Raw genomic sequence first — 72,089 nt, forward strand, 5'->3', positions numbered from 1 at the left:
GGTGTCTCAACATCTTTCAGTTCTCTATGTCGTTGTAATATAGTCTCATTATTCGTGGAATTGGTTAAATCACGAAGTGACATCAACTAGGGAGATAGCCATTAGGTCTTGTAGTCTATTCGAAATAGAGTATCATACTAATAAGTCAAGTAGTGAACCCATTCAGCCTTTATCCCACCTAGTAGGACCATCATGTTAAACCCTTTTGAGCCTTACATCAAGCCATTTCTTCCAAAACCCTTTATCGTTTACCCAACTCCAGACAAGGAGTATAGCCAAAAACATTTATCAACCATACCTATATGTTTATGAGTATAGTATACGAGGGGCACAAGGAGGAAGAAAGAGCACAAAAGGAAGATTACAGGGAAATATCAGAGAAATACAATGAAGACCATCATTCTATTCTAAGTGAAAGAAATTAGTGGAAAACAAGCATATCCAGTACTAATCAAGGATATACCACTGAGCTAAAAAAAAAAAAAAAAAAAAAAAAAAAAAGTTGAACAGAATGGATGGAAAAGCTAAGATAAAGGAAGAATTTTCTCTGCAATATAGAATTTGAAGAAATCTTCCAAAGAAAGAAGCAAAACCCCTAGTGTTTTCAGAAACAACCTTTGAATCCTTTTTATCTTTCCTTTATAAACCAATACCCAAGCCAAGTTACAACCCATGACTTATCACTACAGTATGGTACGAAGTCTAGAATAGGTGAGAGGATGCTAAAGTGAAGGAATCGACACTTCATATGTGATTGACATTCTTTCCATGAGACTACTGTCATCTAGAAGTCTATTTTTCAAGGTAGTATGTGGGATGTTCGTATTCATTATTCTTTTCTCAACATACATAAGGTAAAATAGTATACCATCTTCTGAGAGATTCTTTTTTGAGAGTATGACCGGTGAGAATTGAAAGTTGAGATTATCTGTCTAAAGGTAAACTAGGGATTTCGTTTCTTTTATAGAAGAGTAGAAGAGATTGACTGAGTACACACATAAGCCTTGATTGAGAATTTTGTCAATTTTTACTATCTCCTATCATAATCTATGAGTCTTTGCAGCAATGTAGTTGGTAATAGAAACCCATCTATTGGAGTAAGCACTAAGTTGGTAAGGAAATTTCTCTCTCTGAAAAATACTATCATTCTTGAACATGTTATTGATTGATTTTGTGGGTATATCACCTGAAAACCCTCACAAGAATATAATTCGTCCTTTTTGGGGAACTTAAAGGTTTAAAGCCTTGTTGTATATGGTAAATGCAATCACAATGCCTACAAAAGTGAGTTAGGATTTTATTATTAGGATGTGATTTTGATCACTTATCTATTTTTTATCTTATTTGCTAAGAGACTAGCAAAAAGCTAGTTGGGGTTGTGATTAGTGCTCAAAAAATGCAATTTAACCCTCGATTATGCCTCTTGTTTAGCCATCTTAGTGGACTAATAGTATTTGTAAGTTATGTTTTATGATTCTACAGGTGAAAAAGAGAGTTTTGTGGAATATTAGAGAAAAAGGGGTAAAACGGAGCAATTCGGAGTATTAAGGATCACATGGGAAGCCCGTGGACAATCATGGAGAAGGCCAAAGAATTGAAGCTATTAAAGATGCGACTTGGACCTATTTTAAAGCCTATTTGGAAGCTCAAGGCAAAATGATTCGTTGCTTGAACCAAAGCTCGCAAAAGAGGATAAAAGAATAGAGCAAAAGATGGAAAATAGACTTTCGCATCTGGGACGTAAAGATCGTGCATCCAGACATAATGCTCACATCTGAAATGTAAGGATCGTGTGTCCAGATGCATGAAAGAAGTTGATTTGTATTAGGAAACAAATGGCGGTTTGGAATACTTCTAGAACTCATTGTAACCCCTATAAATAAAGGACCTAAATGCCTCATTTAACTCACCAATTCACTTATATTCTTGTCTCCAGAACTTGAGGCAAAGAGAGATTAATAATAAAATATTCGGTTTTAACTAGTCAAGTCTTAATAAATTAGCCTTTCTAGTCTTATGTTCTTCAACTTTTCTTCTTCTCGTTCTTCGTGTTCTTCCTTCTTCATGGAAAGCTAATCTTCTCCTTCAAGGGAGGAGATGAAGCCGGTGCTTAAGGTTTAATGATTCTTCTGGTTCATGGTATTCTTCAATCAGGTTAGTTCTTTATGTTTTTAGTTATTAGTTTCATTGCCCACACCAAGGGATGGAAGTATAGAATAGGGTTTATGTTTTGCAATATTAATATCATGCTAGTGTTATTTACTTTTCTTCTAGTAGTATAGTTCTTTAGAGCTAGGGAAGTATTCTTTGTGTTACCTTAGAAGTGGTAGCTCAGGGAGTGGCTGCCTAAGGGAAGTATTCTTTTTGTTTGCCTTAAGTGGTGATTCATTGAATGACCGCCCTATTAAGAAGTACTCCTTGATGTTGCTCTCGGTAATACATTGAATGGCTGCCCGAGCTTACATAAAAGGAAAAGAATATATTAATAGCATAAACATAGGAACAACCTTAAGTATAGTTAATTGTTAACGATGTTTTGTCCAAGAGGGCATCGGCACTCGCTCGATTGCCTAATTGTAGTCTACTTGTAAGAACAACCATGAAGCAGAAGGTCATAGATCAAAAGTATTGGTGGATTCTAATCTCTTGAATTCCCTCTCTTATAAATTCTCAATACTTTAGCATTAGAATTTAAAATCTCTACAATCATAGTTTTTAATCCCTCAAACCCCCTTTCCAGTCCTATCCTTCACATAACATACATTTAAAAGTAGAACGATACCCTACTCATCCTTTACTTATTGAGGGATAATTAGGTTTTGATATGCTTCTATTTGTTCAACGACCATCATCCATCTACATCATCTATCTACATCTTCCATATACTATCTTAATAACACAAAAAGGAGCAAGGTCAACAATACAACTTAAAAGTGGAACGATATCATACTCATCCTTTACTCATGAAGGAATAATTAGGTTTTGATCTCGCGTAGTTTTGGTTAATGACATCCGTCATCCATAATCTTACATACAATTCTCAACCGTAAAAACTAAGCGTGTCACCTATGCCAGTAGATTTCAAGCAACGGAATGCTAATATGGTCCTTTTATAATCTTTCAACAACAATTTCATTCATAAATTAAAAAGCCTAATGAATCATAGGGTAAAACATACACAATCAAATTCAAACATGGATAAAATAAAATAAAAAAACCTAATTAGTCCCTTCAGATGATTCTACATCAGGGACTTCTCTACAAGTGCAATACTCTGTCTTCTTCATCTTCATCCTGCCAACCATTAAAGTGACTGCACGTGATTAGCTGATGTGTTTTACTTTACACAGTCATTGTTTTATTTTATTTTATTTTTTATCAATATGGGAAAAAACACATATGAAATAAATGGGCCACATCATCATTTCGTTGCCTTAAATCCATTGGCAAAGGCAAAGTGGAATTTCTTGGCAAATATTAGGTTTATTTAGCACTAAAAAAACTTTATGGGGTAAAGTGGAATATTTTGCCAAGTTCATGTGCTAAATCGATAGTTAATCCTTTAAATTAGAACACATAGAGTTTCACATTAGAGTGGTGAAAGAACTTTGTAGTATACTAAATGGACTCAATATAAGCTTAAATGCCTAATGTAGTAGCAGATACCAACACCCTGAATATATAGTCCTTTATTTCCGGCCTATTTTATTGTATCGAGTGTTTATGTAGACTGTAACATAAATATCTGGGTAAATCAAACTATGTCAAAGGTCGTCTTCTTATCATAGTGTCCTGTGATTAGGGCAGGGAACGGGTCGAGTTCGGGTCGGATATGGCTATATCCGAATCCGAACCCGATTAGTTTGACCATATCCGAACCCGAACCCGAATAAAACCAAAATCTTATATCCGAATCCGAATCTGACCCGAACCCGAATTGAACCCGACTAACCCGATCGGATAACACTAAAAATGCAAAAAAAAAAACCCAAAAAATATATCCGAACCCGAACCCGACCTGAATAAATAAACGGACATTAAAATCAACCTGAACCCAAACTATTCGGATTCAGGTCGGGTCAGATTCGAGTCAAACCCGACCCGATTCCCTGCCCTACCTGTGATATGATAGTGTGGAGTCTTTGTATGTAGTTTGTAATATAAAGTATCAAGGGTTAATCAATCTATGTCGAAGATCATCCTATTATCATTGTATGTAGTATTTCTTGATGACACAATCTATGTTTCACTAATTTGATTTTCTAGGTTCTTTGAGTTACATACTTTTCTACTTGGATGCTTTGCGACTAATAGTGCATGCTGTTTTAGTATCTAACAAAAGGATATTTTTGAATGATAACATGAACATATATATGTTATTGTTTCCTCATGATACTTTAAATTTGTTAGTAGCATTGATCCGCAATGCAAATGCCAATGCACACTCTTTCTAACACAAATAATTGTGATTTCACCATACCTTTAGTACGTTCACAACTTCATGTTCTTTTTTCACTCTCTTTTGCGGTGTTGAATAGAGAGCGATGGTTTCAAACGAGCTATGAGGGAACTGGAAGAGCTCCTCTCCAAGTTGAACCCCATGGCTAATGAATTTGTTCCTCCTTCAATTCCCTTACTAAGGCTGAGTCTAATGGTTTGGAGCACTAAAACACCCAAACCACAATAGCACAATGGATACAGTTAGGGGGATAGTGTTTATCAGTGTTATCAGACCCGACCCAGCCCAGTGGTTTGACCTGGTGAACTGGCGACCCGATCACCAAACCGGGTTAGGTCACATAGTAGATCGTTTAAGCAGTTGACCCAGGCCAAACCCGGTTAACTCGTCCGGTTTTCTTGTAAACCGCTTTAACCTGGACTGTTTAGTCTGAGCCGCCGGTCCATAACTAACTTTAAAAATTATAAAATTTTAATTTGTTGGTACTAAGACTCAAACCTTGGGTGACTATTAAACAAGCTAGGATCTCTACCATTACACCACAATAGCTTTTCTTGCTAGTTATTAACTATATAAGAAATATAAATAACATCTAATAGTAAACTAGTAAAGAAATATTTTAATTTTGAAAAACATAACTTGTACAGACTCGAACCTTGGTTTATTGAAAAATAAAATGACTCTAAGACCACCTGGGCCACTAATGAAGTTGTGAAAATGTATGTACTAAGTGAATTATATAATATTTTCAACTGAAGTATTGACCCACTGGTTGAACCAGTGACCCACTGGTCGAACTGGTGACCCAGTTCCTTTACCGGGTCAGTGTTTGGGCTGGGTCTGATAACTATGGTGTTTATGGACCCAAATTGGATTTTCTTCTACCCGCTAGAAATATCAACCCATGCTAGCTGCAATTACCAATGGTGAATGAGATAAAAAAAAAATGGTAGCCGCCACTTACAAAGGTGTGTAGAATTTCATTTTAAATCCTCTTGCTATCTTAGATAAATAAATATGTACATAATGCAAAAGACTAGGGATAGAGAGGTAATTGAACAAACTAATTTCTTGAAAATGAATTTCGTCAATTTGGTAGGGACACATTACCTAACCGCTATTGCGAGTGGCATGTGGAAAATGGTTTTTCAAATTTTGGCCGCCACTTTTATTGGCGTGTGGGTGGATTTATTATACCAGCCATTTCTATTGGGGTGAAAAACATACGCTATCTCGCTAAAACTGACAGTATAGATAGGTAATAAAATAATGATAGCGTTAACAGGTTAGTGTTTTGACGAACTAGCATTAGATCACAATTTGCGCCTTATTTGGTGGGATGGCGCACCATTAAACTTAGCCTAACAACATCAACAACCACATATGTATCTGCTCAACTTTGAATTTCTACTTTATTTATCTTCCAAGTGTGTTTCAGTATTGGTAGTGTGTGTACATATTTTAGCAAATAAATATGTGACATGTGACAACATCTTTTTAATGCTCGGGTATGGTCTTAGTGTTAGTAAGAAGTACCATAACACACTTTAAGCCCAAGTCCTGACTAACTCACTTCCTAAGTTCGGAAGTGAAATAAAAAGAGGAGGTTCGAAATTGGTTGGAGTAGTAGGCTCGGAGAATTGGAGGTTCGGAACTTGTTGGAATAGTAGGTTCGGAGAACCACTTCATGACTACGAACTCCAAATCTGGAACTGCTTAGTTCAGAACTTCAACTCTCAATCCGAACCTGAACATGTTTCTTTGTTGTTTAAGTGTGTTTCTAGATTAGGAAAAATCATCACATAGGTAGGTACTTCTATTGGTTGGCCTGGGGACATGTGTGGCTTCCTTGGCTCCATGAGGTATTATTATATGCTATCAATATAACTGGGAAGGACAAGTAGAAATTGCTTGAGAAGATCCTTCATTATTACTCAGCCAAGTATGAATGGAAAAAAGTGGTATATGTACTATTGTCATTTTTGCATTAGGTTTGGGCATTTTTAGCTATGTGATTGATTACTGTAGCGCCCTGAAACCGATCTATTACCCAAGATTGGTATTTCACACCTGAATGCTAATCAACGTCATAATTTCTAAATAATTGATGCATTCTAATATTGACTCATTATTAAAGACAATAAAGAAATACTAAATTATTACAAAACAACTTAAAAGGGAAGAAATTTAGAGAAAAGAAACAACGACAATAATTGCCTTAGCCAATCAGAGTACGCTGCACGTTAAATTTTTCTTAGTGAGCACATACGCCTTTTCCTGTCTTCTGGGAGCTTGTTTGTCCTTGTCATTTACTCTCCAACGCTCAACGTTAGATACTTAGTCAGTATGTTAATTAACGTGAAATAAAATTAATTGCAAAAGACAAGGTTTACTTACCGCTTAACTACACGGCGAACGAACTCTATTTTCTCATAGAGTTTTACAATAATATCGATTAATATAATTACAATAATTAATTAACATATAAACATAAAATATTAACTAATACTACATACAAGGCATTTGATCATGCTTAACAAGTACGAAAATAACATTTAACTATAATTACACATATATATAAAAAAAATCAGAATAACCGATTCGATTTCATTCTCTAAAAATGGGTTGGGGTTTTCTTATGGAAGCGGCTGAGTCAGTGGCTTACTACGTACCTATTTAGGGATCAAGCCAATTGTAGTTCTCCTATTGGGGTGTAAGGTTCTATGAGAATGGATTAAACTATTCCGATGAGAAAGGCAGTATGGGTTCTCACATACCTCACTCATGTTCTAATTATGTAACCTCTACTAATTAACCGATTCCCAATTTTGAATCGGTATTCTACATTGTATGTCACTTCATTTCTACTCATTCGAGGTTTTTCCCGAATTTACAAACAAATGAACACAAATCTCAATACCAATAAAAGAATATTAGTTCATTACTATTCTAACTAAATATAGTTACACGAGAAAAATCAAACAATAATTTATTAAATAGGTAAGAGTATAGCAGTCTGGAAATGGCCTGCGGTTGCTTGGCATGTAGCCTGTAACTGCCTGGAGACGACCTGAAGTGGCCTGGCTGGCAAATGGCCTGTAACGGCCTGGAGCGGCTTGTAGAGTAGTCTGGCCTGGAGCGGCGTGTAGAGTGGTCTGGTGCGACCTTGAATTGAGATGGCCTCAACTTACTCATTTGCCATTATCTCTCTCTCATGTTTAATACTCATGTGATCATGTCCCCTAATAATCAAATTAATTCCAACAATATATATCATGAGAAACTCCCTAAAAGTCAAGTAAAATTGAAATCCCTTCCCATCCAGGTCTTGCATGCTTGGTGTGAGAATCCGGTCCTACTTCTAAAAGCGAAATAGTCAATTCCCAAAACCAAAAGAAAACTAAAGAGTTTCCCTCCCTCCTGATGATTTTCTTCCCCAAAAATAAGTGGCGCCCTCTCCCTCTAATCTAGGAGTGTAAAAAAGAACCATTGACCTATCATCCGGTAGGGTACCCGGTCTTCACCCGCCAACCCAAACTCTCACCGACTCAAAAATAGACCCATTCCGCCCCACCACCGTTTTTGTGCGGTCGGGCTATGGGTGTAGGTTCTATGCTCAAACCCGACCTGTCAAACCGCCCGACCCGTACCGTGTCAAAAGTCGTTGACCCGCACAATTTCAAGACTCTAACCCTAATATTTTTGTATTTTGTTTATAATTTCTTTTAACTTTTGTAGGAATTTGATAGATATGAATACAAACTTATGAGTTCAACATAAATTTCACATATTCAAGTTTGAACATTGGAAAAATATCAAAAGTTCAAATTCAACTTTCGAATTTTGGAGAAGATAAATCATTCATCCTTGTATTAATTTCGGATTCTTTTAGTTTATATTTTATTGTTTTGTACCATAAATCCTTGCTCCCATCTTCATTTTATCATACTATAGAAAATAATCAATTTACAAATGGTAAATCACGATAAATAAGTTTCAAATTTACAGATATGGTTTTGGGTTCAAATTCAAGTTTTTTTATTTTTGTTTATTTTTTATTGATTGATTCTATTTTTTTCTATGCTGTGAATTGGAAATATATTGTTTGCAGAATTAAAAAGTTTTTTTTTTAGTGAAATTGGGTTAAAATGATAATTTCCACCCGACCCAGATAACCCGCCCCGTAAGCTGACCCAACGGGCCAAGTGATGGTACTAAAACATGACACTTCAACCCGCCCCGTCGGGGACCACTGGATTTGTATCCCCTAGACCCGCCCGACCCCGACCCATCACTATTTGACCCGCGGTTAACCCGGCCCTCCCCATATTACACCCCTACTCTAATCATCCCTTATGACTGGTTTCCTTATTTTTTAATTAATTTGGATGTGTGTCTCTCTCTCATAGTAAGTTAGTAACTAACTATCTCGCCCTGATATATATATATATATATATATATATATATATATATATATATATATATATATATATATATATATATATATATTTTTTTTGGCAAGCCTGTTTTAAATGAGATTATCTCGCTCCTAATCTTTTTTCTTTTTCTTTTTCTTTCTTTTCTTTTTTCATTTCTAATTTCTAACATACCCAGATGGCAATGAATGTCCCCTCCAAGCAAGAGGTGGCATGCATGTGCTACTAGGAGGTGTACGCATCGTATAAATCCTTATCACAAAATGGTGCCCAAATAAAACAAACTCAAACTTGATTTAATAGAACAGCCCCAAATAATAGGAACAAGCCCAATATAAAACAAGACTTAAGAAGTGGCCCAATAAATTAAAAGGTGAAACAAACCCAATATAAGAGCATTCCTAATGCAAGTCACTCATATTTTTTTTTGATTGGCAAGTTTGTTTTAAATGAGATCAGTAACTCTTTGATGCTGGCGGGGTTCGACCCCCAGACCTTTGGTATCATCACCCAAAGGTTTTACCGACTTTGCTAGTCGGCACCTGCAAGTCACTCATATTCACCTCTACGTAGGCTCAATTTCCTTTTTTTCACTGTTTTGGTGAAAAGCAAGGTGAGGCTTCCCAATGCAAAAGTGATTATTATTCTTGGACGGAATGTTTGATTCCGTCTGAATGTAAAAATCGAAAAAACGCGCCGGACGAAATGAAACATTCCGTCTGAAGTTAAAAAAAAACTGAAAGAAAGTCGAAAAACACGCAAGACGTCAAAAAAAAAATCGAAAAATTTTAAAAAAACACACGAGACAGAATTAAACATCCCGTCCAAAATTCCCAACTCAGCTACTATCTCAGTTGCAAGTTTCACTCTCGTTTTGACTTAGTGAATAAGTCACTCCTATAGTTACTTTTGTATTGGGCAAGGGTTTTTTAGTATTTGGAAGTGAAAATTCTCAATTCCCTCTCATATTGACTTGTATTGAGAATGCTCTAATAGAAGAGGTCCCCTAATAATAAATGTTAACACCCCACCAAAGACAATGTTAACACCCACCAAAGACAAAGTTTTTTTTTTTGTTAAGAATAAACCTTTATTATACCAAACGTAATTTACATAACCCTAATACATCATAAATAAAGGACTTGCATATTTACAACCATTGGGGATCATGCCACCACACCGGAGAACGGCGGAAGGAAAGAAAGATCTCGAAAGGTGTCCGGATGAAAATGTACATCGTCTTGACACGCCGCATGGACGTAAAAGTTGTTTACTTGATGAGCAAAGATGAGAAGCCGGTGCATCCTGCAGCACCATTTGCTTCCCGATAAACCCAAATGAAGTGCACTTCATGGAATTTGCGTAGAGCACTAACTTAATCTGAATAGTAATTCGAAGCTAGTGACCGGTGACAATCAATGATTTCATCCTTTAAAACTTTATAAAGCAATTGAGAATCTGTTTCAACCTCCAACTTCCGATATCCCGCTTCTAACACAATTTGGAGTCCATATAAGAGAGCGACAAATTCCGATTCATTACTGGTTGCGAAGAAAATTGGAATCGAAGCTCCCATAATGAAACGACCCGCAGCATCCCTGAGAATACATCCTCCACCTGCGGATCCCGGATTCCCAATAGATGCCCCGTCAGTATTTGGTTTAACCATGTCTGCATTTGGTGGAAACCATTTAATATATACAAGCATTTGTTCTTTATGCTTTTGCCGGAACATGACTTCCATAACCAGCTGTATGTGTTTCAACGCTCTGTGGATGTATCGAGGCGGATGCGGACGCTTACCTTGAAACCTTGTTTCATTTCGCGCGATCCAAATAAACCACAAAACCCCCACAAAGTAGCAGCACTGTACCTCCCCATTTTGCCCTGTCCTTATATATTTCAATAAACATAATAACTGGTCCTTAAAACTACCAACATTCATACTTCTCTGATCAACCAGGCCACTAAAATTTGTGCCACACCAAATAGCTCGAGCAAAAGAACACTCAAAGAAAACATGATTTTGAGTTTTTGAAAAAGCACTCACACAAAGTGCAATCGGGATAAACTTGAAAATGATGAGATGCCAAAAAATCCCTGTTGGGACGACACCTTGCAAGCATTGCCATATGAAAAATCTTTGTTTGAACGAGACTTTCATCTTCCAAAACCGTCTAAAAAATTATTATCCCGACCATTAATGCGTTGGTGTAATCAATGAATGCAACCATTATATGCGGACTTCACCCGAGTATTCTCCATGGTCCTCCCATTTCGGATCAAAGTATCCTTCTCATTTGGCGTTAAAATTATCGAAACAATTCTTTCAACATATTCTCTGAGGCCAAAATTCATTTAACCTCTCCGGTCCCAAGTATTAGTGTCCATGTTAATGAAGTCTAAAACAAAGTTAAAAAAGGACAAATCAAGTGGTTTCAAATAATTTCAGGGCAAATCCTTAGTATGTGGAATCCATTTTTCCTCCCATGTTAATAGAAGTACCATTACCCGGTTCCAAACCGATCCAAAGATTGAGAATGTTTAGGTGTTGCACAAATGTTTTTCCACATAACGGATGAATTAGATTTGACTTCTGCCATCAAGAAACTGGAGTTGTGAAAGTACCTCTGTTTCATTTGCAGTGCCCATAAAGATGTGGGATTCAGAAGATCCCATCCTTTCTTTGCCAATAAAACATAATTTTGTAATCAGTAGTTCCTTGATGCCCAGTCCACCATTATTCTTTGACATACATGCTACCCTCCATGGAAAAAAATGCAGTTTCCTTGTCTCTGGTGTATGACCCCATAAGAAAGATCTTCGGATAATCTCCATTCGATCTAGGATCCGTGCAGGTAAAATTGTACAGGACATCATATGAGTAGGCAGTGAAGATAAAACTGAATTTACTAGAGTAAGTCGGCCAGCCTTAGATAAACAACTCGCTTTCCAACCTACCAGTTTCCTTTGAAATCTTCCCAAAAGAGGAGAAAACATTTGAGCTCTACCCTTGCCTGTTAAATGTGGACCAAAGACAAACGTTAAACCCGCAAATTAACACATAATTAGCCGGGTGTCCAATTAATAGTTGCAAACAATAAAGTCACATTAACTTTGGAAATTAAAACCTGTAATTACTAGATTACTTAAAATTTTAGATGTCAACACTTGTCACCCAAATCAGTCTACAACAATATTCTATACCGAATTAACATATAAAATGACTAGATTACCCTTTGCTGAGAATCGGGGTCATCACAATTACCTAGACAGATCGTCTCTTTTTGGTAATAATTATCAAGAACTGATTTGGTTTCATCTATTTAACGGGATTTGTAGTGGATATAACTAAAGCGTGTACAACTCTATTGAACTTGAAGGCAAGCAAAGAAGCAAAACTGTGTACATGCAATAAACGACAATGCTTACGTAACATTAGTGACTTATTGTTATAATGTTACCAAACAATGTTTTCAATAAAATGTATATATGTTATTAATTCTTATGTTCATTGAAATTGTCTGCATACAGATTAATACAGTAAGTTCTTGGTATAATATAGAAACTTACACTAAATTACAGACTAAGTCCACTCTTTGTGTGTTATGTATTCCCGGTTTAGGTCCCTTCATATATAATGACAATGTATAATCTAGATATATATTATGTAGGCAAAATAATATGAAGCTACCTCAACAAAAAACATAGGATTAGTTAGGGTCTCCCCCCCCAACACACACACAATTATTAGTTGCTATTAGTGTAATATTTCTCCTTTTCCCCTTTTGTAAGATCTAACAGTCATATTTCTTCATGTGAAAACAAAATTTCATCTCGTAGTCGTTGGATCTTTCAACTTGGGGTAAACCTAATTAACCAAAAAAAATAAGACAACTAATGTTGAATATCAAGAAGAGATTCATTGTCTTTCAAAAATATAACTTTTGGAGAAAGATGATTCTATTCACATGAATGAAAATGGTTAAAATTATTTCATTTAACGACACTCGTTCAGTGAATGGGTACAAAGTCTAGTTATAATTAAAAAATGATGACATCAGCCGGTTATGAACTTATGATGAAATTAAAATTGAAGTGGAATTATGGAGAAATTATTATTGGGTTTTGTCCTTGGGATGTAATTTCTATTCTAGAATATGTAGATTTTTACATATCTTCTTATGGTCATGGTTTATTATGTATTGGCCTAGCTGGAGTTCTGACTATAGCTACAACCTATCTCATATTGGTGTTCAGTGTACCGCCCTCGATTTTTTAAAAAAAAAAAAAAAAAACACCCTTCTAGGCTGTGTTCTCCAAGTTAGGTATATGACTTTTTTTTCCCTTTAATTTTGTAGTTATATATAGTAGAAGGACCACTTTCGGGCTTTTGCCTAGGGCCCTGTATTGTCTTGAACCGGCCCTGCTTGCCCAAGTCAAATAGAATGTCCTGCACAGCCCTCCAACTTGACTTCGTGGAATGAGCGCATCCACGCTTTAATAAGTCGTTATAGCCAATAAATGCCCAGACTTTTGACAACATGATAAACTCCCACGGCAAATCGTCATTTTAGTCTCAACCAACTTCTTAGCACACAACACTATAAATATATCCCAGAGACTCATACTTCCTGGAACTTAATAGCACAAAACATTGTTCACATTCATTTTCTACAAGACCCAGCGCACAACTAAAAATCAAAATGGGATCCTATGCTTCCAATAGACAAAACCCGTTACTAACTTCCATTTTGGTCGGAATTCTTGTTTCGTTGCTTTCGCTTGAATCCGTTGTTGTGGGTCAGAACTGTGGTTGTGCTCCCAATTTATGCTGCAGTCGATTTGGATACTGTGGCACTGGCCCCGACTACTGTGGTGCTGGTTGTGGAGAGGGACCATGTAATGCTCCTCCAAGTACGAATGGTGTTACAGTGGCTGATATAGTAACACCAGAGTTCTTTAACGGAATAATTAATCAGGCGGACGCAGGTTGTGCTGGCAAGAACTTCTACTCTCGGGATCGATTTCTTGAAGCTCTTAATTCCTACCCACAATTTGGTAGAGTTGGTACACAAGATGATTCCAAGCGCGAGATTGCAGCATTCTTTGCCCATGTCACACATGAGACTGGACGTAAGTATACATACTTCAAATTTCTTCTTTTTATTCCTTTGGCTGAGATTAGTTTTCAGTAAAGAACCGGCATATAAGATTAACATGTCGTCTAAACATTCTTTTCTCTAAACAGATTTTTGCTACATAGAAGAAATAGATGGTGCCTCTAAGGACTATTGTGATGAAGCCAACACGCAGTATCCATGTGTTGCCAACAAGGGATACTATGGCCGTGGACCTATCCAACTTTCATGGAACTTCAACTACGGACCAGCGGATTTGATGGCCTAAACGCACCAGAAACTGTGGCTACGGATCCCCTCGTTTCATTCAAGACTGCTTTGTGGTTCTGGATGAATAACGTCCACTCAATTATAACTTCTGGACAAGGCTTTGGTCCTACAATCCGAGCGATCAATGGAGCTTTAGAATGCGATGGTCGAAACCCTGCCACCGTTCGTGCCAGGGTTGGATATTACACAAGTTACAGTAACCAACTAGGTGTGTCAGCTGGTGACAACCTCACCTGCTAAGACTCATAGTTTGCTATTGTATAAGTTTGCCATCAGTTGGCTACTTGACAGTCCTGTTTAAGAATCCAAATAAGCAGATTTCCCACAATGGCGTGCCTTTAGAATGTCTTGTGCCAGGCAACGCACTTGTGAGTTGTGTGCATACCGTACCATCTACCTAACATACAGCTTTTGTATTGTGATTCCAACTATCAAGTAGAATTTATAATGGAATAGTATCCGTTTTAACTAAATCAAAGTGAAGCAACTCCAAGCTATTCTATTGTTTCATTGACATTTTTCTTTTTCTTGTAATCTCAGGACATAGTAACTTCTAGTTTGATTTCCCTTCTTCCCAAAACCACCTGGACAAGCAACATACATACTAAACTGTGAAATGACATACCTCCTTCCAAGAATCCATGGGCCAGAAGAGGGAACATATGTATAATCCAGTTTAAGAAAATCCTGCTACTAAGCTGAACTAGATGCATGATAGCATATCACAGTTCTCAAATATTTCTATCTTGGAAGGAAGTTTAGATGAAGGCGTTGTCTAAAATTTGAAACATAGAGTTTTTCATTTACTTGCTTATATTTATTTATTTTTAAGTATGTAAGAGTTGTCAGGGCTCTAGCAGGTCTTGAATGAGGTCTGTTAATTATCCCCACCTTCCTTAGTGGAAATGGTGTTGAAATTGTTGGGGTTTATATCAATACCAATCGATTCCCCACTACACAGATAATTTGTACTAGGATCAATAACAACTCCAGACAACAATCTAAATATTTCCTACAACCAAACTAACATGCCCAACTCGCTAAACAACTATTAACAACAGATAATAATATAAAGCAGTAAAAGCATATCACAACACAAAGATATATCATGGTTCAGCCAATGGTGCCAACTTCCACAAGAACTAATCATTTTATAAAGTGGGAAGAAAGATTACAATCACTCCTTTCAGTCTCTCACCTTACTAGATCACTCCTTTATCTTTACAGGGTTGTTTGTCTATAAAGGTTCTCTCTCAATCTTGATTGCTTTCAAGATTAGGTTTTCTCTCTATGTGCTGTGTCTTTTTCGTGTCTTGCATGCGTTAGGTTTTGCCAAAAACCCAAACCTTATATTGCAAACTCGCGGTTTCGCAAAAATAGAAATCTTGACCAAAATAGACATGGGTGCAGGCGCGCCTCGGGCAAGGCCCAAGTGGAGCGCGCGCGCCCTAAAAACACTAGAGGTTGTTCACAACATGGGCGCGTGGGCGCCTAGAGCAAGACAAATAGGAGCGCGCGTGCGCTCAAGCTTCTCCACGTAAACTGAACTCCTTTTCTCCTCATGTGAGGGATAACTCCAACAATCTCCCCCTCCCGAACAGTGAGGGGGGATACCTCCATGTAATTTTCAAATCAACAGGAGGAGTCTGCTACCATTCCAGCGGTAGCATATCAAACATCAAACTTACCTTTCGGTAAGACTTTGGTCATCATATCCGACCCGTTCTTGTCGGTATGGATCTTCTCGATACACAAATGCTTGTCTTCGAGTAATTCTCTAATCCAATGATAACGCACATGTATGTGTTTGGATCTAGAATGAAAACTCAGATTTTTGCTCAAAAGGATGGCGCTCTGACTGTCATATAAAACTACAAACTGTTTCTACTTTAGCCCTAGTTCATCAAAGAACCTCTTCATCCATAACATCTCTTTGTAACACTCAGTGGCTGCAATATATTCGACTTCTGTAGTGGAGAGGGAAACACACTTTTGCAACTTAGATTGCCAAGAAACTGCTCCCCCTGCAAAAGTAACCAGATAACCGAGGTGTACTTCATCGAGTCAACATCACCTGCCATGCATGCATCAGTGTGGCCTTCAAGTAAAGGCTTACTTCCACTAAAACACAAACACGATTTGGAAGTGCCCTTGAGATATCTCAATATCCACTTAATACCTTCCCAATGCTCCTTCCCCGAATTTGACAAAAAACGGCTTACAACACCAACGGCGAAAGCAATATCCGGTCTTGTACACACCATTGCATATATCAGGCTGCCCACTGCAGATGTATAAGGAATCTTTTCCATCTAACTCTGCTCATGCTCACCCTTTGGACACATCTCTTTGGTCTTGCGGAACTGGCCACCAAGCGGACAACTGACTGGCTTCGCTTGATCCATGTTGAATATCTTCAACACCTTCTCAATATTGCTTTCTTGATAAATCCACAACTTCACACTCTTTCTATCACGAGTGATCTGCATCCCAAGTATATGCTTTGCTTGACCCAAATCCTTCATCTCAAAGGATTTACTCAAGTCTTTCTTCAGCTTGGACATCTTGTTGATGTTTGGGCCAACTATCAACATATCATCCACATACAACAAGAGCACTATGAAATCCCCGTCTGGAAATTTCTAAACAAACACACAATGATCGGAAGTAGATTTCTTGTATCCTTGCTTCACTAGAAAGGAATCAAACTTTATGTACCACTGTCTCGGTGCTTGCTTCAACCCATACAAGCTCTTTATCAGCTTGAATACTAGGTGCTCTTTGCCTTTGACCTCAAACCCCTCTGGCTGGTCCATGTAGACGTCTTTTTCAAGGTGTCCATGAAGAAAAACTGTCTTAACATCTAGCTGCTCAACCTCTAGGTTCATACTTGCGGTCATATACCCAATACCACCCGGATAGAAGTCATCTTCACTACAGATGAGAAAATCTCATCAAAGTCAATCCCTTTCTTTTGACCAAATCCCTTTACAACAAGGCGAGCTTTGTGCCTTGTGTGTGGATTATTCTCCTCGTGCTTAACTCTGTAGATCCACTTATTCTTAAGAATTTTTCTTTCTTTCGGTTTCTCAACTAACTCATAAGTGTGATTCTTATACAAAGAATCAATCTCATCATGTATGACCTTCAACCACTTCTCTTTGACCAAATCCCTTCACAACAAGGCGAGCTTTGTGCCTTGTGTGTGGATTATTTTCCTTATGCTTGACTTTGTAGATCTACTTATTCTTGAGAATTTTTCTTCCTGTCAGTTTCTCAACTAACTCATAAGTGTGATTCTTATGCAAAGAATCCATCTCATCATGCATGACCTTTAACCACTTCTCTTTGTCTGTACCTTCAAGTGCCTCTTGATAGTACATAGGTTCTCCACCATCAAATAGTAAAATATATGTATGTGGTGGATATCTAGTTAAAGCTTGTCACTCTCTGTCAGACCTCATTGCCCCATCTGCTGGTCACTCAGGAGGATGCACTTCTGCTTGCTCAGGAAGTGGTTCATGCACTTCATTTGCATCTTCTATACCAATAGGTTCTATCTCATCATGATCAATATGATTCTCATCATGAGCTTCAAACTCATGGTTCTCTACATTCTCAATGCCTTATGCACGTTCTACAGTAGGAACTTCTGGCTCAAAATCAACAAGATCATTAGTGAAAGCCTGAAGCTTCTCACCCTCCTCAAAGTCTGCTATGATTTGGTCTTCCAAGAACACAACATCTCGACTTCGGATTGTCTTCTTGTTAATCGGATCATAGAGTTTGTAATAAAACTTTTCATCTCCATAAACCAGAAAAATACACTGCTTGGCTTTGTCATCAAGCTTGGATCTCTCATCCTTTGGAATATGTACAAATGCCCTACACCCAAATACTCTCAAGTATCCATAATCAACATCTATGCCTGACCATACTCTTTCTGGATAATCACTATTCAGAGGCTTTGACGGTGATATGTTGATCACATGCACAGCTGTACGCATCGTTTCTACCCAGTAGTTTCTAGGTAGCTTAGAGTGAGATAACATGCATCTCATCTTCTCTACAATGGTACGGTTCATTCTCTCTGCTATTCCATTATGTTGCGGGGTCTTGGGAATGGTCTACTCATGACGAATCCTATAACTCTGGCAATACTCTTCAAACGGCCCAATATACTCACCCCCATTATCTGAGCGAATACACTTCAAAAGCTTCCCTGTCTCTCTTTCCACCATGTTATGGAATTCCTCAAACACGCCAAGTACTTCATCCTTGGTCTTCATACTATATCCCCATACATTTCTTAACACATTATCAATGAAGGTCATGAAGTATAAAGCTCCCCCGTGGGACTTTACTTTTATAGGACCACATAAATCTATGTGCACTAGTTCAAGGACATTGTCCTTTCTGTGAGACGGGAATCTTTGGAAAGACACCCTGTGTTGCTTTCCTACCAAACAATGAGTACATCTATTTAAATGTGTACTTTTGATGTCTGGCAAAGCCTTTTGCTTAGCAAGAACTTCCATCCCTTTTTCGCCCATATGACACAGTCTCTTGTGCCACAGTTCGGAGGAAGCTTCTTCTTCTGCCGCATTCACTTCTGCTTTACACAAATTAGCCTGTGTTTTGTAAAGATAGCAAGTTTTCTTCCCTCTGGCTACTACAATGGAACCTCTGTTCAGTTTTCATACCCCGTTACTAAACGAGTTTACAAAGCCATTGTCATCTAACTTCCCAGCCAAAATTAGGCTTAACCGAATGTCAGGGACATGTCTTACATCCTTGAGTGTCAAGGTGTAGCCGACATTGGTTTCTATATGAACATCACCAATGCTTATAATCTTTGAGACTTTACTGTTACCCATCTTCACTTCACCATATTCACCACAGTTGTAAGTAGTGAAGAATCCCTTGTGTGGTGTGACGTGATAGGATGCTCCTGTATCTATCACTCACTCTGTATCCTGGCCTGAGGTACTAAGACAGCACACACCACAATCTGACATAATTTCCACTAGACCATCATCGACTAGTGCGGTAGTATCTCTGCTTGTGTTTCCGTTCCTCTGTACCATGTCTTCATGTACACAATTGTTCTTCTCATCCCTCTTCAGTGTTCTGCACTCATACCTGAAGTGACCCTTAGTGGCACACTTGTAACACTTTATCTCTGCTTTAGGAGTTCTAGCTTCACCCCTAGATTTACTTCTTTCATCACCTCTAGATTGAGATGGTTTTCTGCTTCTACCTTTCTCCCGTTTATCTGTGACAAGAATCTCTGAGTGAGAGGAGCTACTTTTTAAACTCCTTCTAGTCTCCTCATTCAACAAAGACACGGTAGCCATCTCCATGGAAACGATTCCATCTTTGGTTGATCCGTGTAGAGAGACTGCTAATGTCTCCCAACTTTCGGGTAGAGAGCCTAATAGAAACAAAGCCTCAACTTCGTCTCCCAAATCAATCTTCATCAAATACATCTGATTGATGATATTTTGTACTTCGTTAAGATGCTTAGACATTGAATAACCTTCTTGGTACTTTGTGTTGGCAAACTTCTTAACGAGCAGCACTTTATTTCCGCCCGACTTTCTCTCATAGAGGTCTTCGAGTTTCTTCCACAAGCCAAAAGTTGTTGTCTCTTAGGATACATGGTGAAAGACACTGTCGTCAATTCACTATCGAATGTACCCAATTGCTTTTCTGTCAAGCTTACTCGACTCAGCTGCAGCAACCGATTCCGGTCTTTCTCTTCCATTCTCAATGGGTTGTGTCAAGTCCTTGCAATAAAGCAAGTCTTCCATCTTGGCATATCAAATGGTGTTGTTCTTCCTATTCAGACTCGCCATGCGAGTGTTCATGGAATGGTCCATCTCTACAAGTTATTTAAACTCAAATCTTCTCTCAGGAGTTTTGTCAAACACCTTCTGACCAAGATTTGGATAACACTCTAGGCTAATCTAACCAAGGCTCTGATATCACTTGTTGGGGTTTATACCAATACCAATCGATTCCCCACTACACAGATAACTTGTACTAGGATCAATAACAACTCCAGACAACAATCTAAATATTCCATACAACCAAACTAACATGCCCAACTCGCTAAACAACTATTAACAACAGATAATAATGTAAAATAGTAAAAGCATACCACAACACAAAGATATACCGTGGTTCGGCCAATGGTGCCTACTTCCACAAGAGCTAATTTTTTTTATAAAGTGGGAAAGAAAATTACAATCACTCCTTTCAGTCTTTCACCTTACTAGATCACTCCTCTCTCTTTACAGGGTTGTTTCTCTATAAAAGTTCTCCCTCAATCTTGATTGCTTTCAAGATTGGGTTTACAATTTGAATACTAGTAAAATATAGATTGTTGAATGCAAAATTTCTCGACCAGCCATTTCTCTATACCATTGGTCTAACTGATTTGGCCGGCAAAAAGATCTAATTACGAGTTCATTGTAAATATTTAAGTAAACTAACAAGTTCTCCTCTATACAGGTGGTTCTCAATTAGCTAGTGTCACAAAATAACGTGGTGCCCATCTGAATTGGCAACTTCGACAATGCTGCATGTTATAGAACAAGTTGAGCTTTGTAATATAATTGAATATCAAGACCAGCTAATGAACATTCTTAAAATCAACAAGGTCTGTGTTATGTAGTACATCTGTTTCATGGTCTACTTTATAAATGTGTTAGAAGACAAACTTACCAACTGCATTGATACTAAACCTTAATAATTGCACAATTTAATATATCATATTATCATATTATCATATTTGTTGTTGTTCTAGTAATGAGCTGCCTCATATTGTTTTGGTTCATGGAATTTTTGGATTCAATAAAAGGTGCTTTGTAATCTTTATATTTTGCTTAGGATTTTGACTGTTTTTCGTTTTATTATTGATTGGTAAAGGGTGGAGGTGAAATGACCCAGGAATTAAAATATCAATATATATTTTTTTTTAAAATAAATAACTCTGCCACGGTCCGTAGTTAACACAAAAGTACTTTTTCCCACGGTCTTTCACCGTAGGAACTATCTTATTCCACGGACTATAACTATCGGTAAAAGTAATCTTTATGTAGTAGCCTGATGTGCAAATATTGAACTAAGTCTGCGATGTAGAGGATAGGAGGCAACATAAGCAAGAACAAGGAGGAGCAACGAATCAAGACCGTGGAACCATAGTCCACGGGGTGGCAGGTGTATAGTCGGTAGGAGGGTCGTAGGATGACAAGACAGATGGACGGACCAGATGAGATGAAGAAGGATATAATAAGGAGAAGATGAGGAGAAAAAAAGAGGCCGCAAGAGAAAAGAGAGGAGAGGAAATAGTAAGAGAGAGAAAAAGAGAGGGAGAGAAGATTGTGTGAGAGAGAGAGTTTTAGTGTTCATACATTTGGCGCCGTCTGTGGGGACTAGAGAAAGGCAACTTAGAAATGGCACCGAAGAGAGCAGTGGGTAGGCCAAAGAAGGTTAGGGTTCATGAGCTGACGCCGGAAGCGGTGATTGAGGAGGGAGAATAATTAGAAGAAGGGCGAGCAATGGAAGAAACACGCTTGATGCGAGTGGAGATTGAGAGGCTGAGAGAGGAGAACGATGAGCTGCGGAAAGAGAGAGAGAAGACGGAGGAGGAGGCCGGGGGAGAACTAAGCGAGGGGTCCGAGAATGAGGGATCTGAAGATGAGGAGGAGACCGGACCAAATATAGTAGAAAACCCGGTAGCGGGGTTGACAATGGAGCAAGTCCAAGAAATGATAGACAATGATAAGGAGGCAAACCGGCAGCAGACGAAGGAGCGCGGGGGAGCGGCTAGTCAGGTGGTGGTTGGGTTGAATCGCAACCCATTAGCAGATGACATATGGGCCTCCGAGGTCCCAAAGTGGTTCGCCCAGTCGAGGTTTGAGAGGTATGACGGCAAAGGGGATCCAGCGAACCACATTCATCATTTTCGGCAACAGATGCTACTCTGGCAGGAGGCTAGGTATGACGGTCTACGGTGTATGATGTTCCCGGCTAGTCTTAAGGGAGGGGTGTCGGATTGGTATTACCGATTGCCGGCGGGGAGCATCAAGAGTTTCCAGGAGTTGGAGCAGGCGTTCATAGATCACTTCATACATCAGAAAAAGCGAGTGGTGGACATCATGGCTCTATTCAATGTGTGACAAAGGTCCACGGAATCAGTTAGGGAGTTTTTGTGTCGGTTCAAGGCAGAGACCCTGAAAGTTGAAAATCTGGATGAGAGGACAGCGGTGATAGCCTTTGAGAGAGGCTTGCGCCCGGGGACAGGAGTGCACCAATCCGTGGCCAATAATGAGATTGCGACACTACATGAGCTGTATCCACGAGTGGAAAAGTATATAAGATATGAAGATTCTATGCAGAAAGATTCCAAGAGAACGGGGAAGGCCGTGTTGTCCTTGGAGAAAGATCGGGAACGCCGGAAAGTGGGGACATCGGAGAAAGAAAGTGGGAGATACCGCGGATATGGAGCGCGAGCAGAGGGAAGCCGGGAAGGAATCCGAAGAGAGTACAGAGAGAGGAAGCCATACCGTGAGATGGAACAGACTCCATTGAACAAGCCGCTCAGTGAGATCTTGCCCCTAATAAAGGATCGGCCTGGGGTATAAAGGACCGCGAACCATGCCTATGGAGATACCGGAGAAGCCCTTCTGTGCATATCATTAGATAAGGAATCATGAGACGAATGACTGTTACGCTCTAAAATGGTTGGTTCAGAGAATGGTGGAAAAAAGGAGGATGGGAGAATTTGTGAGAGACGGTCGGAATAAGGAGCGCATGCCGCCGCAGGGAAGGATACTGGGAACCATCATGTGATTTACAGCGGGGAGGTTATGAGTCATAACACTCATAGAGACAAGATACGGCGGACCGCGAGCATCCAGCAGATTAATGAGAGAATGGATAGGCCTCGGCAGCGAGCTGGGACAATGGCAAAAAAGGATAGAATCGTGTTTAGCGACGCAGACCTAAGAGCAGTGGACTCACCACATGAAGATGCATTGGTCATTACAGTGGCAATGGGGAATTACATGGTGAAAAGGGTATTGATTGATTGTGGAAGTGTGGTAGATCTGTTGTTCAGAGGTGCTTTGGAGGAAATGGGAGTTGATCCTAAGCAGCTGCGTCCTTCGCGAACTAATTTGTATGGATTTAACGGAAGTATAACTGAGCCCATGGGGGAACTCTTACTGCTAGTGACAACAGGGCCGGTGACAGTCTTCTCCCGTTTCATGGTGGTGGATTCGGCGTCGCAATATAATGCAATCTTGGGAAGGTGTCCCATCAATGTATTATCAGGTAATACGATTCCCCACCCCTACTGGCATGTATGAGGTCTACGGTGAACATGTTACAGCAAAAAATAGTCATCGGGGAACTGCGAAGTGGCTGATAGGCGGATCAGAAGGAGAGGCTTCCAATCCTAGGAAGATGCTGGCATAGCAATTACAATGCACCTCAGGGGAAGAGGAGGGTGAGACAGCGTCGGATCCAAAAACGCTCGATGAGATAGAGGTGGTGAATATTGGGATAGGGGAAGAGGAGAAGTTCACGTCAATAGGATCTAGCTTGCCTGAGGAGTGGAGGGGTAAATTGATACAGTTCTTATTAGAAAATAGAAATGTCTTTTCTTGGACAATAGAGGATGTTACTGGGTTGGACCCCGAGTTCGCATGTCATCACTTGCATATAGAAGAGAACGCCAAACCCGTGAGGCAAAAGATGCGCAATATTAGGCCAAAATATGCTAAAGAAATCCGGGAAGAGGTCGCCAGATTGAAAAGGGAGGGAATAATCCGAGAGGTAGAGTTCACAGACTGGTTATCTAATATAGTCGCGGTACCAAAAAAGAATGGGAAAGTGTGTATGTGCGTAGACTTTACGGATGTGAATCTAGAGTGTCCAAAGGACATCTATCCCATGTCGTGAGTAGATGAGTTGGTGGATAAGACAGCCGGGTTCAAGATCTTTTCCTTCATGGACGCGTCGATGGGGTATAATCAGGTCGCGATGTATGGGCCCGATCAGGAGAAGACTTCGCTTTGGTGGTGGAGGCGTATTTTATCGCTATAATGAGGATGCCATTTGGTTTGAAAAATGCAGGAGCAACCTTCCAACAGTTGGGTGAGAAAATGTTTGAAAGCAAGATTCGGAGGAGAATTGAGATTTATATAGACGACATGGTGGAGAAAAGTATGTCAGAAGAGAAACATATAGAGGGGTTGCGAGAAACCTTCGGGATACTACGTAAATACAACTTGAAACTGAACCCAGAGAAGTGTACTTTCGGGGTGACTACAGGAAAGTTTTTGGGGTATATCATTACTCATAGGGGAATCGAAGCTAGCCCCGAGCAGATAAGGTCCTTGATAGAGATGCCATCTCCGCAGAATGTGAAGGAAGTACAACGATTAGCAGGAAGAGTCGCGGCTCTGAATAGATTCATCTCCAAGTCATCTGACAAGTGCAGACCGCTGTATCGACTGTTAAGGAGCACACCGGATTTTATATGGATCGCGGAGTGTGAAGAGGCATTCCAGGAATTGAAAAAATATTTGGGCAAAGCGCCTTTGTTGTCGCGGCACGAGACCGGGGAGAAGTTGTATTTGTACTTGGGGGCCACGGAGTATGCAGTCATCTCGGTTCTAGTTCGGGTGGTAGACAAGGTGGAGAAGCCGGAATATTTTCAGAGCAAGGCTTTGTTAGACGCGGAGACGCGATATAGTAGAATCGAGAGGTATGCCTTAGCATTGGTATTTTCAACCCTGAAGCTAAAGCCCTATTTTGAAGCACATGTGGTGGTGGTGGTAACGAATTTGCCTCTGAGACAAGCACTGAGAATGGAAAAATCTTGTAGAATGTTGAAGTGGGCAGTGATGCTGAGTTCCTATGAGATCTGATTATCGGATAAGAACCGCCGGAGAAGGCAGCAGCGTGGCTGGCTGAATTTCCGCGAGTTTCCGCAGAGGATCCCACATGGGGAGAGGAGATGATTATGGAGCCGGAGCGGGAGAGCGAGCCAGACCTTCTAGACCCGTGGGATAAGAGGAATGAGTGGAGGGTGTTTGCGGATGGATCGGCTACCGATGCATGCAGCGGCATAGGAGTCTTGTTGGTTACACCTGATAATAGCATAATAGAGCAAACCATGAAACTCGGGTTCACGGCGTCTAGCAATGAGGCAGAGTACGAAGTGGTGACCGCCGGATTGAGAATGGCCGAGGATTTGGGAGTGAAGGAGCTGACAGTCTATTATGATTCAAACTTAGTGGTCTGTTAAGTGAATGGAGGGTTCGCCGCTTGATGTCCCAAGATGGCAAGATATTTGGATGTGGTGCGTAAACGAGTTGAGAAATTCACGAAAATCTGTTTCCTTCACTTGGGCCGGGGAGAGAACAGACACGCCGATGCCCTAGCATATGTAGCAGCTGCAATTCCCGGATTGGAGGAGAGAATAATACATGTGGGAAGGTTGGAGAAACCGAGTACCGAGGATGAGATGGAAATTTGTCATGTCGCGGAAGAGAAGGAGGGTTGGATGGAGCCTATTAAGGACTTTTTGGCGGGAAAGGAAGTCACAAATAAAAGGGAAAGAAGGAGATGGGAGCAGACTTCTCGGAGATACCTTCTACTGGAAGGAGAGTTATATCGGAAAAACTTCAGTGGACCACTTCTAAAATGTTTGGGTCTGCGACTATCCCAGGAGGTGTTGGCAGAATTCCACGAGGGAGATTGCGGGAGTCATTCGGCGGGAAGGACAACGGCACACCGACTACTGACACAGGGGTATTTCTGGCCCCACATGAATAGGGATGTTGTGGAATTTTCTAAGAGGTGTGACAAATGTTAGAGATTTGCACAGTTGATATTCGCCCCTGCTTAACCCCTTCACAATGTCTCAAGTCCGTGGCCTTTCGCTATGTGGGCAATGGATATATTGGGACCACTGCCCATGGCCAGTGGTAAAAGGAGGTTCATGCTCGCGGCCATAGATTATTTCACAAAATGGATTGAAGTCGTGCCCCTGCAGCAGGTGAAGGAAGCGCAAGTCATCAAGTTTTTATGGGAGAATATCATCTGCAGGTTTGGGTTGTCGTAAGCCATCATAGCAGACAATGGAACTCAGTTTACAGGAACAAAGGTGGCCAGATTCTTCCAAGACAGGGGTTCTCGGCCCCTTACAACCCCGAGGGCAACGGACAGGCAGAGTCCTCCAACAGGACCATCATGAACAACCTAAAGAGGAGGTTAGAGGATAAGAAGGGGGCATGGGCCAACGAGCTTAATCATGTATTGTGGGCCTACCGGACCACACCTCGGTCATCCACCCAAAAGATTCCATTTTCGTTGGCTTATAGGGTGGAGCCCGTGATCCCGTCGGAGATGGTGGCAGCTACAACGCGGACAAAGGTCGTGGAGGAGGGTTCAAACTGGAGAATCTTAGCAGCAGATATGAATCTAGCAGAGGAAAGAAGAGACATTGCATGTATAAGGCTGGAGGAGTACCACTGGAGGTTGCAAAGACTGTACAACATGAGGGTCAAGCCAAGCTAGGTAGTTCCAAATAGGTGACTTGGTACTCTGCCGAGTGACACCTAGTACTAGGAAAGAAAAAGATTGAAAGTTGGGTCCAAACTGGGAGGGACCTTATACGGTGGTGGATATCGGAGGGGCGGGCACCTACAAATTGCGGACACAGGACGACAAACTGATAAGAAAAGTCGTGGAATGTGAGAATGTTAAAAAAAATTCACACTTGAATGTAATGGAAATCTATTGCTTGAATCTAGGGTTGTATGTAAATATATAATGCAACAGCACTTTTGAGAAGAAATCATTGTTTATAGAGGTAGGAGTCTAAAATAACTACGAGACGTGAAATGTCAACGAGACCGCGAAGGGATGAGCCCTTCGCTGACACAAGGTCAAATTTGGACCTGGGGTAAGGCGAGGCCCCAATGGCTTTCGGAACCTATGAATCCCGCGGAGCAGGGCGAGAGGCGCGAGTAATACAGGGGGCATAGAGCCTGAAGGTGGAGAAAGACAACGGAGGGGATGATCCCTTCGCTGATACGAGGCTAGAGATGAGCCGGGGGCAAGAGGCCCCAAGGGACGTGCTGAGAATACAAAACCCGCGGAGTGGGATGAGCCCTTCGTGGGGGAGCAAATCACACATGGTGCATGAAACCCCAGCGTGGAGGGAGACAGCGGAGGGGAAGAGCCTTTCGCTGACAAGAGGCTAGAGGGAGTCGAAGGCAAGAGGAGTTGCCCCATTCAACTCACCGAGGTTATAAAGTCTACGGAGCGGGAGGAGCCCTTCGCGGATTATAGAGACTAACGCCATGAGGGGAATGAGGCCAAACATAGAGAGAAATAGCGGGAAGTTGGAGTCCTTCACAGATATACTCTACCATCGCGAAAATAGCAAGAGGGACGAGCCTATCACCAATACAAGGAATTCGTCGTGGAGCACGGAGGCTGGATCACAGTTGAGGGAATATCCAGACTTAGAGGAAAAGACAAGGCCAGGGTTACAGAAAGACAAGAAAGAGGTGAAACTAATGGACAAAAGGTGCAGGATGGCTTAGGCAAATAGCAAAATCAAGAGAGGAAGAGATGACAAACATGCTGAACAAAATCAAACTTCACAGGAAAGAGATTAATATTCAAACATAAACCTAAACATATATATGGATGGGAACATCCGTTAATATTCAAACATAAACAGAAGCTAGAAAACAAGTGTAATGCAATAAGTGGCTCAGATAGGACAAAGGGACTTATTACAACAAAGTACAAAAGACAAAGAGTAGTTATATTGCTTCTCAGATGGGGAGTCAGTGGCAAGTAGGACATTAGAAACTTCTTCAGAGGGTGCGGTGGTGAGGGCAGCAGTAACATTCTCAGGGGTCCCAATATGGGTCTCTTCGGTAGCCGCGGCGGGGAGGGAGTTCTCATGCACCGGGGAGCGGGGAAGTGTCTCGGTGGTGGTCACTTCTTCATGGGCGTCTCCGGAGGGGGCTGCAGCTGGGGTGTAAGGCTTTTCAGGTAGAAGTCGTCCTTCCTGGGTGAGTCGGGCAAGCTCTTCCTGGATCTTCTTGGTTACCCGTTTGTCAGCAAGAGTCTTGAAGCATTCGCGAAGAGTAGCCATGTCATCTTGGTGTTGCTGAAGTAGAGTGGCGGTAGCAGCTTCCTGTTCTTGACGGAGGGAGTCGACGGCAACTTGGTGTTGTTAGGCTAAGTCAGATAGGTTGAGCTGATGATGTTCAAGGAGCATTTCCCACTGACTACTAAGGCGGTCATTCACCGAATCCATGTAGGTTTGATAAGACGACTCCGTGGAATGCAGTTCATCCTGGGCCTTGAGTTTGGCCATGTTAGCAGCGGCTAATTTGGATTGAAGCCATGCATGGGCGACCTTTAGTCCACAAGGGTCGTTGACCTCTTTCTCCAAGGCAGCCAATTTGTTCTTGGTGCTGAGAAGACCGCGGATCATGAAAGAAATGTCCAAGCTCACCTGGAGACAGAAATAGAGAGAGTAAAAAAAAATGAAAATGATGAGAGAATGGAACGTACCCGTTCCCAATTAATATAAAAGGAAGTGCGGTGGGTATCAAATGAACCCCCATCGGCGTAGGCAATGTCCCTAGGCAGATGAGAGTTGTAAAACAGGGAAGAGGCTACCGCCACATTGTCTAGGGCGGAGTCAACGGTGGATACTCGGCGGTTGCGCATGTTGAAGATGGGGCAGAAGTCTTCTGCAGGGGCCAAGTCAGAAACAGGGGCGGCCGGTGGAATCGGTTCCTTGCCAGGCCGGCGAGCGCTTGGGGAGGAGACTGCAGAGGGAAGTGAAGAGTTGAGGGGGGCAGGTGCTTCAGACACAGAGGTCCGCGGAATGACAGGGACGGACCATTTAGAGGTTGAGGCCCGCTGCCTCTTGGACGGGGGCATTTCGGCAGGAGCCCTCATCTTGATCGGGGAAACTTCAGTCACTTCATCTTCCTTAGAGTCACTGTCAAAAAGTTTCTGCTTACAAACATCCATGTCATCGGTAGGGGAGGTGGGAGAGGTATACTGGTCATCCCAGTTGGAAATGGAGCGATGGAAGGGATGTCTTCGGGCGTGGAGGTGGCAGGAGAGTCACAGGATCTAAGGGGTTGAGAGGAGGTGCGAGGATGACAATGGTGGGAGGACGAGACGCGGGATCTTTTCCCGGTGGGGGGAGACGCTCTGGGTTTCCGTTCTTTGGGAGGAGGAGTTAGAGCCCGACATCAGAAAAACGGAGAGACAGGCGCAGAATATGGAAAGAACTCACTATTTAGTTTGATCAAAAGTAAAACAAGCCTAGAAAACATACCAAAGGGAGCAAGGAGAGTGGATACGCCTGAGGTGAGGTCCGAAAGGATGAAAGAATCGCTAAGAAACCCGCAGAGTGCACACAAACCGGAGGATGAAAAGGAGGATATGACATGTCTGGATGACGATGCATTAGATAAATATAGTTCTAATTTAGAACGCATGCAAGTATTGCAAACTGCCTTGCGTTGCGTTTATGGTATTTGTGAAGATATCCGAGATAGACAGATTGTAGTTCGAAAGAAGCAAACGAACCTTCAGACGAGATTTGAAATGCTCGAAGGGGTTCAGGACGATATCTTATCTAACATGGAGACTATCCACCAGCATCAACAAACCCAGTATGCAGTACTCCGGACTGAGATGGAAGCACAGCGCTTGTTCCGAATAGAGATGCTACAACACATGCCACCCGTGGAGGACTCTGTTTCAGCCGAGTCCGACAGGCAAGAGAGTCGTCACCGAAGGACAGATGGTTCAAGCCATTCTCCATGCTAGGACCAATCTCCATCTCCGGGCCCATCTTCATCACATGGCTAGGTGTTCACCATCAGTTGTGTTCGCTGTTATTTCATGGTTTTGATTGTTTTATTAGTTGGATTTTAATTAAGTAGTTAAATTTAAATATTAATGTGTTTGTTTAATGTTGTTTGGATTTAAATTTTATTTTTAATATAATTGGTTAATTTCGAGTACTGCTTGTTTTTATCATTAATCCCACCTTCCCAACTTGTTTGGGGGTGGTAATATTTATACCGAGCATAATTCGTTATATGATCATCCGCGGTAAAGTAGTCTTGAAGGAAAGGTTGATAATTTGGCCGATATCGGCATATCTATGATTTGTGTGGTGGTAGCATGAAATGTAGGAGAGTTTAGAAGTTACTATTCTAAATCCATTATGAAAGATACCAGGATTTTTAGAAAATCACGAAAATGGTTTATTTCCGTTTTCGAGTTTGGAATTTTTTTTATTTCCGGAAATTGCCTTAAAATAATTTGGGAACTTACCGATTCGTTTTGGAAGCTCAAAACCTATTTAAACTCCCTACATTCTACACTAACAAACCACACTACACCCCACCATCATCCCGCACCTTTCACTCCAAGCTTTTCCTTCTTTTTCCTCCAAATTTCTGTTTCAGCACTTACGAGCACGCCTGCGCCCTGTACAATTTCACAAAGTTTAGTCAGAGCGCGACCCGCGCCCTCCTTGAGCGCGACTAGCGCCCAAACACTGTAATAGCAAAAACCCACGAGCGACCGCCTCTATCTGGCCATCTGCTACCGCTTCTTCAATAACGCGGAAAATTCCAATTTTCGGAGGGTCATTCCGGGATTTTTTGGAACTGTTCAAAGAGTAGTTGAGATGACATCCCTATAGTCATACCCGAACAGTCTTTCAAGACGTGTTGGCACCGAGACCTATGGACATTGGTTACGAGGACGGGATCCCCGATTAGGATGGCGCCATCTACGGTAAGTGATGACGATTCATATTCACCACCACTTACCATCGCTTATTTCTACGACCATGTTAAATTCTATTGTAATCGGGATGGAGAACAAGAATTCTCCGTCAGAGTCGATAACACGACACATCAATTCAATAAAAATGTGGTCGCTTTAGTTTCGTGGATTACCAATACCGATCCCGTAAACACATGGGCATATATGACCGATAATGCATATCTTTATGATTATACATATTTCCATGAGTATTATGGGGAGGGGTAATTTATATAGCATTGCCCTTGGTAGCCTTTCCTAAACGTAGGCACCACCATGTTATTCATCCCGATGAATATTTTGGGGAATGGGCAGTTCATTTCTGCAAACAAGATGCTGGTGACATTTTCCTCGCTTTTACCGGAGGGACGTCGCCGATATGACATTCCCCGAAGTTTTAGTCGCTAGTCTTAAGAGAACCCAAACCATGAGGCGTAAGTATCTTCTTATGCCTGTGTTGGTAAGCCGCATCACGCGTAGTTGTTTACCGTGATTCGTGCACAATTCACGATTGGAAAAAGGTTAAAGTCATGAGACCCACCAATTGGGTGGTTCGCTCATTCGCGAATAATGACTTGGTTTGGGATGGCAGTGCGACCTCATTTGGTCGCCCCGTACATCCCATCGGACATAATAACACTTAACGAGGTTAGCATTAGTAGATGATAAATGGCGGCAAGCTTGGCAAGTTATAATGGGTGGCGGGGATCGCGAAGGAACCTCATCTCTTTAATGAGGAGGAGGACGTTTAAGCGGGAGATAAGGTAAGTTTTTAGTTTTGTTATTGTCTGCTTATGTCCCAAGCATATTTAATTCTGTTAACCTCATAATGGGTGAAACTCTTATAGAGTTACGTTAGTATTTTTATTTCCTATATTAGTATGTTCTAACCTTGTTTTGCAGATGTCCCAGAATTTCACGCGTTTCCATGGTATTGTTCTACCCTCTTTATTTAAATGCTTTGAGGACAAAGCATGCTTCTTGTTTGGGGAAATAGAAACACGTGTAATTAAGGCATCTGTTAGGATATAGATATGTATAATATGCATTTGTTTTCAAGTTAAAAATTTCAAAAATATAAATAAATAAGTTTATGCTATACACTTAGGAATATTGGTATTGTTTTCCTTCTCTATGTGCTTAACAATCTAGAAGTCTCAATGTAGCTTTTGCATCGGAGAATAATTGTTAGCAACTTAGGTTAATATGTAGGTAATAATTTTTTGCATCTATCTATAAATATATTACATGAGTATCTATGATTGTTAGCGAGAAGTTTTCAAATCTAGGCTAGAGTACTTATTCTACAAATCTCGTGAGAATATAGCCTAAAACCTTATATGAAATAAACAGGTTGAGAAATGACACAAGGGAGAAGTAAAATCCGGATAGAGAAATCACACGTCCACTTGCTTGATCACTATGCCATATCCTAAGCGAAATTTAGGCCCTCTTTGGATCGATATAGCCAGTAAATTCAAACCTATGAATTATTTTCCGCTAGTAAAAAAGCCCCTCCGAGCCTTTCTTTAGCCTTCCATAAACCACAATTCCTTTACCCCGTTTACAAGGAAAAAAACAAACAAAATAAAAAATTCAACTTACCCAATCTAGAATAAGTCTAAGAATAGAATGAGTGGAATGGAAGAAAGAAGAAGAGAAAAAACAAGGTGTAAACAAAAATTAGTAGTTGCTTCTTAAAAAAGAAAAAGAAGTTTCCATCCAAGGAAAAGAAAATAATAATAATAATAATAAAAATAGAAATAAATAAAAACTCCAAAAATAGAATAAAAGGGAGTCAAAAGCCAAAGAAAAGAAAAAGAAAAATATGGCTAAGGATGGAAAAAAAGTATAGAAGCAAAAGAAAATAACAAGGTTTTCTCTAAGTTACATAATATAAATACTCTATTATCTCAGACTTGTCCTTTTGAATATCCATTTCCTTCCTTCTTAAACCATCTCCTAATCCCCGCAACACCTAATAAAGACCTAATCCCCGCAACACCTAATATGCCACTTTAGCGAGATAAAGGAGCAAAGGTCGGTTGCTAAGGAGTTCTGTGATTAAAGGCCAAGATTCAAGAAGACAAAGCCTATAGAAAGACCCGGTCAAAAGATGAAGAGTCAAGGTCCACCGATGGAAAACGAAGCTAAATTCACACAAAGTCAACAGAACTTCCGAGGACCATATCTTTGGACTCATTTTTGACCTGAATTTTGGGCCTACCTTATGTCAAAACCCAAAACTGTAGCTCGGAAAGAGCTTTCCAATGGTCTAAGCCTTGATCTAATCAGAGGAGCAGAAGTGGACGAAAAGTCTGTTGAAGCCAAAAGCGTTGAAAAAGCCTTTTTGATCGAAGAATTGGGTTTTGGGCCCCGATTCTGGTCGCCCTAAAAACATGGCTCCAAGCCCATGCACGATTTTTGGATCTGATCTAAAAGTATAAAACCAAAGCTTAGCTCTTTGTTAATGGTAGCTAGTTAGACCTAAAACCATATAGATAATTCTAGATCTAGTTTTGATTAGATTAATTAAGTTTTAGTTCCATTTTCAATTCTTGTTTTAGATTAAGTCTTTGAATCATTGTTCTTGATTGATTAGATAAATAAAATAGTTATTTTGTCAATTTTGATTTTTGTCATCTCAATTTATAGATCTAGTTTTAATTCTTGTTGATTATCATTTCGTAGTTTAAGTAGATTGAAACATTGTTAGTTAATTTAGTTAAGTTAGAATTTTAATATGATGAGTAGTTATAATTCAATGGGAAATGATGGTTTGATGACTCAAGGCTAAAACCTCCATTAGAGGGGTTGATGAAGCCTTGATGAAAACTTAGTGGTATAGTGTAGAAGCATTGTAGAATCTATTCCACTCTAGAAGGTCGTGATTCGCCATGAGAATGGGTGGACGACCTCACATGCTAGTTAGTATTCGGTAGAAATGTCATGAACACTAGGGATTAGAACTCGAATTTCTTGCCATAAGAACGTAAGAATCGAGATACAAGAATCTATGCTAGGTTATTAAGTTGGATTCGAGGTGGATTCAATTCCCTCTAATCCTTTATCTAGATTCATAAACAATCATATTTCCATAAAGATAAGTAGTTAAATTCAACATAATCAATTTCATATAGGTATCATAGTATAACACCCTTCGTAAAGCTCTCATTAGACTTAAGACCGACTAATTAGACTAGAAAACATTCCATGCTAGAGCACTAGGAGTGGAACGAATTTGTTACTCCACTCTATTTCGATAGAATTGAGAGTAGAAACTTTGATAAACATATACGCTCATAAGATAGTTTTAGTTTACTTACGTTTTGAGTTCATCGTTCATTTCGTAGGTAAACTATTCAATTTTATGTTTTATCAATGCTCAGGACTCCAACAGAAACTACATGGATTTGAATTTACATTCATGACGGGGATAGGCTTTTGTTGTACAGAAATGGCCTCTACCTTTTTTGTGAGGGATTCAATTAGAGTTTTAAGCTCGGGGATCTGATTTAACCTCAAACATCTTGGTAGCCTTAACTGTTGAAGAAGAACTAGCGGAGCGGGAGTAATCGTCACTACCCCTGATTATTATTACGCTTTTACCGATCTTCCAAAAATTTATATGCCTCTCGAGGCTCCTTCACTTAGAAAACTACCCTTATTCATTATGTCTAGGACTTCTTTATGGTGGTGTAGAAGTCCTTTGAAAAGGCAACGAACTAACGTGTCTTTTTTGCTAGGTGATGGTGTGGACACTCTATAAGGAGATCGGTGAAACGATTCCAAGCCTCGAAAATGATTCATGAGGATTACGTCCGAAAGAAGTGAATCTTGGAAAGCATTTCATCCGTCTTTAGGGGTGGGTAAAATGTTCCATAAACAATTTGAACAAGTTTGGCCCACGAGTCCATAGAATTAGGCTTTGGGCGTTAACCAAGACGCCTTTCAACTAAGGTGAAAGGGAATACCCTCAATTTAATTTGTTCGCACCAACCGTAGGATGGTGGAATGTTATAAGGACTTGTTCAATCCTACGCGATGTCGATAAGGTTTTTCATGGTCTAAACCATGAAAAATGGGTAACAAATTAAATATATTTGGGGATGCGAAAATCCCCCACCGGGTCCGCTAGAACGATGCAAGATTTAGGGCTATCGCCAAAGCTTTATAAAAAGTCGAGAGAGGAGTCTCTCTTTCTTCACCATAATATCGGTGGTGTGTGTGAAATAGTAGCTAGAGGTGTAGTGGGTAGGAAACTAGATAGACTTGTTTGTTGACGTTGCCGTGTAATTACGTTAGTTGTTTTTCTTCGACCAGACCTTAATCTCATGCAAAACTAAGTCGAACTTAACTAAACATGCAACACTCCAAACAATTCCGATCGATATATTAGTAGAAACCTCTAACGGAGATCGCGAGGTGTGGAAGAAAGGAATACCCGACAAGGCCCTTGCTTCGAGCTTTATGAATAGCGTCTTGTTTACGCGTGTTCGTGTATATAACAAGTTAAAACACGAAAAACTTGAAAAATCGAAATTGAAACAAACCCGTGGAAATCCGCAAATTTCAGCTTAGTAGCTGAAAGTTTCGCTTTGAAGCGTGATCGCGCTCCGTGTAACTTCAAGTTACAGTGTTTTAGGGCGGGTCACGCTCGATATGGTGGTGGGTCGCGCTCAAGGTTCCAGCGTTTGTGTGCTGGCTTCGCTTTGAAGCGGTGGTCGCGCTTCTACTGTAATTTTCGCGGAACTTTTCAATCTTTGAAACGGACAACCACGGTATGAATCAAACAAGGGTGGGTGGGTTTAATGGGACTTAAAAATGACTAATTATACTATGAAAACAATGCTAAAGTGAAACTAAGATGGCAGCGACGCCATTTGATAAATAATAAAAGTTAATTTACCTACGAAAAGAACGATGAAACTCAAAACGTAAGTAAACTAAAGCTTATTACGAGTCTATATTTATCAAGTTTTCTACTCTCAATTCTATCGAAATAGAGTGGAGTAACAAATTCGTTCCACTCCTAGTTCTCTAGCATGGAATGATTTCATAGTTTAATCAATCGGTCTTAAGTCTAATGAGAGTTTTACGAGGGGGGATTATACTACGATGCAACTACCCACAAGATACAAACTATAATTGATTCAACTACGGAAATACTACGTTGATTCTATAATAAGGAATTAGGGGGGATTGATTCCACCTTAACTCAACTTAACTCACTAACGGCAGATTAATCGTCAGAATCCGAATGAATCGCCACGCGAGAACAATTGGTTCTTCCTAATCCCTAATTACACATGACATTTTTACCAATTCATAACTAGCATGTGAGCGATTAAACCCATTCTCATGGTGAATTAATCGTTTCTAGAGTGGAATAGAAATTACGGAATGCTCTACGATGTCGGGATCAAGCTTTCATCAAGTCTTCTCAAACCCCCTCTAATGGAGGTTTAGCGAGAATCATTCAAGAATCATTTCCATATGAATCTAAACTAAACATAATATCAAGATTCGAAATTTACTAATCTAAATTAAACAATAATTAAAATCTAATTAACAACTAAGAAATGGTAACCAACAATAATTAAAACTAGATCTAATAGATTGAAATAACAAAAATCAAAATGACAAGAATAATAACTATTTTATTTATCTAATGAATGATATTCAATAATTCAAGAAATTAATCTAAAACAAGAAATGAAATTCTAAAACTAAGTTCTAAAACTCATTAATGGAGGCTAACTAATCTAATTCTAATCTAGGTCTAACTATCTACCATTAACAAAGAGCTAAGCTTTTGTTTTTATACTTTCAGATCCAAAAATCGTGCATGGGCTTGGAGCTATGTTTTGGGCCAGAGAATCAGGCCCAAAACCCAATTTCTTTAGTCCAAAATGGGTTCTTCAGCTGCAGTTGGCTTCGACAGATGTTTCGTCCACTTCTGCTTCTCTGATTGGATCAAGGCTTAGACCATTGGAAAGCTCTTTCCGAGCCGGTCGTTTTGACATAAGGTAGGCCCAATTCCGAGGTCTGAGTCCAAAGATATGGTCTTCGAAGTTCTCACGACTTTGTGTGTTGTTTTACGCGCGTTGACTTTGACTTTTCAAACTTTGGAGGGCTTTAGAAAGGTTTTGTCTTCTTGAATCTTGGCCTTTAATCACAGAACTCCTTAGCAACCAACTATTGCTCCTTTATCTTGCTAAAGTGGCACATTTCTGCACATAATGGACTTTGAAGCCTGAAATGCATAAAAACACGTAATCAGTATTAACTCTTACTTATTATTCACATAATTAATCTAAAAGTATGATTATTAATGGGTTAAAACTACATTTTTGGGCTCTTATCATACACATATCCTACTTCCACCGTCCACACCCTACTAGTCCACCAATGCCCACACTATACCCCCAGTTCCCACACCACGCCATAATCCACACTCCATAAGTCCACACACTACTCCGCCAACCCCCACACTTAAATTCCATGCTCAAACTCTAGCTGGCAATCTTGGCGTCTTATGCGAAAGACTAGTTTTAAGCCCATATATAAATTAATGCGTATACCTTCCTACTCCGTTGTCACACCCGACTTCCAAAACCATTGCCGTGCACTAAACTCGTAAGCATCACGACTGTAAAAAAACTAAAAATAGAGTCTTCCAAGCTTCCCTCCAATGTTTCATACTTTCGTATTTTAAATTCATGCACCCTTATTCTCTGTTTCTCCCAAGAGATGTCAACTCTTCCTCATTCAGTCATTCTCATAAATCTTTTTCCAACATACCCGGTAACAAATTCACTCTCTAAATCATTTTATCTCTAAAATCTAGGACTCAATTCCAATCGACATATACACGATCTAGTATAAACAAACATACCAACTGATAAAGTAAAATGAGTCGGATATATGCAGCTGCAAGAATTGGGGGTTTGGACCAGCCAGATCACCATCTGAACAAGCCACTTCTGAGTTATACTTATACAATAACTATCTTGATTCCTTTCACGGACTCAAAGTTCTCTCTTCTCTTCAACCAAAACTTAACTCATGTGTCCATTGCCATAATAAATAATAAGGGCCCAGCCCACCACAACTTAAGAATCGGCCCAACTACTAAACCAAGCCCAACTACCTAAAAAAGTTACTTAACCTCTGAGAGCACTGGATAGCAGTCTCTTTCTCCTTCCTCATTAGCTTCTACCACCACCCAATTGGTCACCACCAAATCAGCCACCACCCACTACCAATCACTCGGTTTTTATCATCACTGAAAACCCTATAACTTTAATAAAATCAAGATCCCCACCTATGTATCATCAAATCACTCGGTTTCCTCATCAACTTCCGCCACCACCCAATCAGTCACCACCGAATCAGCCATCAGCCACCACCCACTACCAATCACTTGGTTTTTATCACCACTAAAAACCCTATAACTTTAATGAAATCAACATCCCCACTATCATCAAATCACTCGGTTTCCATCACCACTGATACACTGGTTGGCCGAAAAAACGCTGAGTCTCGATCTCCTTCATCACCAAAAACCTGAACCAACCGAAGAACCAACATCAAAACAGACCCAAGCGATGCAGCCCATCCGATAGCACACAAATCATCATCTTCCGTAATCTCGACCCAACCCTGCAATTGTATACGTCCATCTCCTCAACTTGTTGACAACCTATAGACTTTTTGTTATGTCCCCACATGCGGCGCCATTTGTCGCACCCAATTCCGCGACCTATAACTTTACTAGTATTTCGGCTCTCGTTTTGGATCGGCTGCACCAATTAGGTTGTCTACGTACCCGTTTCGGGATCAAGCCGCCGTAGTTCACCTCTCTTTCCTCACCCCTCTCTGCCTCTATTATCAGCTCCCCCCTTTTCTCTCCTCCCATCTCTTTCTTTTTATATTCCTCTCTTAGGTTCACTTCATGGGGCATAGTATGGTATTGGGCCTATTTTCTGGGCCCAATACATACTATGTTCCATCTATGAAAACAGCTACTACATTTTGGCGCCGTGTGTGGAAATGAACACAAAATCTGATAAATTTGATATTTCATTATATAATATCGGCTCCGCTCTGCAAGGGGTTTCTGAGATTGAGATGTCGTTTTCAAGTTCCCATCTTTTTTGTGCTAGAGAAGGTAATTGGGGTCGTGCTGTCTTTTTCTTAAAAAAAAATTGTTTATATTGTATGGAATGAGATCGAGTCAGTTAGAGGGAGTTGGTTCCAGCAACATAGTTTGAGAGAGAAATAAGAGGGGTCTTTGGGAAGTGCAAGTAACAGCGTGGTTGCCTCGGTAATAGTCGCTGCCGCATCTACCCTCGCTCTTACCTCCTCCAATCTGCGGTAGAGTTGCAGCTCTGGTAGTTGTTGTGGTTCATCGACCAAGTCATCTCATTTTGAATTTGACGCAAGGGAATTTAATTCATGAGATTGTATTTGATGATTTTGTACAAGAGAATGTAAATGTTCAAACTGGCGGGGATCTTGAAATTGAAGACGTAAGAACCGCCACCTCCATATCTTCCTCCTCATCATCAATCCTAAAAACTAATAACTATCCAATGACTTGCAACAGTGCATCGGGTAGTTTTCAAAACAATGATATTGAGTTTCTTTATTCTAATGAAGGAATCGATAATAACAATGATGCTGAAACCGGTGGCAAAACCGATGCCGCAACCCGGTATGTTTGACACAATTAATCGAATCTTCCACAGTTGTATATTGTTCAAATAATTCACCAGGTAAACCAATCTATGAAATTCTAGAATAATGAGGTGGGAAATGATTAAATGGGTAGATCCAAATTTTGGAAACGTAATCGACTTGAAAAAATAGGTTTAAGTTTGTAGAACAAGTTTTACAACGGAGTGGATTGTAAGGGAGGACTGGAATTGGTGATTCGATTAGGGATTTGATTAGATTGTAGGAAACAACGATGGGTATATATTTACTTGATTCAACTTTAGATCTTGGGCTCTTGGCCATGCATTCCATGTCATACGTATTCCGTCTATTCATTTTATTCCTCCTCGATCTACTATTATTGAATCATTTTTGGGAATTGTTGATAGAAATGGTAACAATTTTAATGATGTGCCTCAGTGTTCATTTGCTTTGAAGTTTTAGTGTATGGCTTGATTGGTTTTCTTGAGTGCTCTATATATGGCTGCATTTGTGATTTCGGATAAAAGATAAGCAAGGGGGCTTACAGAATGTTTTTGCCTTTTTTTCTTGAGTGTTCTATGGCTACATCTGTTTGTGCGATGATTCTTGGTTGTTATAAGTTCAATGGATTCACTCATTTAGTTGTCTGTACTCTGTAGAAATTAGAGCAACATCAATATGCCTTTTTCATCCTTTACAGCAGCAGCCGTTGGATTAGAAAGCCATGATTGTGACACGTGTCAAGTTAATTGAAATTAAGATTTTCAGTTTTGAATGTGGTCGCTTGCAAAAAGTGTGAAAAGTAGTTAGGGCATTTTGAAAGTTTACGACACACCACAACATACGGTTAAATATGGTCAATGACGGTCAACATAGTCAAGTCATGGTAGACAGACTTAAAGCTAATAAACAAAAAAAATATGAATCTAACACAAATATCCTTATTATTGGGGGGTGATCTTGGACATACCCATAAAAACACTCGCATACCCAACTTTAAAATAAATAAATAAAATTGTTTAAGACACATTTAGGTTCATAAATTACCCTTTCTTTTATTAAGTATATCAAAGACAAAACAAAACAAGTGTTTATCCTTCCACCAAACACAAAACCTTCGCACTTATTTTTTTTTTTCTGTCATTTTTTTTTCTCCTTTATGAAAGGAATTAGAAAGAGATAAAATTGTAGAATTTAGTCTTCCTCCTCCTTTCACTCATAAGACATTAATGTATTTTTTACTCATCTAGACTCCTCACATGCTTTCTCATTTTCCATTTTGAGAATTTTTTCAATTTGATATATTTCTACTAAACTCCTTTAATCCTTCTACAATGATGAAGAAGAAGTAATTGCAGTAAGAAAAAAAAAAATCAAATTTGAAGCAACTTTTAGAAGAGGAAAAAAACAATTTGTTTTTTTGGCATTCTTTTACCTTTATTAGAAGTTCTCTTATTGTGTAGTGTGCTGTAGTAATACAAATATTCTTCAAGGTCTAGAGTATTATTTTCAATCTTTTTTATTTGTTGTTTCTTTTTGGAATGAGTCTCTCGGTCTTTTTGTTTTTTCTCTTTTTTTACCCCTATTAGAAATATCTCAAATTAATTTGGAAGATATTATTAGATTGAAGCGGTTATTGGGGTATGGCAAAAACTGAGTTAGTTATGGGGTACCAGAATATTTTTATGGATATGTCCAAAATCACCCTTATTGGGAGCACCGTAGAGCTAAATCACCCAAATAAAAATTGTTTAAATCTCTTAAAGAAAGCCATTACCCCCAACAGTAGGGGTGCAAGTGGATATCCAAATATTCGAATCCGATTCGAATTCGTATTCGAAAAATCGGATATTATCCGAAAATTTCGGATTCGGATTCGGATTCGAATTTTTTTTATGTCCTTTGGTGTTTGGATACTGGATTCGGATCTCGCCATATCCGCATCCAATAATATCCTATCCGATTTAAAAAATTAATAGTTATTATATATAATTAATTTATTCATTTTTTATTGTATAAATATTATATAAAATCATAAACTAATAATATAAAACTATAATAACAAAATAATAATAATAAATGACAAATATATATATATCTATACTAGTTTTTATAGTGGTAAAATGAATTATTCAAAGCAAATAAAATTTTAATTAATTTTAATTTTCGGATCGGATATTATCCGATATCCGTTTCGGATATCCGAAATCGGATTCGGATAATTTTTTTAATATCCGTCGGATTCGGATTCGGATTCGGATATCGGTATAAATTTTCGGATTCGGATTCGGATATAGACATATCCGCATCCGAACCTAACCTATCCGTTTGCACCCTTACCCAACAGTATACCATTTTACCTACTTTGAAATAGTTTATCCCTCACAAGTGTTTATAAGTCACTGGTGCCACCAGACAAGCAGAGTGAGAGAAAAAAGAGAGTGGTTATCAATCATTAGAAAAATGCCTGCTCCAGCCATCCCTATCCTCAAATTCTTGTTCCTCATCCTCATCTTCGCCGCCACCACAACTCTAGTCTGTGCTACAGACCACATTGTAGGAGCTAACAAAGGGTGGAACCCAGGAATTAACTACACCCTATGGGCCAACAATCACACATTCTATGTTGGCGATCTAATTTGTAAGTTTATTAAGTTATACTCCCTCTTAAGTGAAGTCCTATATATTAATTGTTTTCTTTACTAAACATTAATAATTTGGTTTGTATTGATGCAGCATTTAGGTACGCGAAGAATCAGTACAATGTGTTCAGAGTGAATGAGACGGGGTATGATAACTGTACAACTGAAGGAGCTACTGGGAATTGGACTAGTGGTAAAGATTTTATTCCTCTTGATGAGGCTAAGAGATATTACTTTATTTGTGGGAATGGGGGTTGTTTTAGTGGGATGAAGGTTTCTGTTCTTGTTCACTCACTTCCTTCACCTCCTACTGCTGCTGGTGTTGCTGGACTTCGTTCTGATAAATCCGTTGCTGCTACTCGAGATGTTGGTTTTGGGTCTTTACTGGTGGTATTATTGAGCTCGATAATGTGGGTATAATCTTGCTGGATTTAGTGGTCTGATTCTTATTAGTCGTTTTCAATTTCAGCTATCAGTCTATCACAGGGTCTTTTGTGGTGGGGTTTTCTTTTTTTCTTAGCTGTTGTTTTTATTGTAGTACATCGATGAGTCGGTTTCTTTTGTGTGTTGAAATGATCAGATAGTTTGTTTGGTTGACGACTTGCGTTGTTTCTCGATGCCTTCGTGGTGTGATTGGTGTCAACCACAATACCACACATCAAGTTCCCAATAGTATAACTGGTAACAAAATTTCTCATTCGAATTTGAATACCGAAACCCTTTTGGGTTGGTTAAGCCATTGGAAATGATCTAAAGGCCATGTTTGTTTACGTTATCAAGTTATCAGGTAAGATGTGTTGGGGTTAATACCAATACCAATCGATCCCCACTACACAGATAATTTGTACTAGGACCAACAACAATTACCAAATAACAATCTAAATATCAACTACAATCTAGCTAACATGTCCAAATCTCTAAACAACTATTAACAACAGATAATAATGTAAAGAGAAGAACAAGCATACCACAACACAAAGATATACCGTAGTTCGTCCAATAGTTTCTATTTCCACAAGAGCTAATCTTTTTATAAAGTGGGAAAGAATATTACAATCACTCCTTTCAGTATCTCACCTTACTAGATCACTCCTCTATCTTTACAGGCTTGTTTATCTGTAAAGGTTATCTCTCAATCTTGATTGCTTTCAAGATTGGGTTTTCTCTCTCTTGTATTGCCTTGGTTCATGTTACTTAGGTTTTCCAAAACCTTGTTTCTGTTTATATAGTAACCCACAATCTTGCGATTACTGTAGCAACCAGAAACTACGAAAATAGACATGGGCAAGAGTGCGCCTTGGGCAAGGCCAATGTCAAGCGCGCGCGCCCTCAATGTATTGTAAGTTGTTCATGGGGATAAGGGGCGCTGGGAAAAGACTAAACCGAGGGCCTTCGGACTTCTGCCTGGCCGAACTTTTTTCTCTCCTCATGTGAGGGGTAACTCCAACAATCTCCCCTTCCCGAACAGTGAGAGGGGATACCTCCATGAAATTTCCAAATCAACAGGAGGAGTGTGCTACTATTCCGGCGGTAGCACAATAATTATCAAACTTACCTTTTGGTAATACTTTGGTCATCATATCCGATCCGTTCTTGTCGGTATGGATCTTCTCAATACACAAATGCTTGTCTTTGAGTACTTCTCTAATCCAATGATAACGCACATGTATGTGCTTGGATCTAGAATGAAAATTGGGATTCTTGCTCAAATGGATGGTGCTCGATCGCCACACGTAACTACAATTTGTTTTTCGCTTTAGCCCTAGTTCATTGAAGAACCTCTTCATCCATAGCATCTCTTTGCAACACTCAGTGGATGCAATATACTCGGCTTCTGTAGTGAAGAGGGCAACACACTTTTGCAACTTAGATTGCCAAGAAACTGCTCCCTCTGCAAAAGTAACCAGATAAACGAAGGTGGACTTCATCGAGTTAACATCACTTGCCATGTCTGCATCAATGTAGCATTCAAGTAAGGGCTTACTTCCACCAAAACACAAACACGATTTGGAAGTGCTCTTGAGATATCTCAATATCCACTTAACACCTTCCCAAGGCTCCTTCCCCAGATTTGACAGAAAACGGCTTACAACGCCCACGGTAAAAGCAATATCCGGTCTTATACACACTATTGCATACATCAAGGTGCCCACTGTGGATGCATAAGAAATTTTTTCCATCTAACTCTGCTCATGCTCACCTTTTGGACACATCTCTTTGGTCATGCGGAATTGGCCACCAAGCGGACAACTAACTGGCTTCGCTTGATCCATGTTGAATCTTTTCAACACCTTCTCAATGTTGCTTTCTTGAGAAAGCCACAACTTCCCACTCTTTCTGTCACGAGTGATTTGCATCCCAAGTATCTGCTTTGCTTAACCTAAATCCTTCATCTCAAAAGACTTACTCAAGTCTTTCTTCAGCTTGGATATTTTGTTGATATTTGGGCCAATTATCAACATATCATCCACATACAACAAGAGCACTATGAAATTCCCGTCTAGAAATTTCTAAACAAACACGCAATGATCGGAAGTAGACTTCTTGTATCATTGCTTCGCCATAAAGGAATCAAACTTTATATACCACTGTCTCAGTGCCTGCTTCAACCCATACAAGTTTTTTATCAGCTTGCATACTAGGTACTCCTTGCCTTTGACCTCAAACCCCTCTGTCTGGTTTATGTAGACATCTTTTTCAAGGTCTCCATGAAGAAAAGTTGTCTTAACATCTAGTTGTTTAACCTCCAGGTTCATACTTGCGGTCAGACCCAAAACCACTCGGATAGAAGTCATTTTGACCACAGGAGAGAAAATCTCACCAAAGTTAATACCTTTCCTTTTACCAAATCCCTTTACAACAAGGCGAGCTTTGTGCCTTGGGTGTGGATTATTCTCCTCATCTTTGATTTTGTAGATCCACTTATTCTTGAGAATTTTCCTTTCTTCTGGTTTCTAAACTAACTCATAAATGTGATTCTTATGCAAAGAATTCATCTCATCATGCATGGCCTTCAGCTACTTCTCTTTGTCCGTACCTTCAAGAGTCTCTTGATAGTATATAGGTTCTCCACCATCCGATAGTAGAACATACGTATGTGGCGGATACCTGGTTGAAGCTTGTCTCTCTCTGTCTGACCTCTTTGCCCTATTTGTTGGTGCCTTAGGAGGATACACTTCTGCTTGCTCTGGTGGTGGTTCATGCACTTCATCTGCATTTTCTATATCAATAGGTTCTATCCCATCATGAGCAATAAGATTCTCATCATGAGCTTCAAGCCTATGGTTCTCTGCATTCTCAATGCCTTCTGCACATTCCACAGTAGGAACTTCTGGTTCTGAATCAACAAGACCATTGGTGAAAGCTTGTAGCTTCTCACCCTCTTCGAAATCTGCTATGGTTTGGTCTTCCAAGAACACAACATCTCGACTTCGGATTACCTTCTTGTTAATCGGATCATAGAGTTTGTAGCCAAACTTCTCATCCCCATAACCAAAAAAAATGCACTGCTTGGCTTTGTCGTCAAGCTTGGATCTATCATCCTTATAAATATGCACAAATGCTTTGCACCCAAATACCCTCAAGTTTCCGTAATCAACATCTCTGTCTGACCATACTCGCTCTGGATAATCACTATTTAGAGGCTTCGATGGCGATAGGTTGATCACATGTACGGCTGTGTGCATTGCTTCTACCCAGTAACTTCTAGGTAGCTTAGAGTGAGACAACATGCATCTCATCCTATCTACAATGGTACGATTCATCCTCTCGGCTATACCATTTTGCTATGGAGTTTTAGGAACGGTCTGCTCATGATGAATCCCATGTCTCTAGGAATACTCTTCAAACGGCCTAATGTACTCACTCCCATTATCTGAGCAAATACACTTCAAAAGCTTCCCTATCTCTCTTTCCACCATGCTATGAAATTTCTGAAACATGTCAAGTACTTCATCCTTGGTATTCAGACTATATGCCCATACCTTTCTCGACGCATCATCAATGAAGGTCCGGTATAAAGCTCCGGTGGGACTTTTATAGGACCATATAAATCTGTGTGCACTAGTTCAAGGACATTGTCCTTTCTGTGAGACGGGAATCTTTGGAAAGACACCCTGTGTTGCTTTCCTACCAAACAATGAGTATATCTATTTAAATGTGTACCTTTGATGTATGGCAATGCCTTTTGCTTGGCAAGAACTTCCATCCCTTTTTCTCCCATATGACACAGTCTCTTGTGCCGCAGTTTGGAGGAAGCTTCTTCTGCTGCATTTACTTTTGCTTTACACAAACTAGCGTGTTTTGTAAAGAGAGCAAGTTCTCTTCCCTTTGGCTACTACAATGGAACCTGTCACACCCCGAATTTCGACAGAATTCGGAAAAACATTATTTGTCCCCGACTCTTCGATCTCCGAGGTGTGACGCACTCTCCACTCCCATAAACCCATAAACAGTTTTTAAATATGCGGATAATTAAAACCAATAAAATTTTTAACTTAAACAACAGTCATCTTCATTACCAAAAACAATTTACAAATGAAAATGCAAATAACCTTATCTCAACCGAGAATCTACATCACCTCGCGGAAAACAAAACTTATCCCGAGATGCAATGCTAACGCGAAACCACAAGCAAAGCTGACCTAACCTTCTTCAACACTAAACTGTCAAAACTTATCAACTATGTTCATTGAATGAACACACCCGATAAGCAAACATGCAAATCGGGTCAAGATTATAAACAATCTTTGGTGTGAGTAGCCCTAAAATACAACATATAATTATACATATATATACACAATCCATCCAATGGCGGTTAGTTCCTCCACCGAAGGCCTTTAACTTTCAATCCACTAATACAACATCGAAAACACAATAATTAAAGGCGGTGTAGTTCCTCCAATCGAGGCTTTTAACTTCCCACTAACCACACAACAAACTATACACATAATAAATAAGGCATGTAGTTCCTCCATCGAGGCTTTAGATTTTAACTAAACAAATAACCAACCAAGCATGTTACCATAATTAGATTAATTAAGGTTTTTTCATGCGTGTCCCTAAAATCGCGATCTATGTCTTACCTAGTTTCCCTGGCTACCAACAATCATTTACCCAACGCCGAACATGTACATCCACATGCCTCCCTACATAATGAACCACTCCTCGCGCGTAACCCCGGAGCGGGATGCCGCGACACGGGTAAATCCTCACGCGGAAGCAATTATGTAAAGTATCGCCACTATTCGGCATAAAAATATTAGCGCATCATCGTTCTATTTTTGCGAACGGAATAATCAAGCCAATTATTCGCTCACGATTGCCCAACACGTGGGTCAATCAACATCTCATATATTTACAACATCTTATATATCAACATCTTATATATCAAAACACGCTACACATGGATCACATGAGTTGTGGTAGTGGGGTTACAGGATTTTTCGTTCGTGTAATTTATTGGTGTCAATACATTAATGACTCATAATAATTCCACTATATCACGTCGTCTTGGTCAATTGCCTTATTGCACTAAGCCACAATATATAGAAATATCTCAATTATATCTCATAGTCACTTTCATTCTTTTCACGTGCCAATATATTATTAGACTACGCCACAATCCCGGTGGGCAAATATTCACCAATACTATATTAGCATCTCTCATATAAAATAATGGAGTGTATATACATTTCTCCAAGATATCAGATTAATATATATATATCCCAGCATATTATCTCATGTCACAATGCTTCAACGATCACATACATTTTTATTATAGCGTATTAGGAATATAATGTCTCATAACATCTCAATATCGTCACGTGTCAAAATACACAACATCAATGTCAAATCTTTCTTTAGATAATGACAACCAAATATATACTTAGCTTCCACAACATTTTATTACTATATGTGTCCATATAATATACACATAAAAGCGAAGACAACAAATAAACAAATTCCCATAAATCACAATCAAGCCCAATATATATATATATATATATATCTTTTACACACTATTCTTCACGTCAAATCTAAATTAGATAATGACCAACCAAGTTATACAATATTCGACAATATTTTATTACTATATTTGTCTATATAATCAAATATGTGAAAAACTGGAAAAGTCAACGTTTCATAGTCAACGGTCAAAAGTCAACACATCACGGTCAAGGTCAAACTCAACATATCATGGTCAAAGTCAACATGTCCTGGTCAAAGTCAAACTGTCCTGGTCAAACTCAAAGTCAACATGTCATGGTCAAAGTCAACATGTCCTAGTCAAAGTCAAACTGTCCTGGTCAAACTCAAAGTCAACATATCCTGGTCAAAGTCAAACTATCCTGGTCAAAGTCAAAGTCAACATATCCTGGTCAAAGTCAATAGGTCCTGGTCAAAGTCAATTTATCATTGTCAAAGTCAAACTGTCGTTTAAAGTGTTCGATGGTTCAGGTCATGCCATGGTTCAAAATTTAAGGTCAAAGGTGCGTCGTGGCTCATGGGCTCGTGACTAAGGTCATGGTTCGGACCCAACTGGCCAAGCCCAAACCTTAGAACCCGAAAGTCTAAACATGTAAAGACCCAGAAAGATCTATTTTAAGTCCAATGGACTGGTCCAAGCAATATTAGAAACTGGCCCAAAACAGTTAAGTGATCGGTCCCAAAGGAAACTAATTAAACTGGTCCAACACACAAATGGTTCGGCCCATCAATCTAACTGAACTGGTCCACAAATTAAAACAAAACCGGGCCCAAATAGCTAATAGAATTTGGCCCAAACAACTAAAACAAACCGGGCCCAAAAACTTAAACATTTTGGCCCAAGCAACAAATGAAAATAGACCGGCCCAAAAACTGAAACCGACCCAGGCCCAAGCCCAAGCCGATCCACAGTTCTTCTTCCTCACCCATTCTCTCCTCCACCACCACCAAAATCGACCACCCCAAATCGGCCACCACCCCTCACTTCATCAAACCGATTTTTACCCAAATCCAAAACCAAACAACATTAATTAAAGCAAAAACCCCAACTCATACAATCCAAACCTCACCAAACTAGATCTAAAAGTTTTACTGCCGCCATTAATGGCTTCCCCAAGCTCCCCGCCGTCCTCACTCGACAGCCCTCACACACTACACCACCCCATTACAACCAATCGTCCATCAACCAACGAAATCAACCAACTAACAGTTCAACCCATTTTTTTACAGAGGCAGTTTGGGCGAGCCGCCATTAACGCCATTTGGGAGCTTCGACCGCACCATTCCAACCTCAAACACACCGATTTCAACCAACAAATACCCCAACACTTCAACCCCATCATCCACAATAAAAAAAACGAAAACCAACAATAACAGTTGTATAAACTGTTACTGACGATTTTAAACTGAGCGATTTTACTTGGGCCTCCATCAACAGCTTGCTCCAAGCTTCCACTAGCGCCCATGCCGACCTCCGGAGTTCGAGCACTCCAACAGTTCCAACGAGCTTTTCCATTTATAAGAAAAATAACAACACAGAAAAACAGAACTAAACCAAAGAAATCTAACAGGAAGAAAACTTTGACAGTAAAGGATTCATACGTAGCCGTACTCGAGTTTCGGGGAAAAGAAAATCTAACTACACACAATATCAGTTTATATAGACAGTAAATTCGTAAATTCTAAACAGATAAAAAAAATCATAGTTCTAGTAGTGGTGAGAGTTAACTCTACTCACTTGTATTAAAACCCGACGAATCCCTCGTCGTCCGAATCGTCGCGCTCCACCTCTCCAGCAAACCAGCTTCTCTCTCTGCCTCCATTTTTAATATATTATTTTTCTCTGAACCCTATTTTCTAGAAAAATGTGTTTATATCTTGGGTCCAAACCCAAGCCAATATGAGACTTCGGCCCAAAACCGGGCCCACGATCCCGAGTCCAATCAAATTTAATTTTGAAAATAAATAATTTAAATTAATTAATTAAATAGAAAAATACGTATTTAAAAATACGGGCGTTACAGAACCTCTATTCAATTTTCATACCCAGTTGCCAAACGAGTTTAGAAAGCCATCATCATCTAACTTCCCAGCATAAATTAAGCTTAGCTAAATGTCAGGGACATGTCTTACATCCTTGAGTGTCAAGGTGTATCCGACATTGGTTTATATATGAACATCCCCAATGCCTACAATTTTCGAGACTCCACTGTTACCCATCTTCACTTCACTATATTCACCACAGCTGTAGGTAGTGAAGAATCCCCTGTGCGGTGTGACGTGATAGGATGCTCCTATATCTATCACCCACTCTGTATCCTGGCATGAGGTACTAAGGCAAAGACTCACCCTAACCGACACTGATTCCCCACTAGACCATCATCGACTAGTGCGGTAGTATCTCAGCCTGTGTTTTCGTTCCTCTTTACCATGTCTTCATGTACACATTTATTCTTCTCATCCCTCTTCAGTGTTCTGCACTCATACCTGAGTGACCCTTGGTGGTACAGTAGTAACATTGCTTCTCTGCCTTAGGAGTTCTAGCTTCATGATAACCGTAAAATGAATAGTTTACCTATGAAATGAACGATGAATTCAAAACGTAAGTAAACTAAAACTGGACTTTTACGAGTCTCAATTATCAAAGCTTCTACTCTCGATGCGAATTGCACTAAGTGGAGTAGGAAGTTCGTTCCACTCCTAGTTCCCTAGCATGGATTGTTTTCTAAGTCTAAGAAATCGGTCTTAAGTCAATGAGAGCTTTACTGAAGGGAATTAGACTACGATGCAACTACCAATAAATGCAACTAGTCGACTATCGGACAACTAAAGGGAATGCTACGTTGATTCGATGTTAAGGAGTTAGAGGGGATTGATTCCACCTTAACTCAACTTAATCCACTAGCGGCGACGAAGTCGTCAGAATCCGAATTGAATGCTACTATTGAAACAATCGGTTCTTCCTATTCCCTAATTACACATGGCATTTCTACCAATTAATAATTAGCATGTGAGCGATTAAACCCATTCTCATGGTGAACTAAACGTTTCTAGAGTGGAAAGGAAATTACTACAATCTCAGATAATGGAATCAAGCTTTCATCAAGGTTTCTCAACCCCCTAATGGAGGTTTTTACTAATCTAGGTCTAACTATCTACCTAACCTAACTGCCATTAACAATGAGGCAAGCTTTTGTTTTATACATCCAGATCCAAAATCGTGCATGGGCTTGGAGCCATGTTTTGGGGCCGGAGAATCGGGCCCAAAACCCAATTCTTTCGATCAAAAGGCCTCTTCAGCTGCAGTTGGCTTCAACAGACTTTTCATCCACTTTTGCTCCTCTGATTGGGTCAAGGCTTGGACCATTGCAAAGATCTTTCCGAGCCGGTCGTTTTGACATAAGGTAGGCCCAATTCGGAAGGTCCGAGTCCAAAGATATGGCATTCGAAGTTCTCACGACTTTTGCTCCTTTATCTCGCTAAAGTGGCACATTTCTCGCACATAATGGACTTTGAAGCCCTGAAATGCATAAAACACGTAATCAGATTAACTCTTACTTATTATTCACATAATTGGTCTAACGGTATGATTATTAAGGGGTTAAAACTACGGTTTTGGGCTCTTATCAAACCACCCCCAAAAAAGATTTTGCTTGTCCTCAAGCAAAGATGAGAAATTAGAATAAGTGATCAAAATGGAGTTCTAACTACTCGTTTTTTGAGTGCGATTGCATTGACCATATGCAACAATGCCTTAAACCACTAGGAATTCCTAGTGGACGAAGTTATAGCCTCGTGAGAGTTTTCGATGAAGGTACTCACAAACTTCATCTATACTACTGGCGACTAAGAAAATAAAACTATTGTTTCCTTATTCATGCTCAACTATCTATACATCTCTAGCAATTGAATAAGAATAACCAAGTCAGAAACCTAAGCTAATATATGCATAATAATCTATCATCTACAATAAACATATACACAATGAGTAGTACTATAAAATGTTTAGCGGGTTTGTTTCGAGAACTTCGGAATAAGCGTCCTTAAGTAGGTTCTCACAATAATAGTCAAGAACAACACTCTGATTTTTCCACTCAAGTTTAAGCTACTCCAAATTACAGTGGGCACACTTTACCTTACAACTTCAATGACACACACGAAGCGCGGAGTCGATCAAACACATCCGCCACTTACTATCACACTAACCTATTCCTAATTGAGCTAGAGGTCTTTATTAGGTGTTGCGGGGATTAGGAGATGGTTTAAGAAGGAAGGAAATGGATATTCAAAAGGACAAGTATGAGATAATAGAGTCTTCATATTATGTAACTAGAGAAAACCTTGTTATTTACTTTTTGCTTCTACACTTTGTTTCCATCCTTAGCCATATTTTTTTTTTTTTTTTTTTTGGCTTTTTTGACTCCCTTTATTCTATTTTTGGAGTTTTTATTTTATTTCTATTTTTATTTTTCTTTTCTTTGGATGGAAACTTATTTTCTTTATTTTCTCAAGCACTAACTAATTTTTTGTTTACACGAGTTTTTTCTCTTCTTCTTTCTTCATCATTCTATTTTCGGACTTATTCTAAATTGGGTAGGTTGGTTTATTTTTTTTTTTTTTTTTGTTTTGTTTTTGTAACGGGGTAAAGGAATTGTGGTTTATGGAAGGGCTAATGAAAGGCTCGATTAGGCTGACTAGCGGAAAATAATTCATAGGTTTGAATTTCTTGCTATATCGATCCAAAAGAGGCCTAAATTCTCGCTTAGGATATGGTTTAGTGATCAAGCAAGTGGGCGTGTGATTTCTCTATCCGATTTTACTTCTCCTTGTGTCATTTCTCAAATGTTTAGCTTCATATAAGGCTTTTAGGCTATATTCTCACAGGATTTGTAGAATAAGTACTCTAGCCTAGATTTTAAACTTATCGCTAACAATCATAGATACTCATGTAATATATTTATAGATAGATGTAAAGATTATTACCTATATATTAACCTAAGTTTCTAACAATTATTCCGACGCAAAGCCTATTGAGACTTCTAGATTGTTAAGAGCATGGAGAAAGAAACAATACCAATATTCCTAAGTGTATAGCATAACTTATTTATTTATATTTTTGAATTTTTGAAATTTTAACTAGAAAACAAATGCATATTATACATATTTTATCCTAGCGGATGTCTTAATTACACGTGTTTCTATGCCCCTAAACAAGAAGCATGCTTTGTCCTCAAAGCATTTAAATAAAGAGGGTAGGAAAAATACCATTAAAGGCGTGAAATTGAAACATCGCAAAACAAGGTTAGAACGCACTAATATAGGAAATAAAAACAGACGATGAATTCTATAAGAGTTCCACCCATTATGGGGTTAACGTAATTAAATTGCTTGGGACATAAGCGACACTAACGTAAACTAAAAACTTACCTCCACTCCATTTGTTATTCGTCATATTCGTCATCCTCTACTTCTATAAAGAAGTGAGGCTCCTCAGCGATCTGCCCGCCATGCTATGATAATTTGCCGGGCTTCACGCCATTTATCATCTATGGTTGCTAACCTATTAAGTGCCACTTGGTCGATGGGGTGTAGGGTGCAACCTGGTGAGGTTGTATCCGCCACCCTTGCCAAGTCATTGCACGGAAAGATCGAATAATACTATTGGTGGGTCGCGACCGCGTCTACCCTAATCCAATCCGTGAAACGTGTACAAAAAGCGGGGAAAGAAACATAACATAATACGTGAAATTAGAACGGGCATAAGAAGGTACTTATGCCTCATGGTATGGGCTCGTGCTAAACTAGACATCAAAGTTCGGGAAGGTCATAGAACGGGCGTCCCGTGGCTAAAGCAAGGAAAATTTTGCAAGTGGCGCCATTCACGTAAGAAAACGCCATTCCCTAAAATGTTTAGCATAATCCAAAACATAGCAGTTCCTATGTTCATGGACCCGAGGGCTACCGCGGCAACGTTATAGTCCCTTGGTCCTCAATACGGAAAATGCCCGCCCCATAAGCCTCGTGCAAAGACTCATAAGTGTAGACATGCATATTATCGACCTAATAGCACCATGGGTCTTGTATCTCGCCGGGCATAGCAAGTCCAAGAACAAATGCTAGCAAGAACACGGTAATTTCCATTGGTTCATCGTCAATGTTGATGGAGAACACTTGTTCTCCGTCCGGTCTCTCAAAGAAAATGCAGTTATTATAAAAATAAGATGCAAAGTCTTTGGAGAATAAAGTTCACCCGGTCTTACCATAAGAGGTTCCCAACGATGTGATCACCTCATAAAACCAAGCACCGTAAGTAGTGCTTTGGAACAAATCTTCGAAAGACTGTTCGGTATTATTATAGGAGATGTCATCTCAAAACTACGCCTCGAACAGTACCGCAAAACAACCCGGGCACCTGACTTCGCGAAAACCGGAATTTTTTCGGTCCACGGAAGGAAGGCGAAAGGCCATTAACTAGGGCCGAAGTCGCTCTTTGTATTTTGAATTCCAAGTAACTTAGCGAAGTCGCTTTGCCTTGGCCCGGGGCACTCGAGTAAAATTTTTCTGTCGAAGAAGTGTAGCCTGGGCCCCTTCTCTGGTGAGGCCCGAAGTTCTGATTTGCAAAAATGGAGACGAAACGGGAATCGCGGGTGTGAAAGGTGCGCGTGATGGAGTTTAGGTGTAGTGTGAGTTGTGAGGATAGATTGTATCAAGTTTATATAGGTTTTAAGTTGCTAAAATGGGTCGGAAAGTTGCCAAAACTAATTACGGCAGTTTCCGGAGATCCTAAAATTTCCAAACCCGAAAACGGAAACAACTCATTTTCTTGATTCTAATTCAAACCCAGTATCTTTTAGGTTGATTTTATGATTGAATGTACCTATTTAATCTAGATTTCATCCTACAATGATTCTCACTCATAGATATGCCTAAACGGCCATATTTTCACCTTACTCCGCAATAAATTCTAACACTAGAGTTATATAAAAATAAAGCTTGAATTGATAAAACCACCCCCAAACAAGTTGGGAAGGTGGGATCAATATGAAACAACCACACATACTGAAAATAACCCCTTATATTAAAAATTTCATTCGGAGTACCTTTCCTACAAAATTCAAAATATGAAAATAAAAGTTACATTACAATAAAAACAACAAAAATAAATAAAACAACAACCACTATCAATCCTCAGACTCTCTAAACACCTCACCACTGGTGGCGGAGGGCACACTCTCTAGTGGTGGCTCCCGGGCTCGAAGGTCCAGAAGCAGTCGTAGTCGTCGGCCGACGACGCCATGCCTAAATAGGCTGTGTCCTCGAAGCGAGTCCAGATGAGGTGGGAAGCGTGCAAGCATATCCACTCTAAACCGGCACCGGGCTTCCATCTCACCCCGCTTGTTCCCATCTCTCATCCTCTCACGGGGTGCGGATCTCGGTTGTGATGAATAGTCGCCTGTCGAGTCCGGAGGTTTGTACAGATAGTGTTTAGTGAACACATGCCCCTATGAAGCACAGCCATGCGTTCGCGATCGGACCAACACCTCCGGAGGGCATCCGTGATCAAAGCAGTCAAGTCTTCCTCATCACCGGAGGCATCCCCGATGTCCCCGACCTCCTCTTCATTTTCAGCTCCACCATCCTCTTCTTCTTCTTCTCTATCCTCAGCCCTCCTCCAAACTTGTTGGACACACTCCTATAGATACGCGTGTTACGGTGCGAGGGTAATGTAAATCCTATCGGGCGGAGTCGCTTTCATGTTCATGATCTTGGTGATTAACACGGGGAAGAGGTGCCAAAGACTTTCCGACCCTCTAATCATGCTTTCGGCAAAAAACTCCAAGATACAGAAATCGTGATTATACGCTCCTGGAGTACCCATAAGGCGATGGAGGCAGGTCGGACCGATGTCGCCGACCTTGTCCTTCCCTAGGACATTCCGACTAATCCACTAATCAGATCGGCCCGATTCACCTGGTTGGTCCCGAGGATGCCCTGGCGAACACAATGGGAGTTTGTATTGTAGCTCCCATTGATGACAGTCACGCCCATCAGAGGCTCTACCCCGTCAAACTGGGGCTCCTGTAGAGTGGCATCCAGATGGATTCTAGGCGGAATGCCTAGAATCTCAGCCAACAGTCCAGTAGTCAACTCCCTCCTCTTCTTCCTTACCATCACAAAAATCCTACTCCCCTCCAACTCCACGGTGTTGTAGAACCGTCGGACCAAGTCTTCATGGTAGAAGGCTTCGGTCGAAAGTACCACAAACTACCCCATCTCTACTAGCCATTTCATCACCGTAAAAGCGGTGGCGAAGTGGTCGGCGATGAAAACTTGCTCGGTATAATCGGCGTTGTTGAGCCATCTAGTGTTTGGAATGGAGTGGGGGTTTAAATATGATGTGGTGGTGGTGGTTTAAATTGACCGACTGAAAAGAGCGGTGGTGGTGGTGGAGTGGTGGTAAAGACCAAAATTTGTAAATTTCGGTGGTTTTAGTGATTTAAATTGGTGGGGGTTGTGGTGGTTTGGTTTTAGAAGATTTGGGGTTAGGATTTGATTTGGGCGTGGGTTTATTGTATTTTCTTTTTAATTTTTATTTTGTTTTAGGTTTTGGAGCTTTGTTAATGGCGAAATGGAAGAAAAAAATGATGAACTGTTGCTAAAAGGTAAAATGAAAGCGCTACCGGTCGATGTGGTTTGGCCAGCCCCAAAATCGAAATTTTGATTTTTTTCGATTTTTCGCTAACTTCAATTCAAAATTCCCGCCGTTTACGGTCCGATTTTTGCGAATGAGATATGGAAATGATCAGGAGAGAATTTCCTATCCAATGATCCATAAAACACTCTATTCCGACTTCAGGTGACATACGAGATAGTGGAAAATGCCTCGAAGTCGCGTGCATGGCGTAAGTTATCTAACGAATGAACTCTAAATTAATAGATTATGTCAATCCGAATTGTAATACAATTAAACGGCCTAAGCAACTCTAATGGGACATAAAACATTTTAGTACGGAACATTTAACACCCCACCCCCAAACAAATTTTTTACAACGAAGCTTAGAAAATTTGTTTTAGCGATGGTCTTTTCTGATCGATTCGAGACTTTCTAGATTACTATGTTTATTTTTATTATTTATTTATTTATTTTTTTTTATTTTTTTTTAGAAGGAAAAACAATAAGCAATAAAGACATAATTCACACCATAGAAAAACATGACTCAAAAATCCGAGAAAAACATGCAAGAGTGGAAAACGTGAACTATGTGAACCGTGGACTTAGGATCCGGTACTTACAGACCCACACACTCCATAGGGAGGGCCGGTTATCTTAATGGTGCACTCACCAATATATTAAAGTGAAAGGAAGTGCACCAAACACAGAAATTGAGTCGTTTATAGTCAGATACTCGAGACTTTATCTAAAATATATGTATGAACATGCAGTTGATCATATATCAACAACCGAAATAGTTGTGGATCATTCCATAAATAAATATCACAGAAAACATATCCAAACACAATGAAACACCAAGATTCCCTATGACTCAACCTAGTGAAATGAAAGCGAAGTCGGATAACCCTATTATGTAACCTATCATGCACCTTAGTTTTCATTTTTGAATGAGTGGGTGTTTTAGTAAATAAGTGTGGAAAAGTGAATGGTTGTGGAGAATATGGTGGATATGGATAAGTTGTAGAAAGACGCCCGCATTACACAATGAGGATGTGGTTTTAGCCGAATTCATTCATTGTGTGTGTAGGGATTTGTCTCTATTCTGAAAATGAAGGTGTCAAATAGTTTGTCCTACAAGTATCTGTTTGCTAGGAGGATTTAAAAATTATGAATCACCGGGGGAGAAACAAAAGGATCGAAAGTGCAAACTCGAGATTCCTTTGAAAGGGTGGAAGGAGGGGAATCGAGGTGGATGTTGTGCAAGTTAGTTCTTGATAGGGTGAATTGTCACCTACTTTCGAAAAAAAACTCATCAATTCCTCATCTAGATTGGTCATATCCACATTACTATGGTAGTCCTCTACATCTTTGAGAAAGTCATCTATCCCGCCCCTCATCAATAATATGTGTATCGACTAGTGTAGGGGATGAAAATGTTGAGTCCGACTTTCCAAAGGAAAGAATTTTGGGCATATGACTATCGGGGAGCGTGTTGTTGAAATAATCTCGGTTTAAGCTCTCGATCATGCTTACCTCTCCATCCATAGGCGAATCGGGTAAACATTGTGTCCTTGTTTTAAAACATTGACTTCAATAGCAAGATGGCCAAAAGACATGGACATTGAACCATCACGCAATTAATGATGCAGCATTGGCGGTTGCCGAAAGGATTCTAAAATGATCGGACAGAGTGGTTAGCTTAATTACGTATCGAGGACTACAAAATCAGCCGGATAGTAGAAATCCTAAACTTTTACCAAAGACATTTTCGACTACACCCTTAGGATACTTAATAGACCGATCACGCCTAATTGCAACGTCATTTTAGTGGGTTGCATCTTGTCTAGACCTATTTGTCTATACAAATAAAATGGGAGTAAGTTAACACTAGCCCCCGTGTCTAATGTGGCGCAATGGTATCACCGGATCGTCGTATAGGAATCTCTAAGGTGCATTATGCATAATAGGGATCTAACGTGGGTCCTTGTCTTAACAATTCCATTATTTTCAGATAAGGTTGGGAATTGTTTCTGGGTTAAAAAGGCGTCTTTTGGTATATTTGTCTTACGCCTAGTAGTACACAATTCCTTGTCTTACGCCTAGTATATTTGACCTTGTCGAGGTTGCACTTGGTTGTTATAATTATTAAAATTACCCTGACCCTGTCCTTGTCGTAGTGGAGCTTGGTTAAAAGCTGTTCGTTGGCCTAACATATTGATTATTGTACCCTTGAGGTGTGACTTGTTGGTTATTTCTCCAACCGGAGTTGGGATTTTGTCTCCAAGGGCGTTAGGTTCACTATTAATGGAACAAGCCTGTTCATAGGCTATAGGGACGATGGGAGTCGGGATGCTCGGGACTCACAGAAACTACATGGGTTTGAATTTACATTCATAATGACGGGGATAGGCTTTTGTTGTACAAAATGGCCTCTACCTTTTAGTGAAAGTGATTCGATTAGAATTTTAAGCTCGAATCGTGTTTAATTTCAAACATACCGTGACCTTAAACTGTTGAAGAAGAACTAGCGGAGCGGGAGTAATCGTCACTACCCCCAATTATTATTTCGCTTTAGTTTGGTCCTCTAAAATTTATAAGCCTCGGGGGCTCCTTTGCTTAAGAAACTACCCCATTTATTATGTCAAGGACTTCTTTATGGTGGTGTAGAAGTCCTTTGAAAAAAGGCACGAACTAACGTGTCTTCGCTAAGTTATGGTGTGGACACTCTATAAGCAGATCGGTGAAACGATTCCAAGCCTCAAAAATGATTCATGAGGATTTTGTCGAAAAGAAATGAATCTTGGAAAGCATCTCATCCGTCTTTAGGGGTGGGTAAAAATGTTCCATAAACAATTTGAACAAGTTTAGCCCACGAGTCCACGTAATTAGGGCTTTGGGCATTAACCAAGACGCCTTTATCGGCTAAGGTGAAAGGGAATACCCTTAATTTAATTTGTTCCGTACCAACCGTAGGATGGTGGAATGTTGTTAAGACTTGTTCAATCCTACGACATTAATGCCGATAAGGTTTTTCATGGTCTAAACCATGAAAAGCGGGTAACAAATTAAAATATTTGGAGGGATTCTGAAATCCCACTGGGTCCGCTAGAACGATGCAAGATTTGGGGCTATCGCTCAAGGCTTTGTAGAAGTCGAGAGAGGAGTCTCTTTCTTCCCCATTATATCGGTGGTGTGTGTGAAATAGTAGTTAGAGGTGTAGTGGGTGGTATACTAGATAGATTTGATTGTTGATGTTGTTGTGTATTTACGTTCGGTGTTTTGTTATTCGGACCTTAATCTCATGCAAGACTAAGTCGAACTTAACTAAACATGCAACATTCCAAACAATTACGATATACTAGTAGAAACCTCTAACGGAGATCGCGAGGTGTGGAAGAAAGGAATACGATTCGTCCTTGCTTCGCTTATGAATAAGCGTCTTGTTTACGCTTTGTTCGGTGTATAGAGCAGGTTAGAACACTGAAAAATATGAAAGATCAAAGTTGAATCAAACCGGCCGAAATCCAAAAAATTTAAAATTTAATTCGGCTTCGATAGAAGCCATGCGCTCAAAAGTAATTGTCAAATTATAGTGTTTTAGCGGCGGTCGCTCCAAATGGGGTGGTCGCTTCAGTGTAAATTCAATTACGGTGTTTGAGAATTGGTCGGGTATGGCTGGGCTCTTTGGTAAACGAAATTCCGGTAAGAACTTAGCGGTCTGGTCGCTCGATAAGAGCCCAAAACTGTAGTTTTAACCCTTAATAATCATACTTGTTAGACCAATTATGTGAATAATAAGTAAGAGTTAATACTCGATTACGTGTTTTATACATTTAGGGCTTCAAAGTCCATTATAATGCGTAAATGTGCCACTTTAGCGAGATAAAGGAGCAAAAGTCAGCAGAACTTCCGAATGCCATATCTTTGGACTCAGACCTCGGAATTGGGCCTACCTTATGTCAAAACGACCGGCTCGAAAAGAGCTTTCCAATAGTCCAAGCCTTGGCCCAATCAAAAGAGTAGAAGTGGACGAAACATCTATCAAAGCCAACTGCAGCTGAAGAGCCCATTTTGGACTAAAGAAATTGGGTTTTGGGCCCGATTTTCCGGCCCAAAACATGGCTCCAAGCCCATGCACGATTTTTGGATCTGGAAGTATAAAAACAAAAGCTTGACTCTTTGTTAATGGCAGTTAGGTTAGGAAGCTAATGTTAATGGAGTTTAGAGTTAGAATAATTTTTAGATCTAGAATTAAATCTCTATTTTAATTAGTTTTCATTTCCCTTGTTTTAATTTAAAGTATTAAAATATTGTTCTTGCTTCATTAGATAAATAAAGTAGTTTATTATTGATCAAATTCAATTTTGTCATTTATCTATTGCTTAGATCTAATTTCATTTCTTGGTTGTTAGTCATTTCGTAGTTATTGATGTTAGATTTTAATTATTATTTGTTAAATTTCATAAAGTTAGAATCTTTAGATTTAGTTGTCTTAAATTTATAATTAGTTTTAGTTTAAACACCAAACACATCACTCTCACCATTGTTCCTTGTGTTGGATCAATTGAATTTGTTTAAGTCTTGAGAATTAAGAGTGGAACGAATTCCTTACTCATTGTTCCAACATTTATTTATTCAATTTCGTTCTTGTCATTTCCATTCTAGATCTAATTTAAATTCTTGTTCTTATTCCATTCCAGCCATTAAATTAGATTCATTATTGTTTAATTAAGTAAATCTCAATTTCTTACATTATGTTTAGTTTAGATTCAATGGAAAATGTTAGTTTGATGACTCAAGGCTAAAACCTCCATTAGAGGGGTTGATGAAGCCTTGATGAAAACTTAGTGGTTAGTATAGAATTGGTTGTAGAATCTATTCCACTCTAGAAGGTCGTGTTTCGCCATGAGAATGGGTGGACGACCTCACATGCTAGTTAGTATCCGGTAGGAATGCCATGAACACTAGAGATTAGACTTCGAAATTCTTTTGCCGTGAAATCGTAAGAATCGAGATAATCGACAATCTATACTAGGTTATTAAGTTGGATTCGAGGTGGATTTAATTCCCCTCTATTTCTTTATCTAGAGTCAAACAATCATATTCCCGTAGCTTTCATAGATTAACTTTAGTTTATATTATATCTTGTTATTTAAATTAACGCGTCTTGTTAGCATAACATTTCGTAAAGCTCTCATTGACTTAAAACTGATTTCTTAGACTTAGAAGACAATCCATGCTAGGGAACTAGGAGTGGAACGAACTTCCTACTCCACTTAGTGCAATTCGCATCGAGTAGAAGCTTTGATAATTGAGATAGTAAAAGATTAGTTTTAGTTTACTTACGGATTGAATTCGTTCATTTCGTAGGTAGATTATTCATTTTATGTGAATTAGTTAACGTGATATAAGTTTATGCGATGTATAATATCAAATGGCGCCGCTGCCATCTTAATCTCGTTCAAGACAAGAATTCAATTGCTTGAATCCAAGGGGCAATCCCCCATTCTCTACCCACCCACCCTTTTAATTTTTCATTCTTATTTCTTGATTTTCGAACCGTTCCTTTGTTTTCAGGCATAGGGGCTGCGGATTCACTGAGAAAAACACTGCGGTGAAGGTATTTTTAAATTTTCGAAAATTCTGAAAATTTTCATACATATTATTGAATGTGTTGTTGATTTACTGGAATATTTTCAGATTTTTCAAAGTTGGTTTACCTTGTGAAACAAATACGATCTTTACAGTGCTGCATTTCAGTTTTCACACCATATGTTCTTGAAAAACAGACGAATAAGGTTACTTAGGGAGTTATAAAAATTCTATAATTTTTACAGGAGTATCTATCCTAAGTCAGAAGTCTTTATTAAAAATTTGACAAGTTTTTGATTTGTTTTGACCTCCTAAATAGTAGAGTGTTTCCAGTGTGTTTCTTCAGTGTTGAAAACACTTAATATCTGGAACACCAGCCAATAAGGAGAGGTTTTAGGACTCCAATTGCTCTAAATTTTTTACAGGAACAAGTAGGATCTGTCAGGAGTCTCCAGTAAAAATTTGGCAATTTTTAGATTTGTTTTGATGGGTTAACCATTCGGTTGTTTGTATTGTGTCCGAAAACCGTTTCGCAAACTTTGAAGGGCTGTAGAGGGACTTTCACAGCTCCGATTGATCTGAACGTTTACAGGCTACTTGATAGACGTCTTAGCAAATTACTGTAAAAATTTCAGATTTTTTGGAGTACGATAAAAGGCCTAAAACTTGAAAACTCTGGAGCGCGACCCGTGCCCAAACCGAGCGCGACCAAGGCCCAAAAACACTGGAATTTGACAAAACAGAGGGTACCCGCGCCCAAACAGAGGGCACTCGCGCCCTCAAGGGAAAATTCAGTGTAAACAGCCCAATTTTCATAGGTAAATGCCAATTTTATTCCTTCAAGTTATTCAGTGTTTCTAACTTGTTAAAAACACTGAAATTCAAGCAGATACAAGGCGTTATTCAAACGCGTAGCAAGGAGGCATTCGGTACTCCTTCTTCCACTCCTCGCCTCTCTTACGTGGGAGGAGTTTTAATTCTAGTGTAATCAGGCTTGTTTTTCGTAGAAATAAATACAACATGCCTATCTAGAATTTCACACACTACACTTGCATCAATGGCTAAAGAACAAGAGACTCCTCTCTCGATTTTTTATAAAGCCCTAAACGATGGCCCTAAGTGGGTGCGCATCGTTTGCTAGACCTAGTGGGGGATTTTGAATCCCCCTAATATATTTAACTTGTTACCGGTTTTTCATGGTTTAGACCACGAGAAGCCTTACCAAAGCACACATGGGATAGACCAAGTTCTCACTACATTCCATCATCCTAGCGTAAAGTCGGATCAAGTTAAACTTAGGGTGTTTCCTTTCACCCTAGCCGACAAAGGCGGCGTCTTGGTTAACTTGCCCAAACACCAAACTCGTGGACTCATGGGCTCAACTTGTTCAATTGTTCATGGAACAATTTTACCCACCACTAAAGACAGATGAAATGCTTCAAAAGATTCATTTCTTCCGCGAGAATCCTCATGAATCCTTTTTGAGGCACGGAATCGTTTCATCGATCTTTCGTTGAATGCCCACATCATAATCTTGCGAAAGACACGCTTTGTTCGTGCCTTCTTCAAGGGGCTTTTACATCGTCATAAGGAGGTTCTAGATATCATGACTAGGGGTAGTTTTCTTAGTAAAAGGAGCCTTAGAGGCTTATACATTCTTAGAAGATCAATCTAAGAGGAACAACAATTGGGGGAGGTAACGATTCCTCCCGGCTCCTCTCCTTCTTCTCGTGAGGTTAAACATGATCCCGAAGCTTAAAACTCTTATCGATGCCCTCACTAAAAAGGTAGATGCCATCTCTGTTCAACAACAACCCACTCGGTCATGAACATTAACTCTACTCGTTGTAATGTATGTTGTAGTCTTGAGCATTCCGACTTCTATTGTCCTCTTGTCTATGCACAAACACCACACAACCATCACACTTCAACCGGTTAACTCAACATCAAGGACAAGGGAACTTAGGTGACCGAATAGAGCTTTTATACCCATAACCAGAACTATCAACATCAAGACATGAACGCCAACAAGCTTTAATTCCAATACAACCATCTACGACAAAGTAGTAGTGACCTTGTTGGAGAAACAAAATCAAATTATGCAACAAAACTCCAACTTAATAAAAGATCAAAGATGATCAAAACTCTAATATGATGAAACAAACAATGCAAATGATGCAGTCTTTGTGCCAAAAGGTTATTGACATGTCTTCTAACCAAAATAATAACCAAACCGGCGTGTTTCCAAGTCAAGCAATGCCTAATCCTAAGTCAACAAACACCGCCGAAATAAAAAGTATTGATTGTAATGGTAATATAAACCAAAAGGGGACCTACTGGTGATCACTACTACCGCTCGTAGGCGAGTAGTTGATAACCAAGTGACTATGCCTAAAGATTACCCACAAACTAAAAATGATACCATACCACATACTATAATAGAAACTCAAGACCCTACAATTTGTAGAAGTACCCGGTTAAACTACAACCAAAAGGGAAAACATTACAAGATCCAATAATAGAAAGTGAAGACCCTACACCGTAGAGGCTCCAATATGGATACCTAGATGGAAAACGGATAGAGATAAAGCAAAGCCTAATAATACTTTTATCCCTTCATTAAAAATAGCGATAAAGCACCATATCCCCAAAGACTAGTTGTGTTTAAAAATGGCGAGAATTTTGATGAGATTAGGAAGTGTTTAAAATTTGACTATAAACCTACCTTTTCTAGAAGCTATAAAAAGTCTACACGGACACGCTTAAGTTTCTAAAAGAGTTGTGCACCAAGAAGAGGAAAACCAACATACCCCACGAAGCATTCTTAATCGAACAATATCCTCTTTATCCGAACATAACGGAATTGTTAAGTACAAGGACCACGGTTAGATCCCTATCAGATAATGCACCTTAGGTGATACCTTCATAACAACTGCTTTATTAGACACGGGGGAAAGTGTTAACTTACTCCTTTTTATTTATATAAACAATTAGGTCTAACAAAACTTCAACCAACCAAAATGACTTTTTGCGGTTAGCCGATCGTTCTATTAAGTATCCCAAGGGTGTAGTTGAAAATATTCTCGTTAAAGTTCAGGATTTTTACTATCCGACCCGACTTTGTTATTCTTGACACGAAGTTGCTCATGATTCCATTCCTATCATCTTAGGGCGTCCTTTCTTGGCAACCCCCAATGCCCAAATTAATTGTCGGGATGGCTCAATGACTCTTACTTTTGGAAATCTTTCGTAGAAGTTAACATGTTTAGACAAAACACAGGGGACAACTAGGTTTGCCTGTAGAAGGGGAAGTGAAGTCCATTGAGAGTTTTGTACCTCACATTAGTGCGGTGACACTTTAGTCCCCACACTAGTAGATACCCTCTTATGGAAGAAGACAAGGATCACAATTTCTACCCCTAGGCGTAGATAACATCAAGGAGGAATTCCTTCAACTCTTTTGCCACCCTTCTTTCTGCCTCATGAAGTTCTCTCCTATTGACATCCATTCATCTCTTGATGCCATGACGGAAGAAGAATTTTAAGCCCTCTATCACGGTGATTCTTCTTACCCACCTATTGAGGAATGTCTTGCATATCTCAAGGCCTCGATGACATAGACCTAAGAACACTAGTTGAACACCATTCACCCACCTCACATCCTCATGTCACTCATTCACCTTCCATCACTTAATGTTCTTAGCCTCTACCTTTTCAAAGAACCATTGAGTTTGTACTTGACCTTGGCGTTTCTCCTATGCTTCATAACTATCTAAAACCAACTAGTGAAGAAGTAACACCCAAGGACAAGCCACCGACACTTTTTCATTTTTTCCATTTTTTCCTTCTCAAAATTATCCACATCCTACATTATCTTCCACAACCATCAATTTTTCTCACGTTCATTTACTTGGCATCCCGCCGTGGGAGGACAAAGAAGAAATTGTATGCTTCGATTAGGTTTTAGATCTATGAGGCTTTACTCTCATTCCACTAAGCTACGTCATAGAAAATTTTGGTGCTTAATTACGTTTGATGGTGCATTCCATGTTAATTATTTGTGGAAAGACCCACAACTTTTAGATTATTGATATATGGGAAACTGCATGTAAATACATATATATCACTTTAAGTCTAAGAAATCGACTTTAAAAGACCCGTTTTAAAACAAATTTTTACAAACCTGTTTTCAAAAATTTGTTTGGGGTGGGGTGTTTGGTTTTTCCATGCTTGATCACTAAACTTCCTATTCTTATCCCCTTTCGCTCCCCTTTAAGAGTAGCTAGATTTCTCTTTGTTTGTTGTTTTGATGTTGTCTTTTATTATTTTTAGTAGATAGGATGTTACGTTGTTAAATTCCGTAGTTAACTTTGAATTTGGTAGTTAAATGTTGTTTGAATTTCAATTTTAATATAATGTTGTTCTTTTCAAATTGTGCATGGATTTTATTGTTAATCCCACCTTCCCGAATTGTTTGGGGGTGGTATTATTTATTCTATCATGATTTGTAGAAGATCCTCCATTTTAGAGTTTGTTTTGGAGTGAAGGTTGAGAATATTGTCGTAATTGGCATACCTATGATTAGATGTGGTGGTATGATGAAATCTAAGAGAGTTTAGAAGTTACTAGTCTAAATCCAGTATAAAGATATTAGGGTTGTTATAGAATCAAGAATATGAGTTGTTTTCGTTTTCGGGTTCGGAAATTTTATTGTTTCCGGAAATTGCCTTAAAGCTTTTTGGCAACTTACCGATTCATTTTAACAATTCAAAACCTATAAAAACTTCATTCATTCTACACTCACAACCCACACTACACCTAACTTCCATTTTCACCTTTCACTCCCACGTTTCCCACGTTTAAATTCGCATTTTTCACGAATCAACACCTCGGACCGGCGCCAGTGAGTAGCGCGGCGCTCAGCGCTACACTTTTTTTGTCGAAATTTTGTTCAGGCCCGCGCCCGCTTCAAGGTCAGCGACTCGCTCAAACACTGGAATTCCAAATACGAGCGACTTCGCCTAGTTGAAGCCTTTCGGCGACCGACTTCGTCGACCGAAAAATTCCAGTTTTCGCGGGTTGTTCGGTTCATTCGCATTTGTTCTAGAGCGTAGTTCGAGATGACATCTCCTATAATAATACCGGAACAGTCTTTCAAAGATTTGTTTCAAAGCACTACTTATGGTGCTTGGTTTCACGAGGTGATCACACACGTAGGCTGGGAACCGCTTATGGTTCTTGCTAGCATTTGTTCTTGGACTTGCCATGCATTTGAAATACAAGACCCATGGTGCTATTGGGTAGATAATATGTATGTCTACACTTATGAGTTTTTGCATGAGTCGTATGGGGCAGGCATTTTCCGTATCGAGGACTAAGGGGAATATAACGTCGACATAGGAACTGTTATGTTTTGGATCATGCTAAACATTTTAGGGGAATGACATTTTTCTTCAATGAATGATGCCACTTGCAGCGTCTTCCTTGCTTTAGCCACGGGACGTATGTGCCATGACCTTCCCAGAACTTTGATGTCTAGTTTAGCACGAGCCCATAGCATGAGGCATAAGTATCTTCTTATGCCTATATTAGTTTGCCGTATTATACTATGTTTCTTCCCTATTTTTTGTGCCCGTTTCACGGACTGGGTTGGGCTCGACATTTGTGAGACCCACCAATTATATTATTCGATCTTTCCGTGCAATGACTTGGCAAGGGTGGAGGATACAACCTCATCAGGTTGCACCTTACACCCCATCCGACCAAGTGGTGGCTTTAACAGGTTAGGATCCGTAGATGATAAATGGCGGCAAGCTTGGCAAATTATAATGGCATGGCGGGGATGCGAAGGAACCTCACTTCTTTATAGAAGAGGAGGATGATGTAAGCATAAATTTGGAGTGGAGGTAAGTTTTTAGTTTCGGTTAGTGTGCGCTTATGTCCCAAGCAATTTAATTACATTAACCCCATAATGGGTGGAACTCTTATAGAGTTCGTCTTTTTTTATTTCCTATATTAGTATATTCTAACCTTGTTTTGCAGATGTTCGAATTTCCGCATTTCCATGGTATTTTTCTACCCTCTTTTATTTAAATGCTTTGAGGACAAAGCATTCTTCTTGTTTGGGGGCATAGAAATACGTGTAATTAAGGCATCTGTTAGGATATAGATATGTATAATATGCATTTGTTTTCAAGTTAAAAATTTCAAAAATATAAATAAATAAGTTTATGCTATACACTTAGGAATATTGGTATTGTTTTCTTTCTCATGCTCTTAACAATCTAGAAGTCTCACGTAGCTTTTTGCATCGAATAATTGTTAGAAACTTAGGTTAATATGTAGGTAATAATCTTTGCATCTATCTATAAATATATTACATGAGTATCTATGATTGTTAGTAGTAAGTTTCTGAAATCTAGGCTAGAGTACTTATTCTACAAATCCTGTGAGAATATAGCCTAAAGCCTTATATGAGTGAAATATTTGAGAAATGACACAAGGGAGAAGTAAAATCCGGATAGAGAAATCACACGTCCACTTACTTGATCACTATGCCATATCCTAAGCGATAATTTAGGCCCTCTTTGGATCGATATAGCCAAAAATTCAAACCTATGAATTATTTTCCGCTAGTCGCCCCTCTGAGCCTTTCTTTAGCCTTCCATAAACCACAATTCCTTTACCCTGTTACAAAAACAAAACAAAATAAAAAAATTCAACTTACCCAATCTAGAATAAGTCCGAGAATAGAATGAGTGAAGTGAAGAAAAGAAGAAGAAACCTGTGTAAACAAAAATTAGTTAGTTGCTTGAGGAAAAAAAAAGAAGTTTCCATCCAAAGAAAAGAAGAGAAAAAGAAAAATAGAAATAAATAAAAACTCCAAAAATAGAATAAAAGGTAGTCAAAAGCCAAAGAAAAAGAAAAAGAAAAAAATATGGCTAATGATGGAAACAAAGTATAGAAGAAAAAGAAAATAACAAGGTTTTCTCTAAGTTATATAATATGAAGACTCTATTATCTCGGACTTATCCTTTTGTATATCCATTTCCTTCCTTCTTAAACCATCTCCTAATCCCCCTTGAACACCTAATAAAGACCTCTAGCTCGATTAGGAATAGGTTAGTGTGATAGTAAGTGGCGGTTGTGTTTGATCGACTCCGGCTTCCTTTGTGTCATTGAGATTGTAAGGTAAAAGTGTGCTTGTACTTGCACAATGGAGTATGAAAACTTTGAGAGGAAAAATCGAGAGTGATTTTTGTCTTGACTTTTATGTGAGGACCTACTTAAGGGCTTATTCGAAGTTTTTGAGAAATGGACACGCTAAGCATTTCATAGCATTACTCATTGTATATATGTTTATTAAGTAGATGATTGATTATTATGCATATATTAGCTTAGGTTTCGACATGATTATTACGTATTTAATTGCTAGTGAGATGTATAGATAGTTGAGACATGAATGAGGAAACAATAGTTTTATTTCTTAGTCGTTGTAGTATAGATGAAGTTTGTGAGTACCTTCATTGGAAAACTCTCACGAGGCTATAACTTCGTCCACTAGGGAATTCCTAGTGGTTTAAGGCCTTGTTGCATATGGTCAATGCAATCGCACTCAGTAAACGAGAGTAGTTAGAACTCCATTTTTGGTCACTTATTCTAATTTCTCATCTTTGCTTGAGGACAAGCAAAATCTTTGTTTGGGGGTGGTTTGATAAGAGCCCAAAACTGTAGTTTTAACCCCTTAATAATCATACTGTTAGACCAATTATGTGAATAATAAGTAAGAGTTAATACTGATTACGTGTTTTTATACATTTCAGGCTTCAAAGTCCATTATGTGCGAGAAATGTGCCACTTTAGCGAGATAAAGCAAAAGCAAAAGTCGTGAGAACTTCCGAATGCCATATCTTTGGACTCAGACCTCGGAATTGGGCCTACCTTATGTCAAAACGACCGGCTCGAAAAGAGCTTTCTAATGGTCCAAGCCTTAGCCCAATAAAAGGAGCAAAAGTGGGCGAAACATCTATCGAAGCCAACTGCAGCTGAAGAGCCCATTTTGGACTAAAGAAATTGGGTTTTGGGCCCGATTTTCCGGCCCAAAACATGGCTCCAAGCCCATGCACGATTTTTGGATCTGGAAGTATAAAAACAAAAGCTTGACTCTTTGTTAATGGTAGTTAGGTTAGGAAGCTAATGTTAATGGAGTTTAGGGTTAGAATAATTTTTAGATCTAGAATTAAATCTCTATTTTAATTAGTTTTCATTTCCCTTGTTTTAATTTAAAGTATTAAAATATTGTTCTTGCTTCATTAGATAAATAAAGTAGTTTATTATTGATCAAATTCAATTTTGTCATTTATCTATTGCTTAGATCTAATTTAATTTCTTGGTTGTTAGTCATTTCGTAGTTATTGATGTTAGATTTTAATTATTATTTGTTAAATTTCATAAAGTTAGAATCTTTAGATTTAGTTGTCTTAAATTTATAATTAGTTTTAGTTTAAACACCAAACACATCACTCTCACCATTGTTCCTTGTGTTGGATCAATTGAATTTGTTTAAGTCTTGAGAATTAAGAGTGGAACGAATTCCTTACTCATTATATTGCATGATTATGACTTGAGAGTAAGAAGAATTGATTTAAACGTAAGAACGGTAGGATTACGTATTAGTGTTGTTAACATGATATTAGGATTATACTATTTTTATATTTATCACGCTCCGTGTATTTTCTCGCGGAATTTGTCACGCTGAAATGGGCAACCATAGTATGAAACAAACAAGGGTGGGTGGGTTTAATGGGACTTAAAAATGACTACTTCTACAAGGAAAACAATGCTAAAGTGTAACTAAGATGGCAGCGGCGCCATTTGATAACCGTAAAATGAATAGTTTACCTACGAAATGAACGATGAATTCAAAACGTAAGTAAACTAAAACTGGACTTTTACGAGTCTCAATTATCAAAGCTTCTACTCTCGATGCGAATTGCACTAAGTGGAGTAGGAAGTTCGTTCCACTCCTAGTTCCCTAGCATGGATTGTTTTCTAAGTCTAAGAAATCAGTCTTAAGTCAATGAGAGCTTTCTGAAGGGAATTAGACTACGATGCAACTACCCACGAAATGCAACTAGTCGACTATCGGACAACTAAAGGGAATGCTACGTTGATTCGATGTTAAGGAGTTAGAGGGGATTGATTCCACCTTAACTCAACTTAATCCACTAGCGACGAAGTCGTAAAGTAATCGAATTGAACTACTACGCAGAACAA

The 72,089-nt window shown here is 39.4% G+C and overlaps 4 protein-coding genes across 4 annotated transcripts; all 4 read left to right on the plus strand.

The window, feature by feature from the left end:
- The first annotated feature begins 13,463 nt into the window (after positions 1–13,463).
- Positions 13,464–14,779, plus strand: LOC147509943 (endochitinase EP3-like). Its single transcript, XM_086602088.1, is given in 3 exon segments — positions 13,464–14,031; positions 14,147–14,284; positions 14,287–14,779. Coding segments are annotated over 3 exon segments (828 nt in total). The 5' UTR covers positions 13,464–13,601; the 3' UTR covers positions 14,547–14,779.
- Positions 14,780–23,248: 8,469 nt separating this feature from the next.
- On the plus strand, positions 23,249–23,792 carry LOC147509944 (uncharacterized). Its single transcript, XM_086597956.1, has 2 exons — positions 23,249–23,648; positions 23,707–23,792. Exons 1-2 carry the CDS (start codon positions 23,249–23,251, stop codon positions 23,790–23,792), a joined length of 486 nt encoding a protein of 161 aa, XP_086454082.1.
- A 1,870-nt stretch (positions 23,793–25,662) lies between these two features.
- LOC147509945 (uncharacterized) lies at positions 25,663–26,199 on the plus strand. Its single transcript, XM_086597957.1, has one exon. It carries the CDS (start codon positions 25,663–25,665, stop codon positions 26,197–26,199), a length of 537 nt encoding a protein of 178 aa, XP_086454083.1.
- Positions 26,200–42,268: 16,069 nt separating this feature from the next.
- On the plus strand, positions 42,269–43,156 carry LOC147509946 (early nodulin-like protein 17). The gene is made up of 2 exons (XM_086599270.1): positions 42,269–42,558; positions 42,654–43,156. The coding sequence occupies exons 1-2, from the start codon at positions 42,381–42,383 to the stop codon at positions 42,977–42,979; spliced, it is 504 nt and encodes a 167-aa protein (XP_086455396.1). The 5' UTR covers positions 42,269–42,380; the 3' UTR covers positions 42,980–43,156.
- The last annotated feature ends 28,933 nt before the right edge of the window (positions 43,157–72,089 follow it).

This window comes from Coptis chinensis, chromosome 3 (genome assembly GCF_015680905.1).
Source record: "Coptis chinensis isolate HL-2020 chromosome 3, ASM1568090v1, whole genome shotgun sequence".
In the NCBI taxonomy this organism is placed as follows: domain Eukaryota; kingdom Viridiplantae; phylum Streptophyta; class Magnoliopsida; order Ranunculales; family Ranunculaceae; genus Coptis; species Coptis chinensis.

Bases quoted from the DNA above. Each gene is read 5' to 3' on its own strand.
- LOC147509945 (XM_086597957.1), top strand. From the start codon at position 25,663: ATGGCAAGATATTTGGATGTGGTGCGTAAACGAGTTGAGAAATTCACG.
- LOC147509946 (XM_086599270.1), top strand. From the start codon at position 42,381: ATGCCTGCTCCAGCCATCCCTATCCTCAAATTCTTGTTCCTCATCCTC. The intron at 42,559-42,653 runs GTAAGTTTATTA...GTATTGATGCAG, and splicing joins CTATGTTGGCGATCTAATTT to CATTTAGGTACGCGAAGAAT.
- LOC147509944 (XM_086597956.1), top strand. From the start codon at position 23,249: ATGGATAGGCCTCGGCAGCGAGCTGGGACAATGGCAAAAAAGGATAGA. The intron at 23,649-23,706 runs GTAATACGATTC...AACATGTTACAG, and splicing joins TCCCATCAATGTATTATCAG to CAAAAAATAGTCATCGGGGA.